A 72,089-nucleotide genomic window follows, 5' to 3' on the forward strand; every position below is an offset into this window, starting at 1 on the left:
AAAACCCCTGAAACCCGTAGTGGCCTTCTTTCACTCGAAGAGCACTCGGATCGTAATCTACATCCTTCTGCTCCATCCTTACGACATCCTTCTGCTCCACCAAGATCCTCAGGAACTCCTTTTGATCACAGAGGAGTTGAGGTCAGCTCTCACATCACTCGGCTTCCAGGTCAATGCCGCAAAATCCCACACTCTTCCATGTCAGTGCCCTCCGTTTCCTCGGTTTCTCGCTCAATACCCAAACCATGCGAGTCAGTCTTCCACCTGAAGAGATGGACTCCCTTTCCAACCTTCTGAGAAGTACGTTATCCAAACAGGTTTCCTCTGCGAGAGACCTCTCTCACTTGATTGGCAAAGTGAATGCAACCGCACTAGCTATTTTTCCTGTCCCCTTACATTACAGGGCCCTCCAACACCTCTACAACACAGCACTGTCTCGAGGCGCTTGGGATGCTCCAATTCCCTTATCAGCAGAGGCTTCAGGTGGTGGGTGGCAAACATTCAGCACTGCCAGGGTCGGCCATTGCTGGAGGATCGTGTAGTGAGGGTAATCCAAACTGACAGTTCTTTGACTCGATGGGGCGCAGTTTGTGGAGACGAATCCATTGGCAACCTCTGGGGTCCATTGGAGAGGTTAATGCACATCAACGAACTCGACCTTACAGCAGTCTTTGTGGGACTGCAGGCGTTTGGGAAGGATCTTCACGAGGGCTGCATTCTAGTTCAGATGGACAACATGGCAGCCGTAGCAGCAATCAACAAGCTCGGTTGCGCTCGATCCATAACACTTTCAACTATAGCCCGCTATCTCTGGTCGTGGTTCTTCCAACAAGAGATATCTGTGAAAGCAGAGCATGTTCCAGGCAGGTTGAACACCCGGGCAGATTGGGCATCTCGTCATGCCCTCGACAGCAGCAGTTGGCAGCTGCTTCTTTAGGTCTTTGCACAAATCCAGCACCTGTGGGGCCCCTTCTCGGTCGACCTGTTTGCAGATTGCACAAATCACCATCTTCCCACATTCTACATTTGGAAGCCAGATCCTCCGTCAAATGGAACAGATGCCTTCACGAAAGATTGGAGCGGAGCACCCAAGTATGCCTTCCCGCACTTTGCGCTAACAGGGAGGTGCCTCCAGAAACTTCAGACCTCGAACCTTCTGCTATGCATAGTTGTCCCAATCTGGCCCACGCAACCTTGGTATACCCATCCCTCATTCACCTAGCAGTAGACCTCCCACGTTTTCTACCACACGCAGAATCTGTTAACGAACAGAACGGGTCTTGGTCACCCCTTAATTTCGAAAGCTGGGCTACAACTCTCAGCATGGAAGGTGTCCAGCAAGGCTTCACTACAAGCGAACTTTCGCAATCAGCTTCCGGACTGCAGGCTGCCGCCTGGAGACCAAGCACTAGGACAGCCTATTCTTCATGTTGGAAGAGATGGAATAGCTGGTGTGGTGGGCAACAAGTTAATCCACTTTCTCCCACTGTAGCCAAACTACCTGATTTCCTTGCCGCCCTCCATGATCAAGGTCTATCCTGTAGGGCTATCAACGTATACAGGGGTCGGATTCACAAATGCGATCGTAAGTTACGCTAAGATGCGCTAAGACGTCGTAGCCTGCGACGCGCGTACGACGGCGTCGTAAGCGCGATTCACAAAGCTATCGTAGGGTGCGTTTTCTTATTGAACTCTGGTAACTCCGAGTTACTTTGAGCCGGCGAAAGATAGCCAGAGTAGCGGAAATGACGTCTAACTCTGCGGCGAAAACTAGCCAGAGTAGCCAGGAGCCCGATCTTGAACTTGTCGTTAGCGCCATAACGTGCGTTAAATGCATCACTTTGGGTGCGTTTTCTTATTCAACCCGAGTAGCCTGGAGTTGGGTAACGACGTCAGAGCCTTTATCATCACGTGACTCCAGAGTAGCCATCTTTGACCGTAATTTTCGAACGGCTAGAGTTACTCTGCACTCAAAATGGCGGACTGGCCTAACGGGCGAGACGATGTGGAAGTGCTGGCAGACACTCTGGGTGCGTTTTCTTATTCAACCCGAGTAGCCAGGAGTTGGGTAACGACGTCAGAGCCTTTATCATCACGTGACTCCACAGTAGCCACCTTTGATAACTGATCTCTATGTATAAAGGCTGGATCGCGCATGGAAGAGGGGCTCGTGGGGGAGAGGCGTGCATTCGGGCCGCCATGTTGGGAGGCCCTAAAACGCAGTGTGCGCCCATAGAAAACAATGGGAGGCAACGGAGATTGTGAATATTTATTGCGCTGCAGGCGTTGATCGTTGTTTGTCATCACACAATTTTGTAAGGTGCCAGTATACTGATGTATCCTAACAGTGTTTCACAGGTGTCCTGTCGTTCGATTCTTAATTACGTTATGTTTTGCATTCCGAAACTAGGCCGTCACGGCAGTGCAGCGCTGGGGATTGTACTACAGTACGTTTCCCAGCCAATGTTTCAATAAGAAACGATGTGAGGTTAACAACAACCATGTATGTAATATCCCGTGCTGCGTTCTGGACAAAAATTGTTCCATAAAGAACGGTCCGGGATGATATATACTCGCATGGCAGAAAGAGATCGTACTGTAGAATCACAGCCGTTGTCTTAGTCGTGTATGGGTTTAGTATGATTTATATCAAGCATCGCCGCAGAAACAGTCTTTTAGTAAACGACAGCGGTGCTTTGCCTCGCAAATATGGACACACCGAAGCAGCCCTAAATACTTCACGCAATTAGATCACGCTCGTTAGGACAGTTAATCAGGTAGTGATGTAAGCTTAATCAATTAAGTTACTTAGAAAGTGGTAACACCTCCTTGAGACACAGGACTTATCTCTTTTTGAAGTACAGCCCTTCTATGTTTGATTGCTTCTTCCTTTATTTGTTCTGATTATTTGCAGGCGCGGTTGTGCCAAACTGAATGTCCTTCTCCAGCACTCACATGCTTTTGTTGAATACAACTGCAGCGTGAGAAAAGCTGCTTGGGGACGGGGTCCTGGTATCCAGTGCCGATTTTGTCATGCTTGTTATGTGGAGCATGTTCCAAACAATGCAGCTCCACGTATGGTCTTCAAATTGCAACAGGACTATTTGGAGGTTGAAACAGTTGTGATTTTGTCATTTTAGCCCTCGTGTACCCAGTCTGTGAAACGCAAACAAAAAAGTCTAACACGATATGCTTTTGTAATGAAGATCACTGATGATGAGTAAAGAGAATATACGAGTTCAAGTTTATTCAATATTTTATATCATTCATTATATTATTCAACATTTTATGTCAAGTTTATACAACATCAAGTTTATTCAAGTTCAAGATTTATTTCTTGCACTTATGCGTTTCAGGATACAATGAACGTGCAGGGAGGTCGCAAAAGGCTACATTTATTGTTTTGTGACCTTGCTACAATGGCAATATATATTTTAGGAATGACAATGGTCAGGTACGCTCTCTAAATTTGGAGCACTCAATTTTAGGTTGGAATGAGCAATGAATAGCAACTTCCCCACTGATATTTTCTCATATATGCTAAATTTTAAATTTAAAGTGATCGAATATGTGATAATATAATAATAATATATAAGAATATAATATGTGATAAATGAATGTGATCAACAGTAGATGTAAACAACATGAGTAGCCCGAGAAGTACATTTTCAATAAATAATTGTCTTCTTATAGCGTATATGTGCATGCCTATTAACTGAAACAATTATCACAGTTCCCTGACAAGTTTTAATTTCTGAGAGTGTACTCTAGAAGCTGCTTAGATCTACAACAGTTCATACAAGGTATTATATACTGTGAATGCCTTTAAAAATCCCATGTGACACATATCCCTTTACTTTCTGGAGATGCTGTGGTAGTCAAAGTTTGCGGGCATTACGCAGGTTCTGCACCCATTTCTTGAGTATGTCGAGGCAGCTGTGAAGTAACCTGCATTGATGATGATTATTCCAACTTTTATGGTGCATCGACAACAAAGGAAATAAGACATCAGAACATTGGTTTGGGTGCAACCAGTTAAAAATTAATATGTTGTTTAATAAATGCATTGGACAAATGTTAAAACATCAGTTTAAAACATGGTTTACAATCCCTGTATCTTCTAATAATTAAAAAGATTACAAAACTATTCTAAAAAGAATATGGGGAACTCTTCTAAAAAGAATTATAATCTCTAATTATTATATTGCTGGGTGAACGAGCCTAAAGTTTAAGGTGTGTTTCTGATGTGAACATGTAAGAAAATATGCAAAACTGAAAGAGGCTAACCACAGTGCGTGCACTGAGGTTGTTCCTTCCTGTAAAGTAGAAATCCAGTGGATGAGGAACGTGATACTTACCTGTACACCCAGCCGTATCACACTGCACAGATTACTCACTGGGTAGCCCTCATGACGAAACCTGTATTGAGAGACCACTTTTGTCTTAAAACTGCTACAAATAGCACGACACGCTACAAATTATTACTATCGTAACAAGCTGACGATACAGCTCAGACACAAAGGCGTTATTCAAGTCGCGCCACACCACCGTTACGTAGGATTCTTTGTCACAAATCAAACCAAGGCACAAAACAATACCAATACATGAAAAAATGTGACAATCGTGGTCTTATTATGACGTAATACCGAACTTGTGCGCGAAGGTAATTCAAAGAAATAAATGTGGCACTTGCTTCCGCAGAGAACACCGTGTACCATGCTAGCAATGCATGCAAAAAAGCGCTCGAGTGTTCGCACATATATTGATGACAACACTACCTGTGTAGTGTAACATGTTCTTTCAAGCATATTATGCACCCAAACTGTATTTGCCGCCGGGTAAAATGCAAGTGTGCTCGATTGAACGTCGGAAGAGCGATCAAGCAACCTGCATCCAGTGCTCGTTTTGGGCAAAAAAACACTTCATAATGGTCAAATAAATGTACAGAATGGACGCCTATTTATTCCTTGATGAAGAGTGACTCACCTGTATAAGTTTAGGCCCTGTAACCTTGCCAGTACGGTTGGTACGACCGTAATTGCAAGAAGTTGCCATGATCGCTGCGGCGGCTGTTGTGGGCACCGTAAGATGGCGGCCGGTTTCTTCACGCTCGCGCTCCCTATCCGCGATCCAGCCTTTTACAATCGAGATCAGTGCCTTTGACCGTAATTTTCGAACGGCTAGAGCACTGATCTCTATAGTAATAGGCTGGATAGCGGATTGAGGGTGCAACCGTACGGTCACCGGCCGCCATCTTGGGAAGCTCAAAACATTGCTGTCCGCCACTCAGCTGTATTATGTGCATGCGCCTTTGCGTAGCATTTTTGTGGTGTCATGCCCGCCTGCTGTGGTTATGGGTGTGCTGACCGTACTGACAAGGCACCGGGGACGACATCTCACAAGTAAGTGACTTGGTTTTACAAATAAATGTGATTTATTAGTCCACGAGCGGGGTGACAAAACGTTGCTGCATGTGCGCGGCACTTTGTGAATCGTATCTCAAGATCTCAACGTTGAACTTTAAGCCGTACGTTATCTGGATAGAGTCATTGTGATAGTCTAGCCTTCCTGCAGTTCACGGGTATGGTCTCGGCACGCAGCAGGCGTTGAAGCGCGCTTGTCAGCTGTGATATCTACGGCTCAGTTTGTTGGTCACGGTATCGACGATTGCTTGCTTGGATTAGCCTTGTCATCCCTTCCGTAATTGATGGCATAAATTGTTCTTTGCAGGTTCCTTCACGGCCGCCCAGATCATTTAAACAAAGTGTGCGGTAAAGGCGAAAGGACTGGACGCCGTCGACGATATCACTGGTCTGCAGCAAACATTTTAAAAACAAATGCTTCGACAGAACGGGCCAAACCGTTCGACTGAGGCCTGACGCTGTGCCCAACAAGTTCGACTTCCCAGAACACCTCCAGAAAGTAATAATGCATGCGTCATATGTAGAGGCCGGATTTATATGCACTAAAAGCTGGTTGAACACACATGCATGAAAAATTCATTTATCTTGCTCAAAATATGCACCTCTAGGAATTCACTTGCATGCATTTAAAATACGCAACAAATTCACTGGGGCAAAAGTATCTTACTTTATGTAGTGCACAAAAAGCATGCAGAGTTGAAAGCATAGATCGAGAAGTTGCCCGTCAAAAGGAACTCGTTACAAAGTTACAGTGTGAAAAATACAACTAAGTTATCCAGCCCGAAACGTAGCTTGAAACGTTACAGAGTTACTTAAAAAAAGGAGTTACTCCCAAGTCACTTCGGACACAAAATAACACTACACAGGTGCAGCTGAGTTCGACCCTGAGTTGCTTGGGTTGAGTTTTCGTTTATGTCCAACAATTCTAACGTGTTACATCTTATTCCCTGTCGGCACACGATGGTTCAGCTTCATTTCAATAGCAGCAGTTCTTACTTCCTGAACAGAATACTGTCATAGACTGGACATCATGTTTTATGACATAAAATGCTGTCGAAGAACCGTAAAGAAAGCAAGGAAATAAGTGGACGTGAGTGAAAAGCGAGTTAGTAACTTGGAATGTAGCTTAAGTTACTTTGGCAAAGTTACCTGAAAAAGGAGTTCATCTGAAAGTTACCACGGCGCAAAAGTAGCGAGTTAAGTTATATAGTTACCAAGAAAAGGAACTTAGTTACAGTAACGAGTTACCTCGAACTCTGGTTGAAAGTGTGTATTTGCATGAAAATCTAGCCTCTAGGATCATGTTCCCTAGTTAAGAGTTTCAAGCGATGGTTAATGATTGGAATCAGTACTGCATGAAGGGCACCTTAAAGCTGCAGCTAGTCCAATATATGAAAACACTCCTGAATTATGCATTCATATGCAGTAAAAGCCACTCCATATTGGATAGGACAATACGAAGATGGGCAAAAGCATATAAAGAAAAAGTATTGCATGAAAATGTTGTCTAACGTACAAACTCGTATTAGTGGGACATACAAACACACCAGCCACATGTCTCTTTGGTGCGTTCCAGCATGTTTACTTTACTTAGAGACAATAAATAATTTTTCAACCTCGAATGTCTACTCTTTATTCTCGCTGCTTAAGTTTGCAACAACATATGTTTGAATGCAGCCCAAACGAAAACAATATGATCCGTCTGATCAAAGAAGTTGCCCAGTGCTACAGCAGTATCGGACTGTACCACCTTGCCAAGGAATATACAGAGAAGGTGACAGCCAGGCCTCAGCTGCGAAAGAAATTGTCAAGGTTGATCATATTCAACAACCAGTAATGCACTCTGCCCACTTACCTGCTTGACTGCTTCAAACTTGCTGTTGCAACTGGACTTGTGATACTTTGATGTTAGAGCTTTCACCACAAGACCTTGCTACTTAGCCTTTTTATGACTTATCCACTCTACCTCTAGTCATTTTGAACTGTCTTTAGCGCCATTTATTTCCCCAGTGCACATATTTCTAGTCGATATGTTTTTACCGTCATATAGCCTTTATATCACATATCATTCTAGTCCTTTGGAAGTGCTTTAGTGCCGTTCGGCATTTCGTGTCATAACTAGTCATATCTAAACTTCCTGTGCAAAGACTACCAAACATTCCCTGGCATTCCACACCGCCGAGCAGAAAGGAAATGTGAGAAACACGGGAAGCAACACGCTGCACACACTGACAGACGACAAAGGAAACCTAACACGACAAATACAACACCACACAAAACCAGCAAATCACATAATCGAAGTTCGAAGTGCAAAATTGGAACGACACGACCTCACACGAGTACAAAATAGACAGGAAATAACATGTATGTGACGGGATTTCACACAAAAAACGTAAGGAACCCAATCACAAGGGAATTCTACAGCGATCCGTGGCAAAATTTTAGCGAAGCAGCAAGGGAAGCGCTCACAAACAGCAAAACTTGTCACAGCTTACATGCATTCCTATGGGCTGTAATCGCTCTTTTGAGCACCGCAATATGGCGGCCGGTTGTCGTACCCTTTCCCGCGATACCCTCACCCATCCGCTATCCAGCCTTTATACATAGAGATCAGTGGGCTAGAGTTACTCTGCGCTCAAAATGGCGGACTGGCCTGACGGGCGAGACGATGTGTGTGGAACAACTTAACGCAGATGCGTGCACTCCAGCAGATTTTGAAAATGCTCGACAGTTTTTAACCAGTCCTACATTTCGAAAATGAACACCACCCATATTGTCTGTCAACAGGACGGTTGGTAGCAGACGACGCATCGTCGTCTCCTAGCTTGTGTGTGGCGTCAGAACGACGGCTACCCTTCTTCAGAGTAGAGTAGAGTAGAGTTGTCACTCCCTTGCTACTCTGGCTAATTTTCCCCGCAGAGTTATGACGTCATTTCCGCTAATCTGGCTATTTTTCGCAGGCTGAGAGTAACTCGGAGTTGCCAGAGTTGAATAAGAAAACGTTGTGGAGAGGGTACCCCCTTTGACGAGGAAGAGGAAGTTGCTCACTTCCTGTCACGTGCAATTGTCAATTTGGAATCGCACCAGAGTCGTCCCGTTAGAAGAAGACGAAGTTGTTCGTCCCCAAATGTTTTGTTACTGCACGTGCTCTCGGTCTTTCGGTAGCCATAATATTGTGTCCACGACCTACTCTATACGGCGGATTACTGGCCACTTGTCGGTGTGTAGCGCAGCGTCGTCTCCATAGTAACGCGTGCTGCACGTGACCCGCTTCGTCGTGAGAAGGAAGAAGTGACCTTACTCGCAGCCTGCCACCATCGCCGGGTGTGTGGCGTTCGTAGCCATTGGGCGAGGAGGTCAGCCGACGCAAAACGCTGCGACGTTCGTCGTTGAAAATGGCGCTTGTGTATGCGTTTCTAGAGGACCAAGGAGCCACTTCAGTGCAGTCAACGAGGACATTTCGTGCTCACAAGGATGTCTTCACGTCGTTGTCGGAAGAGCAGTTTGTTTCCTTCTTCCGACTGTCCAAAGCCTCGTGTATACACATACAGGATGTATATGGAAACATTGACATACACATCGAGTGTTTCCCATATAGGGAATGTTATGCACCCGCATTAGCTGAGTTAGTGTGTATGTAACCCACCATTGTGAAATTAACTCCGTCTTGCACAAGCATGACATTTCTTTATTTATGAAATATTTGGACACTGCAATAAAAAAAAAAAACTAGCAATACTTGCGCTATTCATTTGTATGCCTTTTCTGCAGACGATTGTGCGCAAAGTATTGTGATATTGCAGCCAGTGCCTGCGGGAACGAGCCAGCACATATTTTATTTATTTATTTATTTATTTGAGTACCCTCAGGGCTTTACAGCTTAAAGAGGGGAGCAGGATTATACAAAGCTGGTAAACACTAGTGGAACAGAAACAAGTTCAATAAAAGGAAAAAAAAGGAGAAAAAAAAGAATTAACAATAATACTGAATGAACAAATATCACCACTACTCTACTGGAAACCCGGTATGCAGGTTATGTTACATTTAAGTGATCAAATAACGATTTTCTAAACTGTGCGCTATCAGTGATGGAGGTGATATGACTAGGAAGATGGTTCCATTGTTGTGATGTCTTTGGTACAAATGAGTCAAAATAGGTTTTCTTAGCGCAAAAGGGGACGCCGACCTTTTGTCGATGATCCACTCTCGATGATGTGTACGATGGACTTGTAAGTAATAAACGTTTTAAAGCTTGATTGTGGTAATATATTTTGTGGAACAAGCACAGACGAGCTGTTTGACGGCGATGTGATAAGGGGGATATATTAAGAGTTGACTTCATCAGGGTCACACTGGCTGTGCGAGTATAGTTACCGAGAATAAAACGAGCAGCACGGCTTTGCAGTCTTTCCAGTTGATCAATGAGCGATGATTGTCCAGGGTCCCACACAGAGGCGGCATATTCCAGTTTCGGAAGTACTAATGTTCGATAAAGTGCGAGTTTAATATTAATTGGTGCGAGGCTGAAATTACGTCTAATGTAGCCCAAAGTGCGTGTGGCGTTATTAGTAATGTATTCGATGTGGTGGCCCCATGACAGATTAGTTGTTACATACACGCCTAAGTATTTGTAAGAGGAAACCCTTTCTACTTCGATGTTATCGATTGTGTACGACGGACAAGTGTTGTTACTACGAGCCACCCTGAGGTGCTTACATTTTTCTAAATTTATTTCCATGTGCCAAGTAGAACACCAACTTGATAATTTATGAAGATCGGATTGCAGGCAGAGAGAGTCAGAGGCGCTAGTTATTTCCTGGTATATTACACAGTCATCGGCGTAGAGGCGAACGGAGCAGGAAAACGATTTAGGAAGGTCGTTAATGTAGATAAGAAAGAGCAAAGGACCAAGTACAGACCCTTGTGGTACACCAGATAAAACAGGAACGTGGTTAGATGTGGCATTGTTAGCGATAACGTACTGGTGGCATTTTATTGTCCGTATTGTTAGTAACTCTTTCATTGGGCATACTTGGCATAGGCGATCAATGCTTCCTGCGGTCCGCCGTTGTTGTTCCACGATTCTCCTTCGTTCTTCAAGGAGATGGTGGACATTGATGGTGGCACCTGTCTCCTCCTCCGTCGACATCTGCCTCCGCTGCGCACATTTTGAGCTTGGCTGCTTGTTGTAGCCGGCAACTCTCTGGAAGCCTCAGCAGGCTGTGTAGTCCTGAGCTGTTACCCGAATCACTGCTTAGTTTAGTTGTAGAACTAAAAAGGAGGAGGAGATCACTCGACAAGCTCAGCAAGCACACCGTAAGTCCACCAAATAACTTTATCCTCATCAGTATAGCAATCTTCCACGCGGCGTATAGTGCACAGATCACCGTCCTCGTCTTCTACGAATGTAATGCTAAGATAAAATACGCAATTAATCCTCAACACATGTGTCGCGTGAAAAGAAAAAGAGACAGCTCCGAGCACCGAAGGCTTCCCTTCGAGCCGGCGACGGCAGCAGACGACACTGCACTGCATTCGCATTGGCTGATTCGTGTCTTACGTGCTCATCTAGCGAAGTATGTGCAAGAAGGTTTCTTTCCACGCGGTAACAAAATTTATATTTCTTAGAGGTAAATATAAAGTAAGTTAATGTCGTCAAATTCAGGCTTTTTGCTTGACAGACTTGCGTCTGCCACCGAGAGTGGCGTCATTGCTCCTCGCGCCGACGAGGCTCGCCTATCCAGCGGACGACGGTGGCCTTACTGACCACTTCAGATCGTGCGTCGGCAGCGCGCGCTTGCCCGACGGTGGGCGTCGCCACGTTAGGCCGACGCACCGATGCAATGGCCAGTAATCCGCCCCTGGACAGCTGGCGATTCCCTATGGGAGAGACGGGTCACGGGTTAGTTACGTTAGTGACCGCTGCAAGCGCCACATAGCATTATTGGGGAGAGGGAACCACCCTTGCCACCGCCTTTAGTCTGCTACGCAGGAATACACAGGCTGTTGCTAAGCACGCGCTATTATCCCTCTTATACTTCTTCGTCGTTGTCAACACAGCCTACCATACATCGCCGCGGTTTCGACAAGTCACGTGGTAACGAATAGTGCGAGGTAGCGCCAAATCCCATAGCCAAGCGGCGATTGCCAGAACTACTACCCCGGTGCTGGGAGCATTGCGGATGTCCAGGTCTCTAGTATAGTAGTAGGTCATGATTGTGTCATGCAATCACAGGCGAAACGCGTTCGATGACACAGCAAATATATTCCCAGTATGTTCGTCTCGGGGAGGGGGTGGGTGAGGGTGTTTTGTAAGCGGTGTGTGACTGCAAAACCACCCAGTTTTGCAGCTTGGCTGCTTCTGCCTTTCTTGCAGACAATTTGGAGGGGTGTTGGGGGTGTCTTAGCGGGTTGTAGGGGATGCTTGAAAAATCCCTGCGACCCGATTTTACGGAGCACAAAGTTGAAGCATTTGTTGAAGGTTACCAAGCAAAAAAGTGCCTCAATGTCACTTCGGGAATGGTCTCGAAGGTTTTGTGGCAAAATGCAATGCGTTGGCGCGTATTACGGAGTCTTTGTTTGCAGTCTCCAAATCCACCGCTGCCAAATAACGCCGCCATCTTTCTTCGTAAGACTGCTCGGGAGCTCTCGCAGGATTCCGCCGTATGCTGCGAAGATTTTGCGACGCGCGCCCTTCGTGAATCTACACTTCGTCGTAACTTTCCCGTACGACGGAGATACGACAGATTCCGTCGCACGAGCTCTTTGTGAATCCGACCCCAGATCGGCAATTTCTCAACCTGTACCAGGGATCCAAGGCATCGACTTGGGTAGACGTCCCCTAGTCTCTAAGCTACTGAATGGTATTTTCAACACATCCCCTCCCCAACCTAGATACACAGAGCTGTGGCCAGTTTCAAGCGTTACATCCTACTTACGCTCGTTACGTGGCAACACTGATCTCCCTTTAGTAAAGTTGTCCTACAAATTGGCCATGCTCCTAGCTCTGTCGACAGCTGGTAGGGCCGCTGATCTCTCCTTACTCTCCACTCAAATGGTCAGTAAATCACCAGATGGTTGGACTCTTGCCTTGACAGGTGTAAGGAAAACATCCCGGCCTGGCCACCACATCAGTACACTATTCATCCCTGCCCTTTTATCTGACAACCCTCTTTGTCCTGTATACTGTTTAAGTACCTATATAGCTAGAACAGAACCACTCCGGGAAGCAACAATCCAACCTCTACTTTCTACCCGCAAACCCCATGGTGCTGCCTCTAGGGTAGGGACACGATTGTTCAATGGCTGAAACGGGTATTGCAGGCTGCAGGTATAGACACTAAGTGCTTCTCAGCACACTCCACCCGAGCAGCCTCCACCTCTTCGGCCTCCGCAAAGGGAGTTTCGATCACCGAAATTTTGGAGGCGGCTGATTGGTCGTCTGAGTCTACCTTTCACCGCTTCTACCACAGACCTGATAGCAGGGCTCGCTTTGGCAGTCAAGTATTGGGTTGAGCGTCGAACATGCTATGTAATACTACATGCTATGATAGTAAGTGCTGGAGTAGACATATATAATTATCAGTTTTACCGAATGGTACTTACCTGAAGTTGAAACTGGAATTACCGTATTTTCACGCGTATATGCCGCACCGCAGATAAGCCGCAGGACGCGCTTTTAGGAACGTTTTGAAAATTTTTCGGCAGATAAGCCGCACTCGCAGATAAGCCGCGGGCAATACGAGACGACTCCTATGTGCAACAAAGGAGACCATAGAGTAATGCCATAAACCCTGTGGTCCATACTCCGGGATCGGCATAGTGTACAACAAAGGAGGTCAGTTCTAGAGTTCTACCAAGATCGGATTGTGCCCTTGTCGGGCGCTTTTCATGTATTGATGGGTCAGTGGTGTTCCAGAAGGCACGAATCACTGTTACCGCTTTCGTTAAAGCTGCATGGGGGCAATCTACTCGAATGTGGACCCATCCCTGTTAGGCACTGTTCGTGCATCAGCAGGGCAGTGCTATTCCAGATAAGCCGCACAGCGCCCATGAGAAAAAAAAAAAATCGCGCATAAGCCGCGACTAATACACGTGAAATTACGGTATATGAAGTATGCGTAAGCACTTTCATGGGAACAGTCCCACCCTTTGTCCCCTCCCTTACGGTGGATCTTATTCTGTGTTTCCTTTTCACTTCCAGCATCCACCTAAAGTTTCCGAGGGCATGAAAGACCTGCCTCATGAACCTATGGCTTAACACCCTCGAAAAAGGAACAAATAAATATGTTTCAGCCTTTTTCACATCGTGCTCGTATTATATTTGCCTGGAATACAGAACTCTCCGCCGATAGTCAGATGGCGAAAGAGGGAAATTGGGTGACTGGGGAGAAGGGAAGCGCACAGGGTTATCTCTCTTAATCTTGGAAGGCGGCTATTTCTAGCGGAATCTGAAGGGAAATGCTATGTAATACATGATAGTAAGTGCCCTTACGTATACTTCATATAATTCCAGTTTCAACTTCAGCTAAGTACCATTCGTTAAAACTGATAATTTGTAGCGTTTGTAGCCACTGTGGAGTCTTCACATTGCATCAGCCTCTACAATTACCTTTTCTTCGTTTTTCCGTTTTCTTCTAGTTATTTAGCCTAGTTTTTGTCGTTGCTGCGATGTATTTTTTTTACATTTCTCTTGTACTTAATATCTTGTGATGATATTCACCTTCAGATGAGAATATGTGCACGAATTGAAGCTAGAGGGATACAGCATATATTTGATCGCTGACGCGCGCACGTGGATAAAAAGGAATAAAAAGAGATCACGCATGTGCTAAAATAGATCAGAGTAATAGATCAAACAAAACCAGAAGGATCTATAGCAAGTGTGGACTAGATGAAATCTCAAAGGGGGAAGCTGCCAAACTTGGAATCTCAAGTGACCATTCTGGGAACAAAATGGTACCTGTGAGGCTCCAGCTGGAACTTCTGGAAGCATCTGAGACCAGAGTGGTACCACTGATGTCACCAGAGTGGAACCAGCCACCCCGCTTGGGAATCCAGCTGGGACCACCCACATTCAACTGGAACCATTCCCGGACCAGTCCAGATTTTCGCCTGGGCCAGCAGATGCGCTTTCAAGATAACCACTTGCGCAGCAAGGCAGTGACGATTTTGAGTAAGAAGTTGCAGCATTTGTGCGAGTAATTGTTGCAGGACTACCAACGTTAGAAGGGCGATTAGCAAAAATCAAAGAAGAGCAACAAAATGACACTACTTGTCAGTTACTCATGACCAGATATTGTGAGCAAGGATGGCCAACAATCAACGAAAAGTATCATTGGGCACCTGAAGGCAATCTTTGCCCGACATGGTACACCAGAAATTGTGTTTAGTGACAATGGTATGCAAATGAATGGTTTCCCAAAGTTACCCCAGAGTAACGGCTTAGTCGAGTCAGGACTGCGCATCATAAAGAGCAGTCTGAAAAAGTCTGAAGACGTCTGCCATGCTCTTCTGAGCTACCGCACGACGCCACTCAGCAATGGATATAGCCCAGCTGAACTTTTAATGGGAAGGAGGATTAGGTCATCTGTGCCAGTGGTAGACCATCTACTAGAACCAAAAACTCCGGACCGCAAGGAACCCCTCGACCAGGAACAAAACAGGCGCAACCTGCAAAAGCAAAATTATGACAGATGACACAGAGCACGAGCTCTGACAGAACTCAATGTAGGAACAAAGCTATGGCTCACAGACCAAAGCATAAGTGGAGTTGTAAAGGTGAATGATAGCAGTTCACGTTCATACTGGGTGGAAACCAACAAAGGCGTTGTGAGGCGCAATCGGTACCATCTTATACCGATGAAGAAAGCTATCACTACAGCTGCTCAGGCTGTTGAGTCTACGGACTTCCCTGACATTCTGCTGGCCGACGTGCCAGGAACAACGGGCGACACAACCACCTAAGGAGGAGATTTGGAGTAGGACCACGACAAACATCCAAGTAACCAACTGACTCCTCAAGTGGAACACACAAAGACAGGGCGTGGAAGAGTTGTGAAACCAGTACATCGTCTGGACCTTTGATGCAACACTAATGTCAAGTATTAAGAGATGTGTCAAAAAAAAAAAAAAAAAAAAGAGAGAGAAGGGGGAGATGTGTTGTAACCACTCTATGAGATGGCGCTGCATGTATCTTATGTATCTGATTACATAAGAGTGTAAACGAATAAAGCACTTCTAGAGCGGAACTACACGGGGGCGCACGCGTCTTCACTGCCGCAATCCGAAACTATAGGCGAGCCCGCCACAACACATGAGGTATTCCGTAATAACCTGCTAGGTTGTGCAAAAACCAGTGAGCTAGATGACATGAGACACGCAATGAACTTAGTCATCCGATTAAACACATATTTGGAAGTGCTTCATCTCGATCGTCATCCCAGTGGCAGTGAAAAAATTGAGCTGTCCCAAGCACAAATGTGCAAAGAGTCGCTTCATCACCCATTGTCGCTTTCATGTCAGTTGCAAACTGCAGGAACAATTCCAAACAAGACGAGACCTTTCCTTGTAGTCCTTTATTTTAACTTTTTAATATATGTTCTTGGCAGTGATTAGAAACAGTACAAAAAAAAAGTAACTTGAAGGCACTTGCTTCTGGGTATGTACAATGCCAAATTTGACAGCAGTTTTGACTAACTTAATAATGGCTCTCAAGTTGAGCAGTTGTAGTAAAGTAAGCTGCGACGCTCGCGCATTTCCTGTTTGGACCAGGCTACAGAGTTACATTTATGCACTCTGAGCGTGAATTACTGGTCAAGTAACATGTGGAACACAAACAAAATATGTGCAATACAATAGTTAACACAAGGAAGTGGTGATCAGATAACCAGCATGAGACAAGGCATGAACTGGGTAACAGAGGTAACATGGCATAAAACAATATGTAACAAAATGCCAAGTCGAGCCTATGTCCCAAGTGACAACAATAAGTCTCGCAACCTGTGCAACAAAAGTTAATAATGGCTGACAAATGTAAGGCATCACAACTTGGAAGTAGTGACTAGAAATTCCATTGAGTCATCAAGTGTGACAGTAAACACAAACACACGTGATATACACAGCTCACTATACTGCACTTCGTATGAGGAACAAGGCCTGTTGTTTCAGATCACACTTCCTCTGTGGCACAAAATGTAGATGCAAAACAATCCAACAAGATCACAACTGTGTGTGGCCATCTAAGGGCAATGCTGAGTGGGCTTATCTTCAGGAGAATAAGGAGGAGGCTCATCAGAGGACATCAACCTATCCCCCATCTGAAACTGGTTGTAGCATTCAGCTTTCTCCAGGGCCTTGTAGTAAGAAAGAATCACGAAGAAGTAATACAGCTGCAAAGAAAATGTTCAGAATGAGGCAAATGAATACTCCACATGTGCGAGGTGTCCAGTACTTTCTCAACTTCATGCAATCCCTATGCACCCTTGCATGGTGCAGAGTAAAATTTGGCAAAGAGGATGCATTTTCTGCTTTAATTTCAGTGACTAAATTTTGGTGTAGCTTAATAGCGGGTAATATTTTATTGTCAATACTCAGGGGATCAGTATTGAAACAGGTTTCCTTAAGCCGAGAGCCCTGTGCCAAACAACAATCTTATGTTGATGGTGATGATGATTCGGGTGTTCCATCACTACACACAATAGTCTACATTAGCTCACAGTATCTGGGTAAAATATGACGACGAGTCTCACAGTGCATTAAATGTTCACTGCTATACAAGATTTATGTTATTACTGTATAGATTTTTTGTTTCTTAGTTTATACTAAAAAAAAAAAAAAGAGCAACACAGATGCCATTTTTGTAGTTGAGTTATATGGCTAGGCAGACATCCTCTTGGAGTGTATATAACTACTAGATGATTAATTATCCAAATTCATTAGCAAACTCTTCAATTAGGGACCTTAAGGGAAATGAGAAAATCCTTGTTGAGAGTCATTCTACCTTTATAAAATGCTGAAATAAGCATGTGCATTGAAATACCCACTGCCAAATTTCACTGTGCAAGTGAGCAGAATCTGACACATGGGCACTCTAAAGGCCTGTCCAGAGAAGGACAACTACCAGAACAGCGTTTGTGCATGCTGACACACAAGAATGAAGATTCTCCCCTTAAGATATATGGTATTTAAAGGAGATCAACTAACTCCTGTCAGATCGTAAGGCATAGTCAAAGCGCAGCATCGGCCAATGACTGGCAGACCCCGATGTTGTGTATTGGTCTGGGTTGCCAGCCCAAGCAAGGCAATATGAGACGGAAAAAACGTGAGGATCGCTGTTTCCTGTCTTTGAAATCTGACTGGACTTTGCGCCGGCACTTACCGGCGACTTGAGAGAGTCGGTTCGAGCGTCTCGAACGGAGACGTTCTTTGTCATAGCATGAGTGTTGTAACGAACCCAACTGGACATTAAAAGTGGCGACGAGGTGTTTTCTTACTTCGATTCCTTCACGAGCACATCAATGGCAACGCTCCTTGGACAGATTGAGCCATTCGACATCAGCAACCAAGACTCGTGGCCATGCTACGTCGAACGTTTCGAGCAATTTCTGGAAGACAACGGCATCACCGAAGCAGCAAAACAGAGGTCAGTGTTTCTCAGCGTGTGCGGCACATCGACTTACTCGCTAGTACGTTCACTGACGCTCCCGAAAAAGCCTTCGGAATGTACCTACAGCGACATTGCACAGCGCTTGACAGACCACTTTGCCCCCAAACCATCGGAGATCCTTCGCAGGTACCATTTTCATAAACGGGATCAAAAAGCTGGAGAGAATATCATGGACTACATCACTGAAATACAGCGTCTCAGCGAGTTTTGCAACTTCCAGGATCTGGATAACGTGCTCAGAGACCGAATGTTTTGTGGAATCCAGGATCAAACGGTACAGAAACGACTATTTGCCGAGCCTCAACTGACGCTCAAGACAGCGATGGACCTTGCATTGGCAGCAGAAGCAGCATCACGTAACGTTTCAGAGCTACGGGCATCTGACGAAAACGTTCTTTATGCGGGCGGCAAGAACACCCGCCAAGAAGCCACATTCAAGTCCAGGCAAAGTGGAATGACTCAAAGAAAGTGCATCAGCTGCGGGGAGAACCATGACAGGGAGACTTGCAGGTTCCGCAATGTCACATGCAACTTCTGCCAGAAAAAAGGTCATATCGAGAGAGCATGTTTCAAGAAGCAACATTCACTCAGGAAGGACGACCAGCAGTCCACTTCTGAGCTACACAACGTCTTAGACAGCGCATCCAAAACCGAAGAGGTTTACGATATGTTTCATTTGGAAGCGCCAGTCCACTTCTCACGGACTGAACCTTTTCGAGTCGAGGTCAAACTCGACGGCAACCCTGTAACAATGGAAGTCGACTCAGGTTCCAACCCATCAATCATAAACGAAACTGTGTACAAGCAACTGTAGCCATACAGCCCGTCCCTCACGCCAGAGGATGTTGTCCTTCGTACGTGGTCTCATGACCAGCTCCCAGTGCTTGGTTCCCGAGGTGTGCAAGTCCAATACCGCGACAAAACGGCCAAAAAGCCTCTGCTCGTCGTACAAGGTTCAGGACCTTGTCTCCTTGGCAGATCTTGGTTTGACGACTTGGGAATCTGAATGCAAGGCATTCGCTCGCTTCCGGACTCTGCGACAAAGTGGCTAAGAGAGAAACTGATGTTCTGAGGCTGGAACAACATAGAAGGGACAGATACAAACAAAGCCTCAAACTGCCTAAGAAATCAACGATGAAAGATGAAAGTCACTGAAAAGGTTAGCCAGCTGTAGGGATCGAACCCACATCTTCTTGATTACCGGTCCAGGGTTCTACCTGTATCTGTCCCTTCTATGTTGTTCCAGCCTCAGAACATCAGTTTCTCTCTTGTTCAACAGGTGCCGCTTGCGTCGATTTCCGTCGTATGAATGTGTGTATGAGTGAGCAAAAAATGTAAGAGTGAAAGGAGGGTGAGTGAGAGTGAGTAGCTGGTTTCTCGTCCCTTCAGATGACGCACCCCGAAAGTCGCTGGAGAGGCGTGTTAGCTTAGCTCAATTGGTAGAGCCCTGGACCGGTAATCCAGAAGATGTGGGTTCGATCCCTACAGCTGGCTAACCTTCTGAGTGACTTTCATCCTTCAAAGTGGCTAAACCACAAGGTTTTCCAAGAAGGACTAGGGCAGTTCACAGGACCTCCGGTGTCGGTTGACATCACTCCAGATGCCATTCCCATTTTCAAGAAGTGCCGGCCTGTACCGTTCGCACTTAAAGAAAAAGTGGATGCAGCGACTGACAAAATGGTACAGGACGGAGTTTTGGAGCCGGTTGCATACTCAAAATGGGTAACACCGATTGTGCCTGTATGCAAACGGGATGGAACTATTCGGATCTGCGGTGATTACAAATGCACAGTGAACACTGAGTTCACCGGATACCTACCCGTTACCTACAGCCACAGAAATATTCGCCATATTATCAAACGTCAAGCTGTTCACGAAGCTGGACCTTAACCAGGCTTACCTGCAACTGCCCCTAGACGAGAACTCATCAAATATCCTGACACTCAATACGCCTCGAGGTTTGTTCAGAGTAAAGCGTCTGCCTTTCGGCGTTTCGGCAGCACCCGGAATTTTTCAACGCTTGATGGACACAATGTTGAACGGGATTCCCGGCGTAGCAGCATTTTTGGACGACGTCGTAATCTCCGGTTCGACACCCCACGAACATGACCAACGTGTTCAAGCAGTGCTCGACAAGCTGGGTCAAGCAGGCTTGCGAGTAAACCACCGCAAGACGCTGTTTGCTAAAAATGAGCTAGAGTTCCTCGGTTTCCACATCAATGCTAAAGGGATCCAGCCTTCGGAAAGCAAAGTTGCGGCGATTCACAATGCTCCAGAGCCTACAAACAAAACAGAACTGCAGGCTTTCTTGGGGCTGGTGAATTTTTATGAACGGTTCCTACAGAACAAGGCCACGCTACTCGAACCACTGCACCGACTTCTCGACAAGAATGCGAAGCGGGAGTGGACCAGCCAGCATGCAGTGACATTCAATAAGATCAAGAGTGCTCTGTCCGAAAATCTAATTCTGACGCACTACGATCCAACTAAGTCGATTAGTCTTGTTCGTGATGCTTCTCCTTATGGCGTGGGTGCTGTGATTTCCCACGTTCAGCCAGACGGACAAGAAGTACCCATTTCTTTCAGTTCAAGGACGCTCCACACCAGCGAAAGGAACTATGCACAACTGGACAGAGAAGCTCTAGCTATCATTTTTGGCATTACCAAGTTCCGGCAATACCTTATGGGAAGGAGGTTCGCAATATACACGGATCACAAGCCGCTGCTGGGCATACTGGGACAAGGTCGACAAACGCCTGCAGTCCTCTCACCAAGAATGCTACGCTGGACTCTGATGTTAGGATCCTATGACTATATGTTGCAATACCGAAGGGGAGCACAAACGGGGAACGCTGATGCCATAAGCAGACTACCCCTCGAGGCAGGTTCGGATGACAATCCTGACCCGAATCCGCCTGAAGTCCTGCTGCTAGACGCGGTACAGGAACAGATTGCAATAGAAACAGAAAAGGACGCCATTCTTGGCAAGGTACTCAACTGGACAGAGACAGGATGGCCTGAGTCAGCAATAAAGGACCAATCATTTCAACCGTTTCAAGTTCGGAGGAACGAGCTGTCACTCCTGAAAGGTTGCATCCTCTGGGGGAACAGAGTAGTCATACCACCGGCACTGCAGGCAAGCGTTATGAGTACGCTTCACGCAGGGCATGCCGGAATAATGAGAACGAAGGCTTTAGCAAGGAGTTACGTGTGGTGGCCAGGTATTGACAGTGATATTGAAAACACGGTCAGCAGCTGCCGGTCCTGCCAGATGACGCGCAACATGCCGCCACGAGAAGCTCCGCACCCATGGATTCCGCCGTCCAGACCTTGGTCACGGGTTTATCTCGACTACGCAGGACCTTTCTATGGACAAAACTTCCTGGTGGGAGTGGACACTTACTCACGTTGGCCGGAGGTCACACAGGTGTCATCGCTCTCCGCAACAGAGCTCATCAAACATTTGCGACGGATGTTCGCTACTCACGGACTTCCGGAAGTGATTGTCATAGACAATGGCACAAGCTTCGCGTCAGCCGAGATGCGAGAATTTACGAAACTAAATGGGATTCAACACGTCTTCACGCCAGTCTACCATACAGCTTCTAACGGCTCCGCAGAACGCATGGTACAGACCGTCAAGTCTGGTCTTTCAAGACTGCAAGGGAGCGACTGGGAATGTAGACTGTCAAGGCTGCTATTTTCCTTGCGGTCCACCCCGACTTGACTTGTTCGACTTGACCTGCTGCGACCTGCTAACGACAGACAACCGGACCTAAAGTTGCCTATGGCGGCGCGAAGGTTTAGCAGAGGTGACGCGGTGTTCGTACGAAGTTACAGAGGGGCAGACAAATGGTGTTCCGCGACGATTACGGCAACAGAAGGCAGCTGTATCTACAGAGTGCGACGCAGCGATGGATTAGAACACCGCGTACACGTGAATCAGATACGCCGCCGTCAAAAGAGCGGAGTTGGACCTCATCAAACAGATTCTGCAGACGACTTCCTACCGCTGCCTTCTTCACATGCGGGTTCTATGGGATAACCACACTGGGACAACTACAATTGAAGACGCACCGACACCGCTACGCCGATCAAGCAGAGAGCGGCATCCAACATTCTTTTACGGATGCCCGATTCCTCACTAAGGTGGGAAGGGATTGTTGTGTATTGGTCTGGGTTGCCAGCCTAAGCAAGGCAATATGGGACGGAAGAAACGTGAGGATCGCCGTCTCATGTCTTTGAACTCTGACTGGACTTTGCGCCGGCACTTACCGGCGACTTGAGAGAGTCGGTTCGAGCGTCTCGAACGTCGGAGACGTTCTTTGTCATAGCATGAGTGTTGTAACGAACCCAACTGGACACTAAACCCGACTATTTAACACAAAAAATACTACCTAACATTTCTTAGCAGCCGTTACACCAGTTTTCTGTACTTACGGGAGCCTTACCATACCTATGATTAGGGCCAGAAGTTTTCGGGTTTAACCCTATTTCTCCCCGCTTGTACCCCCTGAATGCAATTATCAGACTTCAGGTTAAACCCGATATTTGCGCCCCGACTGTGTCAGTAAAACCCGAGAAACCGGCCAAACGTAGAACATAGAGGAGGGCGCAAGCTAACTGGCCAGTCTCAATCCGTGTCGAGCCGAGCGACGAGTCAATCCAATCCAACATCTGCATGCGCACCAAGCGGCGGGCTTTCTGCGTTCTCCCCGGTTGTGGAAAGCGTCCGTGTCGGACGCTTTCAGTCACACTTATCACACGAACTTCGTTCAGTTTCACAACGTGCACCTTTGTGTGACGCCTATTCTTGGGATCAAGGCCTGCTGTCCTGATGGGCAGACCAAAGAAGACAGCCCACGGCTGGGCGAGGGACTACTCAGATCTTGAGGTTAAGAAGAAGACGCGCCTGGACGCTTTTCAGGACACCGGTGAAACACCTGCGGAATTCACGTTGGTCTGCAAGTACTGCTGCCTGGAGATTTCGCCAGATCCAGCAAAACAGCCTTATGATCGCATCAGAGAGCACGTGGCGTCGGCACGGCATGGTAAATTGAAAGCGGACTTCGAGAAGGCCGAGCAGGCGAAAACGAAACAACAAACCATCTTCGACATTACCGTAAGACAGTGGAGCAAGGAAAAAGAAGACTGGGCCTGGGTACTTTCTCAAGCGTGCAGGCCGGGCCAGAAAATGGCGGCCTGTGTCAATCTCTAGATCACGTCATAGACAAATTTGTGGCTGTCAAAGCAAGGAAGATTATGTTAAATATTAAGTTCTTATAATCCCATTTAGTTTATGCTATAGGTTTAGGTCATCAAAATTGTTGATTACAACATTGACTCCTACTTTAGATTTCATGTTAAGGTTATCTAACAGCTAGGTGTCAGACAGGGGTGCAATTTCACTGCTTGCCATGGATTCCCTAGAAACTTTACAGTTTCGTCAACTTTCACCATAGAAAGGAGGGTAACAACTGCAGGAGGCAAGGGAGCAACTGTTTATTGTTAGAAGAAACAGCAGTTAGTCCGTAGACACCCCATACACTGCTGTTCATAGCTGTGACAGCATAGTGCGTAAAAGTGGCAGGAATCTGAACTCTCACCTCTCTGGTTGCTGGTCAGGTGTCCTACCATTGCACTATGCTGACATTCAACTTGGTCAACATACCAAGGCATCAGTCATGATTAAGACCCCCGGTTTTCCGCGAATCCGGGATTCATCACGGAACCCTTCGTTAGGCAAGTAATTTCGTGGATTCCCCTATTTGGCTCGGAATTTCGCTGAAGTCTTGGTAGGGTGCGATTGGCGTGATGTGGACAGTTACTACGATATGCAGCTTCCCAGGAAAAGTATTTGAGTGCTCACGCAAAAGACAGTCAGATAAACATGCGCACCAAAGTACAGGAGACCCCTGAGAACTGACAGGACTTCTGTTGACAACAGTGCTGCGCCCATGACCCTATCTAAGTACTTACGTTTCGCACGGACAGCCCATGCATCTTGTGCCGCATGTTCCCAATACATGTTGCCACGCTTCTTGTTTGACGACAATGGTAACGCGCGGCAGACATCAAGGTCAAGGACAAGCAGCACTTCGTCAGCAATCTGTTTATGCCGCGAGCCTTCAACGTTGCGCATTCCATGACTGACGCCCGAACCTTGACGATGCGCATTGTCCCATCTCGATTATTCCCTGCCGCACAGGGGTGGATCCAGACCCTCGGTTTGTCTGGTACAGTAGACTCTCGTTAATTCGAACTCGAGGGGGCTGGGGTATTTGATCGAATAAACCGGAGTTCGAACTAACGGGAGACGCTCTCCTGGAAGGGGGCTTGGGCACAGGGAGCGCATGCAGATGTGTCGCGATGCACTTAAGAGTCGTGTATTACGTTCGTGGTACCGGTGTCACTTCAAGATGCATTTATATTGGCCTAATTCAAATTGTTACTGCTGCCGAACTCCGCCGCTACCGTTGTTACGTTCCCGATGCCGAACCGATGTTACGGCGGAAAAAACTCCCAGAGCGTCGCAGCAGTTAAGACTTTGAAAGAAATACAGGATTTATATCGAAAGGAAAGTTAGGTAGCAAGCGAGCTGGTGGTGACGATCCATGACTTGAAAACCCGAGATGAGGTAGGGACAAAAACAGACAAACACAATGAGACCGTGTTTGTGAGAACGGGTTGTAGTAATGTCGAGACCGTGTTTGTGTTTGTCTGTTTTTGTCCCTACCTCGTCTCGGGTTTTCAAGGATTTATATGTTCACAAGAAGTCACTTACAGAAATTATGAAGCAACTTAGGGTTGAAAGCAGTCAGTATTTCGCGCTTGCAACGGTTTCCTTTAGCGGGACTATTAGCATCGCTTTTGATTCGGACACAAGTTCAAGCGTGGCATCCGCATTTTTCTCGGAAGAAAAATGGCGCACTGTCATATCCAGCACCGATGCTACATCAGATGCACTTTGCGAGACAGGTTCGCGGCTTGGGTAGTCTGAATCTTCGTCGCTACATTCCCCACGGTCCTCTGGTCTAGTTTGGCTGGCGCACGAGGCGGCGACGATGTCCGCGTCAGTTAAGAGCCCAGTCTCCACGCCATCGTCTCTGCTGACACGGTGCAAGTTAGGGAAATAAACGATGACAGTGAACAGGTTGTAGAACGATAGACAGTCGCAAAGTCATAAAAACGACTGACGGCACGCGATCACACCTCCTCCACCCTTGATGGCCTCAAGAGGAAGAGAGAGATAGATGAGAGGGACAAAGGGAGAATGCAAGCGTTCGCGAAACTCCTTGCTGTCGTCAAGAGGAGAGAGCGTTCTTGAACAGCGCAAAATGCTGAAAGAGCATGGGAAGCGTATGGAAGGTCAATAACCAGGGAGATATTTGGTGCTGTGACCCGTTCCTGTCTGACGCACGAGCGCTGTTGGTTCGGATTATGCGGTGTATACGCTCGTCTGTTTGAATTACCGGGAGTGTCTCCCCATTGAAATACATGTGGTTTGGACGGGACTCAGACGAGAGTTCGAATCATCCGGAGGTTCGAATTAAGCGATTTCGAATTAACGAGATTTTACTGTATAAAATGATCGCAAGCCCCAAGCCGGAGGCATTCAAAAAGTCAAGTGTGCTCTTGTGCGCATCTCAGCAAGAGCTCAAGTATTCTATCTGTTGCATACCGGTATTCGGTAAAAAGGTTGTAAGTGCTACTGAGGGCAGCTGAGGGTCACCAAGTTGCTTCTAACAAGGTGGCCAATGCAATGTTTGCATCGTGGGGCTATCTGAAAGCTGCATCACTGGAGAATTATGTTGCCCTAATGATGCAGGAAGGAGTAGAAGAGGAAAATCTACGTGGGAGAAAATCTAAAAAGCAGCAGGCAGCTCAGGAAGCACAAGAGATCCTTCAAAAACAGTGAGAGCTGGCAGTACTTCAAAAAAATGAGTGCCTTGGACCCACTACAGGTCAAGTCTCTGGCACATGAGCTCACCAAATTCAAGAACATTCCAGCCATAGAAACAGAAGGTTCAAACCTCCTGGCAGAATCGCTACTTTAACTGAGGACAGCCAAGAACCTGAAGTCTGCAGACCATGACTTGGCTCCATCAGTGTCTAAGCAGTTCAACCCACCTCCTCAAGCCTTCGACATAATTGGGTTTTAAAATGGAATGAGGGTGCTTGCTCCGAATTTAGCATCTACCGCAATCAAGTATTTCTCAAGACTTATACTCCGCAGACGCTGAAAGATCTTTCAGCAGGTATAAAATCATTGTAGACTACAGACTGTATTCTCAATTAGAGGAGAACACAAAATATTGATACGGGCAGCACAGCGTGGCGATGGCAATGATTTAATGCATGAGAATGGTTGCGCGTGACATGCGCCCGCCGCTGCTAACACCACCGTCGTCGTCGTAACATTGCCCCCCTCCACGAGGCGTGACCTCCGGGGCACGACAGATGGAGAGTGCAATGCTATGGGGGGGGGGGGGGGCACAACAGGTGTCGACGATGATGAGCAAAGCAACGGTGGGGCGAATGATGGAGATGTGTCCCGATGCGGTGACGTACAAATGGTGGACAGGTGGGCGATGATGGGGCGCTGGTGAATTGACGCTGTGCTGCCTCCACGGGGTCAATGATTTAATGCATGAGAATGGTTGCGCGTGACATGCGCCCGCCGCTGCTAACACCATCGTCGTCGTCGTCGTAACAATATCAAGTAATGCTGAGACATAACAGGGCTTTGAATCTAATCTGATAAATATTTTTCGTTCCCACATTACCCAAGAACTTGAAGTGTTTCCCGTTTCAAGCAGCCGTTGACTCCTTGCTGCGGAAAATCGCGGAATTTACTAGTCAGTGCCGCAGAATTTTGAATTGGCTGCAGCAGAAAACCGGGTGCCTTAGTCATGATGACATGAACAGACACACTCTAGCTAATTCTATCATTTTTTTTTCTGATGTGCACGCACAAAGACAGAGTCTGAGGCAGGTGGCATTTTTGCATGCAAAGATATGTGTACAAAGTAGAGCACTGCACGGGCCACCCACGCCCGCACCCGACGTCTTCTATAGATTTCCAGCCCGTACCCGACTGTTTCCATGCTCAGGGCCGGTCCCATCCCGCCTCTGCTGTATGTGTTCTCGAAGCTCAGAGGCGTATTTAGATTTACTAAGGAGCACAAATGGTACAGTGATACTGTGATGTTACACGTATGGTGCGTGTGGTCTGTTCTGTAAGTCTGCGCAGTGTGGTGACATGTTGCGCATGCCGCAGGGTAGGAATGCGGATAATTTGGACCACCTGGGGTTCTTTTGACATGCGCTATGCTCTGGTCTCCCTTCAAATCCACGTATTGAAAGAGCACAGCGCAATGAGGAAAAGGACGCAGCTAATTGGTGGAGGGTGAGGAGGTATGCTCTGTGTTTTACAAGCTGCGTTTCTCTACCGGCAAGTCGCTGTGTGCTTGGTGCTTGCTTGCTGGCTTGGGAAGACAGCACACAGTGGCGCGTGGGCGATATGTATATACTAGGGCTGTGCGACTCGGATTTTCGAATACGAATCGAATAGCTCGCGCTATTCGGTTGCTATTCGCATCCGAAATTTACTACTCGAAACTTTCGAATAATTTGCTGATAGTTTTCGAATAATTTTCGAATAATTATCGAGTATTTCATGGCGTGGAGTACACAGTGAACGCAGTGAAGGCTTACTTTTAGGGACTCTAATACCCTTCACTATCGGGGCGGGCACTACACGCGTGCCATAGCCACAAACAAAACACGACAGAGCACAGCACACGCGCAACGCAGACGCATAAACACGCTGACCGCTGACAAACGCACGACTATTTGAAAGACAGTCCACTTCGTGCGCGGCGCCCTTCCGTTTGGCCTGGCTTTGCTTGTTTCGGGAGACAAGCAAGGAACGCAACCCGCAACCACGTGCTCTACGTGCGCGCGCCCCTTTCCCTGCAACTTTCCTTCTCTCCAAGAGAAGTTGAAAGCACGTGACGCATGTGATGCGATGCGGTGACAAGATCGAAAGTGGGCTTGGCGATTCGATCGTAGCAAGACAATGGACGGAAGCATGCAGAACACAAGTGAGGACGCAGATGGAGACGAAGGAGCTCGCAAGAGAGCAAACCGAAGCGCTGTGTGGGAATACTTTCAACGAAGTTCGGCCATTTCCGCTACATGTAAAAAATGTTCTGCACCCATCCAAACACCCACGGGGACTACGAGCAGTCTTGTTAACCATCTCAAGCGGCACGTGTTGCTATACAAAGAGTTCCAGAAGCGGACTGAAGCCAAGAAAACTGAACAGCGAAGAGTTGACTCTTTTCTGAGAAAGGGACAGGTACCACGGTGGTAGGAAAGACGCACTGGACGTGAAAATCGCACGCATGATCGCCTTGGACTTCCAGCCATACAGCAACGTCCAAGATCGCGGGTTCCAAGAGTTGTTAGCTGAGGCAGTGCCTCATTATGAGCCTCCTTCGCGAACAACGCTTTCGCGGACACTGATTACAAGGCTGTACCATGAGACAAGGAGTAAGGTTCAAGCAGAACTGGATGCTGCTCTTGGAGATGGAGTTGAGTCGATGTCGTTTACGTCCGACATGTGGACGTCGCTGGCCAACGATAGTTATATAAGCCTCACATGTCATTTCACCGACGCGAACTTCACTGTCAAGAGGTACAGCCTTGACACATCGCTGTTCTCGGGACGCCATACCGCCGCGCAAATAGCGGAAGTCCTCGACAACTTGGTGCAGAGCTGGAATATACCAGTCGATGAATTCCCCGTGTACATCGTGACAGATAACGCTCGAAACTTCAGGGCAGCCGCACGGGAGCTACCGTGGATCGAGAGACCATGCTTCGCTCACTCGCTTCAACTGGCTATTCAGACAGCGAAAGAGCAAACTCCGGTGCTTGGAACCCTCCTCCGCAAAGCGCGAGCCATCGTGGGCCATTATAAACATAGCCCGCAGGCTCAAGAGCGCCTGGATAACTACCAGAAGAAAACTGGGAATACGCCACTGCATCTAATCCAAGACGTTGAAACCAGATGGAACAGCGAATACAACATGCTGAATAGACTTTTGGAACTCAGGGAGCCTGTGACAGTGGATATGGCTAACAGTGAGTGCATAGTGGACTGCTTTACTGGAGCTGAGTGGCGACTAGCTGCGGACTACATCCAGGTTCTAAAACCTTTTGCTCAGGCCACAACTGAGGCAGAAGGTGAGAAGTACCCAACACTGTCTTGTCAGGTCCCTACCCTATACTGCATCATACAATCTCTGAGAATAACCGGCAGAACTAAAATGACTGCCAACGGCTGCGCTTTTGCTGCCAATGTTAAGAAGAGCCTAAGAACTCGCTTTCCAGACTACGACATGGACAAGGATGCGTGTGTGGCCATGTTTTGCGACCCAAGATATAAATTGGTGGTGTTCCATGAGGACTCTGCTCGAGAGGAGTGGCTCAAGTCAGTTGTCTTGGAGGAAATGGGCCAACATGTTGCCACAAATATGGAACTTGAGGTCGAGCGCACGGAAACTGCAGCAGCATGCTCTTTGTGGTCAGCCTTCGACAGGGTGGTTGAAACACGGCACAACAAGTTTGATCCATCCAGCGAATTTCATTTATACAGTGCTGAAGGTGCGGTAACTAGAGGCAGCGACCCGTGCAAGTGGTGGAATGAGGTAGGCCAACACAAATTTCCCATTCTAGGGAAACTAGCACGCAAGTATCTTGGTATACCTGCCACCTCGGCCTCAAGTGAGAGAGCATTCTCTGTGGCAGGAAATGTTGCAACGCCACGAAGAGCATCTTTGCTCCCTAGTCACGTTCAACAGCTCACATTCCTTCATGATAACTTGTGATTGTGAACAGTCTCTATTGCAGCCTGCTGCGGGCTGGGCAGAATTCCAGCCTGTTTTGTGAACTATGTGCTGATATTTGCTAATTATGAACATTAAATATTAAATAAACAATAGGTGCATGTAAATCACTTCTGTACATTCCTATTCGAAAGTATTCGGAATTTATTCGAAAATATTCGAATTCCTAATCTCACAACTCGTATTCGATTCGCACTAGATTTCAACTATTCGGAAGCTATTCGCAATCCAAATTTTGATCGCACAGCCCTAGTATGTACCTTTGCGGATCAAGAGAGACTCATTTCCGCTCTATTGTGCATGCACCGGTGTTATTCCTCCTTCTCGAACTCTCACGCGAACTAACTATGTCAGAACACCTAACCTAGCTGACCCTCGTGCCGGACTTGCTCAGCGCACCCGCCACACCAAACGTCCCCAAATGTTGTGAGCGCACGTGTTACATCCAGACCCATTACAAGAAATAAGCATGATCACATATAATAAAGTGAGAGTTCTCAGATGAGAATACTATGATACACCAAACCCAATGAAAACAAAAAAAGTGACATTAAAATTCGGCTGTGCAGTCTCGCCAAATATGTTCGTGTACATGCCCCACCATGGTCGGCGTTGTCAAGCCCTTACCTGGCCCGGGCCCGGTGTCTGAAACTCGAACCCGGCCCAGGCCTGCACAAAAAACGCAAAGCCCGGGCCCGTGCAGTGCTCTAGTACAAAGTCTATGCCGTAGTACGTGAACACTGTGTATGCTGAAGTACACGTGCAAAATGTTCAAGACTGTGAGAAGGAGGTCGCTCACATGCTGGATTTTGTGCAAGTGTAATGTTTTGATAGCAGGAAAACAAGGCACTCACATTCAAGATAAAGTACACAACCACAGAGACTGTAACAGATATCGCCATATATGCGTACATCGCCTGCAAACAACGGAAAGGAATTAGGAGAGTCGAATAATGAGAGTCCATGCTCTCATCAACCTGTCATGTCTATTACTTTTGTGGGAAACTATAATCACTAACAAATGCAAGATGACGTGTTATACTGAAAAATGGAGGAGCATCCAAGCTGTTGCAGAAACAAAATGTTTCATGAGTCCAAAAAAATGCTGTTGATTTCCATCGAAGTACGAACGGTCACAGTTTAACAGCCATGAAGTCTCCCTCTAGCTGCAACAGCTGGTAACATAATTCAATGAGCTAGATAATTAATTAGGTATGTCAACTAGAGCAAAAACTCATGATTTGAACCTGACTCTACCAGGTGTACGTGGGACGGATTATGGGCGTGGCGAGGGGGGGTGTTTCTTGTCTGAGCACATAGGGGGGAGAGGAGAGAGAAAAATCCAATGTATAAGCTGACATTTTTTGTGTTTTTTTTTGGGGGGGTGGGGGTGGGGGAGGGGGGGCAACATACTCTCTCTGTGTGAGTAGAGCACTTGGTGGAGGGCCACGGACTACTTAAAACAGTTTCATAATATAAAAACATTTTCAATGGCCTGTACCCATAAAATCTGCGACCTCTGCCGAGTGCTCCAATGCGTTCTTGTGTGATAGCAATTCTTGATAGATCGCATACGATCTGTTGCACTGCTGTGATAGGTGAATGCACTGAAAAACGGCCTGTCTAGAATGCAAAAAAACGGGCAAACTTTATGACAACCTACATTACAGGGAACAGGAGCCCAGAGAGAATTTGGAGACTTACAACTATCCAATGCAAAGATACCAAACTATGTAACAGTTACAGTATAACTGCCTTACACGAGAGGAGTCTGTCTGGCTGTCCATTGTCTTGGGGTCATTTCCCACCGCGTCGTGCTAAAAAAGAAAAAGAAACATGTTATATAACAAGACACTTAAAATACTTAAGTTTCCTAGTTTTCAGGTTAAACTTGATTTTTCACAATACTCGCAGCACGAACCAACTTTCTAAAATCCAGGCGTAACCAATTTCTCCCCGCGCTCCACGAGGTCTTAAGTTCAGATACCGCCATAGCAAGGAATGAAAGGGATCAATCAAGTCATCAACCTCAATCATTTAACCACCCAAAGAAAAAAGACACCTGTGCATTTTGCAATGATGCTGCGGGTTGCTTTCCAGCTTTAGCCCATGATGCGCAAATTTGTTGTGCCTGCTTTGAAGCAGCTGTGACGCTGAAAGAACGTTCTCTAGGCTGCACTACGTTCACAGACCAGAGCGGTCGCGAATGACTGCGCATGCAACAGATTATGTATGTAAACAAGTCAGGATGTAACACTCAAATGTGTAACGTATTATCTTTGTGCTCTGTGAAGGCAAGTGAATTGTAATCGAGATACAAACAAAAGTGTTTCATGTGTGCGAAGCGCATTCATATTGGCAGCTTGATTAACACGATTTTAGTAGAAACACCCAGAAACTCCCAATAACAAAGCACGACAGAAAATGCCCTCAATTTCAAAAATTGAAATTGCGACAGTGTGGAACTACCTGAACGATTTATGACCTGTTTTGACTATTTCCTCGTTTGCAGTTATAAACTGAATTTTTATGACTGACTGCTCTATGCACTACTATGGTATAGTACAGGACTCCCTGCTTTATTTTTGACCTGTTGTGACTATTTCCTTGTTTAGAACTGTAAATTGACTTTTTATGACGAGTACTATTTTAACTACCATGGGATAATTTGAGATACATGGATGGTTTATGACCTGTTATAACTATTTCCTGGTTTGTAGCCACAAATTGATTTTTATGAATGACTATTCTTTGCACAACAAAGGGATATTATAAGACTACCTACATAATCTATGACCTGTTGTAACAATACCCTGGTTTACAGCTTCAAATTGTCTTTTTATGACTACGACTACTCTGTACTATAATGGGATACAAAAACAACTTTATTTTAAGATGATGAATGGTGAGTTCCATCGCCAGAGGCGATACTCTACTGCAATGCTGGTGGTGACATGGGGAATTAAATAATGAGCCCTTTTACAATAAGGATCGAAGTCTGATTGTGTCCAGAAAGGTCAAAAGAGCTTTGAGAGCAGAGCATTGGTGGGCTGCGTTCAGCCAGGGATAGTATGAGACTACCTGCACAATTTATGACATGTTATGACTGTTTCATGGTTTGAGCTCCAAATTAACTTTATAAATACAACTAGTACTTCTTGCATTCCAATGGGATAATATATGACTGCACGATTTATGACTTGCTATGACAATTTCCTGGTTTACACCTACAAATGGACTTCTTATAATTACGACTACTCCTTACACCATGACGGGATAGTATCAGGCTACCTCCACAATAACGCTTGCTATGTTAGGATTCAAGATCGGGACCCACATCATTTTAACATAGAAGGCCTGTGACGCACGAGATAAATGAAGCGATAAATTGTAGGGGAACATGAAGAGCATTATAAAGAACTGATGACCAGGATGTGATACTGTGATGTGCCTGTCATTGCTGACCAACTTTCATTTCCCAGGCAGTTTCCCAGTTTTCCCAGTTACATTACTTACATTTCCCAGTTCCCAGGCAACTTGACGGTTTTGTTGTGATTGTATATATGTCTCAGCTTCAGAGCAATTACTTCCGAGGTAGTTCGCGGTAGTTCCAGGTGACCCCATATACTGTCCCACAGTAGTGCACGTAGTAATCATTGTCATAAAAAGTTCATTTATAGGCGTAAGAAAGAAAATACTCATGACATGTCCTATATGATGCAGGTAGTCCCATACTACACTACTGTAGTGCACAGAGCAGTCCTAGTCATCAAAAGTCAAATTACAGCCGTAAATAATCAAATAGTAAAAATAGGCCATAAATCATGCAGGTTGTCCCATACCATCCTGTTGTAGTGCATAGAGATCTAATAGTTGTAAAAAGTCAATTTATAGCCATAAACAAGGAAATAGTCTGAACAGACTGTTATAAATCATACAGGTAGTCCCATACTATCACATAGTAATTTATTGAGCAGCAAAAATCACAAAAAGTGAATATATAGTTATCAACAAGGAAATTGTCAAAACAGGCCATAAATTATCTAAAAGCGATAAAACCCCGGTGCAGGTTTTACCCGGGGTTTTATCGCTTTTAGATGTACCACCAAACAGCCCGGTTTTTATCGCTTTTTAACATAAATTATGCAGGTACCATACCATCCCATAGTAGTGCATAGCGGAGGCATACTCATAAAAAGTAAATTTACAGTTGTAAACGAGGAAGTAGCCAAAACAGGTCATAAATCATGTAGGTAGGAATAGGCATAGTCATAGAAAGTAAATTTATAGCCGCAAACAAAGAAATCGTCATATCAGGTCATAAATTATGCAGGTAGTCCCATACTATCAGAGTAGTGCACTGAGCAGTGATAGTCACAAAAAAGTCAGTGTATAACTGTAAATGAGGAAATAGTCAAAACAGGTAATAAATCATACGGGTAGTCCCACACTGTCGCATTGTAGTGAAAAGAGTAATGAAAAGATAACCAGAGAATTTCGGATTAAATCCCACGGTATAAGGATTAAAAGTGGCGGCATAAGGATTAAATTCCGCGGTATAAGATTTAAATACGACGGGGAAACCTGTACTTCACATATTGGAACACACATTACATCACTGAGATGTGCACCCTCTCATTTGTTTGTATTGCGGCCTTCTGTAGTTTACAAACTGCAAATATTCTCCTCTGTTACTGTATGCATCCGTAAAAGTTGTGTTCACATTGATTGGCACTTCGGATGCACGTTGTAAAGTGGAACCTATGCCTCTCCAACTACCTATACAGGCGCTCATGTTGTCCTCAAGATGGTGGAGAAAAGAATGATTGCCGATGAATAAATCACCCTGCTTCATGCCTTATTCCACGAGACACACTTTAAGAATTGTACAAATAACATAACTCGCATGTGGTTTCCTGCAGTCTGCGTTGTTTTCATTCATGCCGCTCCTGTGATAGTATCTTTCTCCTCTTCCCCTTCTCGACATTGAATATCCATATCCTGTTCCAATGACATTTTTAAGTCTGTTCTAACCAACACTTCTTCTCTGCTCACAGTAGAAATGGAAAAATGTCTTGAAAGAGAGGTCACGAAAATAATGTGTTTTTTTTCGTCTTTACGACACCATCATAAAAATAAAATAAAGCAAACTTCGGAGTTCTGGACTTCAGAAACGACCCATCTCAGCTTCCTCTTTCCAATGCGACCACCAGTGTTAATATCTGTCTATTAGTGTGAGAAAAATCATAAATCATGCCCCATAGAAAATACATGGGGACGGAGAGCTGGTATGCCCTCTTAACATTACAATTTGTCTTCTGCTGTAGTGCTCAACTCTCAGACATGTGGCACTACTTCACATGACAGCCTGACTCTCAAACTGTCAGCAGTAGTTCAAGTGCTTCGGCACAGATGACGCCCTGGTGTAGCACTACAGCCTAGCTCAGCTGTATGAGTACACAAAATAGATAAAATCAATTCGTTCTGAACTTACATGGCTAACTCCTAGAGCACCCATTGCAAGAATAAGAAACGTAGAAAAGACCACCATGTAGGCCATATAGATCCCTTGAAACACGAGATATGGGAAGATCAAGTGACGTTGCTTCTGCATGAAACTGTAAATCAAAAATTAATGAAGAGCAGTTCCATTTAATGCTGCACTGACAAACAAGAACCTTTCCCAGTAGGCATATGCCAGAAGTAAATTTTAAAAGCAAAGAGAAGAGTTTCTATCCGAAGAAAATGTGCAGTGAACCATAACAGAACAGCTGCATAACAAAGAGTAATAATTTGGGGCTTTATGTCGAGACAACCAAATCTCTTCTGTGTGATTGCAAAGCATGGCACTTTCGTGCCAATACCTGTTGAAGGTTGATGCTCTTTTTAATGAGGGTTTATGCCCCCAAAAAAACGAAAATGTGAGCACTTAGAAATTTTTTACAGACTCTGCATTTCTGTCACAGCCATTTTAACCGTTTAGCACTCTTAGCTAGGAGGCGTAGAACGTGTTAAAAGGTTTTAGGCGCACAGAATTGGAAGCGTATGTGGAAAATAATGCAACAGCGTGTCGTCTGTGCCAAAGAGTTTTTGGAGCTCTGTCAAGAGAACGAAGAAGAAATATTGAAGTCAATTGTCACAGGGTATGAGACTATGGTGCTCTACTATGATCCTCTTTCGAAAAAGGAGTCGATGGAATGGCGCAAACCAGGAGAAGCACCCCCAAGAAAAGCCAAGGTCACACAATCCACAAAGAAGATCATGGCAACAATATTTTGGGATTGTCACGGGATCCTCCTCATCGACTTCAAAGAGAGGAACACCACAGTGAATGCGACTTATTATGCTTCACTCCTGCACCGGCTGCGAGACGCCATCAAGGAAAAGAGGCGCGGCAGGTTGAGTCGAGGTGTCCGGTTGCTCCAGGACAATGCCCCTGTCCACACGGCTTCTGTTGCCAAGGCTGCACTGAAGGAGTGCGGCTTCGAAGAAATCCACTACCCACCCTACAGTCCAGAGTTGGCACCGAGTGACTACTTCCTGTTCTCAAACTTGAAGAGGGATCTCAGAGGACGGAGATTTCAAAACGATAGTGAGGTGCAAGAGGCAGTTTTCCAGCATTTTGCGGACAAAACTTCGGACTATTTTTTCAAGGGTATAAGAATGCAGGTTGAAAGATGTCAAAAGTGCATCGAAGTTAAGGGTGACTATGTCGAAAAGTGATACACTTGTTTCGTCTCTATTAAAAGTTGGTCGGGCCGGAAATTTATGGAACCACCCTCGTAGAACAGGTGTTCATCCTCCTGGCATCTGTCCAACCGGATGACTTGATCACGTGGGTGGGACTCAGTCGGGATTCGTGGACCTCGACTGTGCGACCTGCTTCTTGGCGCGAAACAACAGTAACGCTGCGCCATCTCTTAGGCGAGAGCAGAGGCTTGGGAAGTGTCTGCCCTCAGCGTCCTCCTTTTGGCCAGCCTCCCTCGCTCTTGGTCAGCAAACGCAAGGATAGTCGCAGAAAAAAATTCGCATCATCCGAAATTCGTATCAAAAGAATTAAAGCAAAATAAAAATTGAGGCAGGAAAATAGACAGTGACTGTTCATTTTCTATTACTGTCAGTGAATGGCCCGTCATTACGCTTTTGTGTCTTCGTTTTTGGCCTATGCTGCCGAAATTCGCTAGATGATTCAAAAGGCCCAGCACGTGCTTTCCATCCGCGAGTCGCGCGCTCGTAAAGCAGGCTTCTCCTAAAGCACACATGCATTAGGTGAAGCCGACTTGCAGAATGGTGACGTGCAACATTGCCAGAAGCTGTCCCCTCCACGTTTTCTGGTTGCTGTTTTCGTCACACAATTTCGCGGTTTATTATTGCGAGGGATGTAAAAAGGTCAAAACACAGATAAGGTTCCATGTCTATTGTAGGTTGAATGTCTGAGGTGTGTTGATCAGACCAACGAAATTCTACCAACAAACAAGATTGTTAGTACTTTAAGGCATTTTTCCTTTGAAACATCCCTTTTAACGAAGTTACCTTTACAACGAAGATTTTCCGCGGTCTCCTGAAGTTCGTTATAAAAGAGTGACTGTATAAGCGTGACCACTTTCCAGAAAAATTTGCTTAGTCTTTCTTGTGTAATAATCCAAAATCCTTTTGGAATACAGCAGATAGCGCCAAGAAAAGACGACCACTGAGAAGATGTAGACTGGACGAGCGTCTACATCTTCTCAGCGGTCGTCTGTTCTTAGCGCTATCTTCTGTACTGCAATGCACCAACTAGCCCAACAACGTACACTGCTCAGATCCTTTTGGAAGTTTGTCAGAGACCAGACTTCACCTGATACGAACTGCATTACTTTAATGCAAGTTGGGTGTCTCATCACTGCACCCTCTGCTATTCCTCAAAAGTTTTTTCTTCTTGGTTTTTACTCCGACCATGTCTACAATTAATTGTTATGTGCCACCCCCTCTAGTTTTCAAGCAACAACTTCATGATGACTGGGGACTCTAGTGTTCAGACTGTCGTGTCAGTGAAGTTTGTCGTGCCATTATGAACCTGAAATCTAGCACTTCAGCTGGCAGTGATTGTGTCCTTAATTTTATTATCACAGCTTGTGAATCACAGTTAATTCAAATACTTATGGCACCCATTAATATGTCATTACAAAGCTCGGTCTTTCACTCATTGTGGAAAAGGGCCACTGTTATACCTGTATACAAAGGTGGTGCCTATGGGATGAAGTAGGTAACTATAGGTCTATTTCTGTATTGTTTGGGTTTGCCAGGATCGGATAAAGTTGTGTTGAATTAGGTCTCTTTCTATTGCCAAAACTCGTCTCCTACACAGCATGGTTTTACATCCAGTAGGTCCATCGAAACAAATCCTGCCACGTGGTAATTATCTCAGTGTGTATATTCAAAACTACAGGCAAGTTGACTCTGTATCTCGACCTATCCGAGGCCTTTGACTCAATAAATCACGCTTTATTGTTCACCAAGTTTTCACACTATGGTTTCCCCCCTACTGGTTCGCTTCATATATGAGTGATTGTTCTAATACTGTTTTGGTGCTTTATGCACAAGTGTTCTAATACTGTTAGATAAAAAAAAAAGACAAATTTTCGTATGTGTGCATTATGACCTCTGGTGTGCCCCTGGCATAGGTCGGCATTTTGCTAAGAATTCATTCAACATCACATCATGGTCAGTTTTCCGCAAAACCCATCACATCACATCACATCACGAGCCCGTAACTAAACTTCAACCTCAGAATTCATCACTTCATAACCCATCATTCAACTTCAACTTCAGAATTCATCACATCATAACCCATCATTCAACTTCAACTTCAGAACACATCACATCACATCACATCATTCAACTTCAACTTCAGAATCCATCACATCATAACCCATCATTCAACTTCAGAACCCATCATCAGAATTCAACTTCAGATCCCATCGCGGTTTTGAAGTTGAATTCCTATGATGGGTTCTGAAGTCAGTGATGGATTTTGAAGTTGAAGTTTGTGATGGGGCTTTGAAGTTGAATTCATATGATGGGTTCTGAAGTCGGTGATGAATTTTGAAGCTGAAGTTTGTGATGGGGTTTTGAAGTTGAATTCCTATGATGGGTTCTGAAGTCGGTATGGGGTTTTTGAAGTTGAACTCCAAGAAAGGCCTACGTGGGGTGTGCCCGGCTGCAGGATTACGACGCTAGCGTCCTGCTCGCCTGTGTTTGCGTGGGTTTCCTGGTAGTGGCAGCAAAAGCGTAAGCGAAGGAGGGGTATACTGCTTGGAGGGTGCGGTCAGCCTGCACTCGGTTGGACTTGGAAGCAGGGTTTACCAATGAAGGAAGAAAGGGAGGGATGCCACGTTTGACCTCCGCTGTCGCATGTGAACTGCGGAAGGTGTATTGCTTGCGCGGTAGGGTTGTTGCACAATATTGCGCCCGTTGTTGACAGATAAGTGAGCGCATAGCACATTGCGCGTTTATGTGGCTTCGGGTGACCGCTGATGGGGTTTTGAAGTTGAATACCAACGAAGGCCTACGTTGGTGTGCCCGGCTGCTCGCTGCTGGAGGATTACGACGTTGGCGTCTTCCTCGCCCCTGTTAGCGTGGATTTCCTGGTAGTGGCGGCGAAAGCGTAAGCGGAGGAGGGGTATGCTCTTTATAGGGTGCGGTCGCCTTGCTCTGGGTTGGGCTTGGAAGCAGGGTGCACCAAGAAAGGAGGAAAGGGAGGGATGCAACGTTTGACCTCCGCTGTCGCATGTGAACGGCGGCGGGAGGTATGTTGCTTACGCGGTAGGGTTGTTGCACAATATTGCGCCCGTTGTTGACAGCTAAGTGAGCGCATAGCACATTGCAGGTTCATGTGGCTTCGTACGATACCCTTGCCTGCCGGCACATTGAACGTTCATATGACTTCGTACGATCGCCGTGTCTGCCGGTCATTGCACGATCATGTGGCTTCGTACGTCTGGCTTTTCCGCCGTGCCATTTTTCACTCGTGACGCGGGGGTATTAGCTTCGGCATCGGAATACATCGTGGCCAGCCACTCAGTATTACATGAGTTCTTGTGACATGATGCTTAGTGACACTGGAAATAGCCGTCATGAACGAATTCAGCGACCTGCAATCACCTTCACTGGACATATGTTTTTACTCTAATTCTTTCATGCAATACACCACTGCAGTGGTTCATCCGGAATCCCAAGCAGGGGGCGTGGTCATTATTACCGCTACTTGATAACAGCTTTACACGTATAATTACCGACATGTCATTACAGGTGAAACGGCAAGCCCCCTTTTTTGCAGGGGGTGTCGCCAAACTTGTTTGTTTGGGGTGTGGGGTGTCACAGGGATGTATCATGGTCTGGATAAATCACTGACACCAAAAACTGAGAATCTGTCCTCGGAAAAGTGTAACCCATTGTATTATTTTCCTCCGAGGAGGGTATATACAGACGAACACTAAGAGAATTCTTAACGACCTTGGCGTTTGGACACATGTAATACATACAGAATGTGAGGCGCAAATTGAAGTGAAGACTGCAAGGAGCCCGGAAGACCACCAATTTACAGTCTGTGAAACTGTTTCTTTTCCTCTCTCACAATCTGTGAATAAATATGTGTCGACACAGTTTACAACAATTTTCACTCTTGCCTATTTTTATTTGATGTTTGAAACAACCTCTCATCATAATCACGTGACTGTAGTGTTAGTCACTTCTTGAGGCAACTTCGCCAAAGTATCATGAGCAAAGTTAGAAATTTCTATTTCGCTTCAGGTCCAAGCAGGCAGAACGCACAACGCGGGCTCCTTTCTTTTTATTTTACTGCTGAAAAATCCGACGACAGTGACCCCACCCCTTGCACGCGCGCGGCGCCAGCAGCCTGTCTGCTCCGCCTTGTTGCAGCGCGATGTACTGGATGTACACAAACGCAATTCTGACGTGCTTCTGAGTTAGGTCGCAGCAGAGCGTTCGTTTGGAGTGCGTGGAGTGCATTTTTTTACGGGAAAGGTGATAAGGCCACTGGCAAGGTTCTATGAAATGTGCGCGGAAAATGGGAACTCGCAGAACTTCGAATTCCAATTCTCACTTTGTGCCCAATTGACAAGGTATATTCGGAACTCCGCTCCAAACTTAATTTCGGCATGGTAGCAAGAACTTTCATTTCTCACTTAATTTCATTTTGATAACTTGAAGGTTGTAACTTCATGAAACATTTAGCTTAATGACGTAACTCGTAACTAGCAACTTTTGAGTGGTAATTAACTTTCCCGCCTCTGCTGAAATGTACTTTATTGGCGATGAATTAAGAAATAGCAGCTGCGTGCTCTGATGGAACACTTGTGTCCGATGGATGCTACATGCATGCCGAACACATAATCCCCCAAAACATGACCTATGCACCTCAGATAAATGTACTCAGATAAATGTAAATGTACTCAGATAAATGAGACCTATAGTGACCTCTGTGTATTACATTTAAAATAAAAGACGTCCACAAAAACAATGCCAGCCCGATCTTGTCCTATTTGGATCCCAATCACACAAAGGAAAAATAAGCAATCTAAGAAGACACTTCGTCAGCACGGCGGCAATCTACTGTCGTCTAGTAAAACGCGCGTACGCGACCGAAGGCGGAGGCTCAAATCCAAACCCATCCAATATACATATATACGCACATTATAGCTGTAGGCGAGCAAATGAGTCAAACTGAACAACCGCAACGAGGACAGCGCGACCGCAGAACGCCAAATCGCATCTCGATCTAATCTACCGGTCACATTCGCAACATACAGTTGCCTCCGGCTACATGACATTGCCCTCCGCGCCCCACAACGCCAGAGAGTAACGCGTTCCAAACACTTTCCCTCCCTGCGACCGCCGATACACAACAAGTGGAGGGGGGGAGGAAGTCCGCCACGCATCTGCAGTGTCAGGCCCATACGTCCACACCAGACACGAAACGCGAAGCGTTTATGTTCGCTCGGTGCACTCCAATACACATTTGCCATTCACCCCGCACGCGTTCGCACAAGTAACAGTCACGACACGTGAACGTCACACATCGACTAAACATTGTCGGCTTCCAAACCTATTATGAGGACTTCGAAACCTATCCGTCATCTTCAAAATCCATCGCGCAGACTTCAGCTTCAAAACCCATCCCGCTGACTTCCCCTTAAAAAGCATCGCGCTGACTTCCCCTTAAAAAGCATCGCGCTGACTTCAAAACCCAACACACGGACTTCGACTTCCAAACCCACACACGCCGACTTCAACTTCAAATCCCATCACGCGGACTTCAACTTCAAATCCCATCACACAGACTTCAACTTCAAATCCCATCACACAGACTTCAACTTCAAATCCCATCACACAGACTTCAACTTCAAATCCCATCACACAGACTTCAACTTCAAATCCCATCACACAGACTTCAACTTCAAATCCCATCACACAGACTTCAACTTCAAAACCCATCACGCGGACTTCAACTTCAAAACCCATCACGCGGACTTCAACTTCAAAACCCATCACGCGGACTTCAACTTCAAAACCCATCACGCGGACTTCAACTTCAAAACCCATCACGCGGACTTCAACTTCAAAACCCATCACGCGGACTCCAACTTCAAAACCCATCACGCGGACTCCAACTTCAAAACCCATCACGCGGACTTCAACTTCAAAACCCATCACGCGGACTTCAACTTCAAAACCCATCACGCGGACTTCAACTTCAAAACCCATCACGCGGACTTCAACTTCAAAACCCATCACGCGGACTTCAACTTCAAAACCCATCACGCGGACTTCAACTTCAAAACCCATCACGCGGACTTCAACTTCAAAACCCATCACGCGGACTTCAACTTCAAAACCCATCACGCGGACTTCAACTTCAAAACCCATCACGCGGACTTCAACTTCAAAACCCATCACGCGGACTTCAACTTCAAAACCCATCACGCGGACTTCAACTTCAAAACCCATCACGCGGACTTCAACTTCAAAACCCATCACGCGGACTTCAACTTCAAAACCCATCACGCGGACTTCAACTTCAAAACCCATCACGCGGACTTCAACTTCAAAACCCATCACGCGGACTTCAACTTCAAAACCCATCACGCGGACTTCAACTTCAAAACCCATCACGCGGACTTCAACTTCAAAACCCATCACGCGGACTTCAACTTCAAAACCCATCACGCGGACTTCAACTTCAAAACCCATCACGCGGACTTCAACTTCAAAACCCATCACGCGGACTTCAACTTCAAAACCCATCACGCGGACTTCAACTTCAAAACCCATCACGCGGACTTCAACTTCAAAACCCATCACGCGGACTTCAACTTCAAAACCCATCACGCGGACTTCAACTTCAAAACCCATCACGCGGACTTCAACTTCAAAACCCATCACGCGGACTTCAACTTCAAAACCCATCACGCGGACTTCAACTTCAAAACCCATCACGCGGACTTCAACTTCAAAACCCATCACGCGGACTTCAACTTCAAAACCCATCACGCGGACTTCAACTTCAAAACCCATCACGCGGACTTCAACTTCAAAACCCATCACGCGGACTTCAACTTCAAATCCCCATCATAGCCCTTCATTCAACTTCAACATCAACTTCACATCACATCATAGCCCTTCATTCAACCTCAACTTCAACTTCACATCACATCATGCCCTTCATTCAACATCACATCATTCTCTATGAGGTGATGGTGAATGAAGTCGGTGAAGGCCATCATGAATGAATTCGCCGACCTATGGCCCCTGGGGCTCCACCTCGGGGCCAATACTTTTTTTAAACATATATTTGTTAATAATCTAACTGTGTGCAGAACTACCAAGTGGCACAATATGCTGATGATATGTTACTTTGATTCATTGACAAAATCGATAATTTCATTACAAGACTATCACTCGCATTCATGGCTGGTGTGCGAACAAAATGCTGAATGTATTAATCCTTCAAAAACTGTTCTCTGTTACCCGAAAAATCAATGTCATCCACGTCACAGATTTCCTTGCTTCCATTAATATAACACAAGATCCTTCTGTTAAGGGCCTAGGTATTCTCCTTGACACATGACGCTTACAGACCTTCAGACATCAGTGACTGGCTTAGGCGCATAATGAAATGTCATAATTACCAAAGGGAATCCTAAAACATCGCATGGCACCTTTTTTCAGCATGGGTGGTTGGAGGGAGACAAAGTGATGCCATGTGGGTCAAAAATAGTCACGTAATGTCATAATAACCAAAAGCAGTCATGAAACATTGCATGACACAGAAAAACCAGGGGTTGTTGGATCAGTGGTCATAAACTCATGAAACATGGGCATAATCATAAAAGTCTCAGTCGTGACAATTTCCACGACGGGTATATACATTTGCAAATCGGATGGATTAAATTGAGCGACCACTGAATTAAACTGATTGACCAGCAGATTAAGTTGGTTAACCGGTGGACTAAAATAAGTGATCATTTGATTAAAATGAGTGAAAAGAATCTGTAGTTGTGTACCCTATGTTTTTTACTAGCTCTTGTACTCACTTACTGGTGCACCGTTCAGTAGACCACACTTGGTTGTTTATGGGCATCATTGCAAAAGTAAACAAAATTCAGAGACGATAGGAAAAGCAAGGCATACATGTTTTCCCTGACAACTTCCAACCTGCACTGCGACTGCCACAGTGGCGCTGAGTATTCTTCAAAAAACCTAACTGGCCACTTTATGGCTGCACGGCAACCTCCTGGAGTATTGCCAGATTAGTTTTAACTAATGACCTCTTCAAACGCCCCAGACATATGGGAGATTTTGAGGCCATTATTGTCACCGCCCTGGAAATGCACTATTCCCTGGTCCGTAAATGCAAACAAGTCAGTAACTCTTGTTCTTCCCCACTTTATGGGCAAGGGAAAAGCACCTTTCCTGTGGGGAAGGACAAAAACTACCTCATAATCTGCCATTTTTCTGGGGCAACTTCCTTGTGTTATATAAATTATATATATTATTCAACCAATGCAAGTTTGTTGAGCAACCATGCATTTGTGACACTGCTTGGTGAAAGCCTTAGACTTATTTGTGTACAACTTACCTTAACTGCTCCCATCATGCAAAGGACAGCCAGCAGAGCCCCGATGGCACAGAACACAGCTTGAGACACTGCTATCTCACGGAGATCTGAAAGAAAAAGATGCACGAAGCACTAGAGAGAAAGTAAAACCTTTACACTTTCCATAATCTTTTCTACATAACAGCGTGTATCTCTTAATGAATGCTTATCTAACATGCTCTACTGTACAGACACAAAGGTTGGGGAGGAGGATTATGTCAAAAATGTAATAGCCACCTGCTTTCTTTTTCAACACCATTTCAGTGGTACCTTTCGCAAGGGAAGAGAAGGACAGAAGCCAAGCCCCACCTTGTCCTTAGCTACCACGTGTTTTGTCCCTGTCGAATAATTTTGTGAGGCCACCTTTCGTAGCGAAAAATACAGACTGAGGGAGAGGAGGTGGAATAGAGGAAAAGGAGGAAAGGCTTGCGGGAAAAGGAAAATGGGTGAGGGGTGGACGAGCACGCTCGCTCAAGATAATACAGGGAAACATATGTTCAATGTTCCCGTGTGTGGCTGGATTATTGACGTTAGAAATTGCTCAGCCATTTACTTTAAAAAACGCATTGACGCAGACAATCCCTTCTTTGCAGGCAAAGATCTCATGATGGTTGCATACCACCTAAGTTCTAGCTGGCTCAACACAACCACCAACAGCTTTGTACGACCACTGATCTTGTCCCATCCGAACACAAGACTTAATAACAATGCGTTCTTTCACAAAGCGTAGCCCGGCAATCACGGACACACAAGTTGTAGAGTCATTAAGCTTTACTCACGAGACGCTCAACGTACAACTTACTTCCACTCCTCTCCTGTCAACCCCTCCCATCGTTCCAGACGAGCCAACCGCCCTTTCAACGCAGTTTCCGGAGTTCTTCTACTCACCATACCCCACAATGATAATAATGAATAACTAAGAAAACGACTGATGACTGCGGAATTGGGTCTGTGCTCCAGATTTTTTCAAGCTGTAGTGGAATGTTGAAGGGAAAACCCCTGCAAAAGCCCCTATGAAAGGTCTCGAGCCATAAATACCGGCAAAAGGCTGTCGGTATCCCCTTCCTACCAGAAGAGTGAGCAAATAACCGGTCATGCCAGTATAATACCGGCCTGGTGGCAACCCTAGTCATGTAGTACATTCATATAAAGGATGTATAGCGCAAGAACAACATTCTTATAGTACTCTTGGTGACATCGCAACGTGCTACAGCATCACTAAATATCACAAAAGCAAAGAAAAACAAGTGGCAGCAATGTCACATCATCCTAGTGCTTCTAGTAGAATTCAAGAAAGGCAGCTCAGCACCACCTGACTAATTGTTCTGACATTTCTAATGAACCAATCTAGTTTTGCTATGGAATGGACCGAAAGATCAGTTTCCAATTATAACAGGCCTCCACGTCCAGCCTTACTGACAGTGGAACAGTGTCAAGAGACTTTTTTTTTAAAGCTAGCACTTACCGAAAGGATTGTTTTCGTTGTTGAATACAGTTTGTGTGATGGAACTGCAGAACCCAATGATGAATGAGATCTGAAAATAAAAATATTATTGCAAAGCAATAAGTAGAATTACAGTTTATTACAATGGCTGTGCCACCTGTGGTAAGTGTCATGTTGCACTGTTCATCTGCCTGCTGGATACAGATTTCAATGAGCAGCAGTAATGGGGCAAACTAAAATCCCAGGTACTCTAGTGCTGTAAATGGATTTTGAAGTACATACTACATACTTTCACTTTACTGTAGGTGAATTTCAAAATGTTGTACCTTGTACTGCATTTGTCTGGTAGTTTTCCATCAAGTACTCAAATACCCAGCTGGTAATGCTAATGCAAGCAAAAAAAAAAGGGGGGAGTGAATGACTTTTGCATCTGTTGGGACCCTTTCAGAGCAAAAAAATTGTTAACTTATCACAAAAGGAACACCAAAATCAAAATGCTGGTTAAAAATCTTCACATGCTATGGACTGCAACAGACATCACAATAATTTATTTCAATCTGTTCCATGTTCACAAGACCAGATTTTATTGCTGTTACATTGTTCTTTTCAGCTTTTGAGTGAAATGGTGTGCAGGTTCATGAGCCGGCGCAAATACTGTTTCATGGGCTCTTCACTCTTCATCTTGACATTGACAAAATCACGATGCAACTGCAAAATATGCAACAGTCCATACTTCGTGTGCATTTCGCGCAGGATTTCGCATGCTTCGTGCGCAAGGACACAGACTCCAATGTCATCTAGGTAGCTGTCCTCTACCACCAAAAGTAGGAAAGTGAGTGCCTTATTGTTGACTCTCCTCTCGTCGTCCATCATCTCAGCTCCTGGATATCCCAGGTCGACGGCTTCCCAGCAACCCTTTTGCACAAGTGCAACTTTGGCTCTGATGGACCAGGCACGATAATTTTCCCAACGTCAGCTTCGCAATCTTGCTCGTCTCGTAGCGCCATTCCTTCTTTCCGTATTGGTTATCTTCTTATCCAGCAAGTGTCCCAGTGCTAGTCGTCAAGGCGTCCTTGGCCCATAACCTGTTAAGCAGTAGTTGCAGGCGCGGCACTACGAGAGACAAGCAGTCGAGACGTGCATCAACGTTGCCACAGAGGCCTTTAAGGTGATCATGCCATTTCACAATGTGTGATTGGCTTTGAAATATTCAGTAACGAACGTAAAATGGTCAAACTAGAACATGACCATGACTTGTTTCAGATCTTTATGTTCCACATTTTTCATTACCAAAGTAGGCAATTTGGTTGCAAACAACAAAGACAGATAAGATAGGAAGTTTTGTATCGCGCTTCTCGTTCTTGTATGCCTTCTTTCATTTTTTTTAGAAAGCCTGTGATATGTCACAAAGTAGTGTGAACTACAGGAAAATGTACAATCTTGTTTTTTTGTCCTTTTTCTTTTGCATAAAGAGTGGCTTCCTGGTTCATATTATATGAAGGGACTGGAGTAATAAGTAATTGATAAGTAATAAGCAGACTGCTTGTGAGCACTGAAATGCAAATTATCCCATCTGTTTCATTATATATTCAAGACGAAGCAATGAAGTGGCCATGCCTTGTCAGCATCCTCTGAGTGCAAATGATTTGAAAGACACACCCGACCGTCTTCTCAGTGGTCCTGCACCAGTGGGACGATCTTCAAAGGATCAGTGTTGGAATGGGAGTACCACAAAAATTTATTTTATCGACTTAGGCTGGACGTGTCTGACTGTAGCCCGTTATGCACTTCCAGAAGCAATGCATGCGTGGGCTATCTAGACAACTATAGGCAAGCGTACCGCCACATTAAGTGAAGTTGTCTGAGGCAGTACGAAGTATTTTAAAACCTCTTGGCATCTGCACAACTTTCAAACCTTTTCAAACTCTGTATAATATGCTATGCCAGCCCAAGGGCTCTGTGCCCCACATGAACCAATGCAGTGTTCTATACAGGTTACAATGCAAACAATGTGACACGTGCTTCAGTGGCAAAACGGGAAGAAAGAAGGCCACTAGGCTAAAAGAACAACAACAGATAAGGATGCCACCAGTGGAGAATCGCTGCACTGAGCTTGTTGAACACATACTCAAAACCGGTCACTCTTCTAACTTCAAAGATGCAGAAACTTTAGCATGTGAATATAGGTGTGGGGCTACAGAAATTTCTCTTTCAAGCATCCTGGTACATTCATGCTGGTAACAATGCTTGCAACAATCACATGGGGCCTCTTACTGGAATGCTGTTCTTGTTTTCAGGTCTGACGAGGAAGCATGCAAAGGCGTCGAAACATTTCAAGTAAATTTTTGTTGCCTGCTGTGTCTGCTTTTTAATGAAAACAGCACATTCGTTTCTTATTTACTTGGAATTAACCCAGTACACGAATGTTATCCGCCGTGCTGTAAATAATCAGGCCTGTGTGTGTACGAAGAGTATATTGTCGAACTGGGGGAACAGAGCTAGGCAGATACAAAATTTGGGAGGCTTTTTTGAAACATTCCAGTTCTTGCCCTAGCTGATCCACGTGGACTTGCTCATTCCTTTTATGTATGTGTTGCCCCCATGCTCCCCCCGGGAACATGCTGTGTACAGGTCCCGACAAAAGTTTACGGAACACGCGAGCGGTGTATTTTCTCCTCGGTACAACACCCTAGCGGCAAGCGGAAGCTGGCGAAATCAGGCCAGTTCACTGCCTCAGAGGGGTGGACGACTGCGCTCTTAGCGACACACAGCGGGAGTTTCGGTATGATTACTGTTGTATATGCCCGCGAAGTGAGTTTTAACTGTTGTGCTCGTCAACAACTCGTGACTCACTTCAGTTGTTTATCAATCAATCAATTATCAATGTCAGCGCCAATTGTTTATGAGCACGTCACGCGTCGTCCATAATAAAGCAACTGTTTACCAGATACATTTCTTTCTCTTGTCTACACTGTAAAGTGTTGCCACTATGATTCATCCTTGTTATCACGATGATAGCGGCGAGCTCCCTGTCTCAACAATCGTTGAATCACGTGTTGTTGGCGAGCACAACAGTAAAATCCAACTCACTTTGCGGGCACATACAACAGTAATCATACCGAAACTACCGCTGTGTGTCGCTAAGAGCGTAGTCGCGTCCACCCGTCCACCCCTCTGAGGCAGTGAACTGGCCTGATTTCGCCAGCTTCCGCTTGCCGCTAGGGTGTCGTACCAAGGGAATGAAACTCGCGAGTTCACTTGCGGACTAAAGTGAGGCGCTGCGAGCTTTTCACGTCATCAAACGTCATGAAACGTCAGAATTTTCACGTCGAAGCGCGAGTTCTCAACCGTCACGAGCCCATTGGCTCCTGAGTCCGCTGCCCCGGTATGCAAGCGCTCATTGGTTGGCTTCAAATTATGAACTTTCCTTGGCGCGCTCAAGCCGGCGACACCGTGTCGGCGGTGCCGGTGCAATTCGCAGCAAAGTTTCGAAATGTGTTGGGTGCAGCAGGCACGCAATCAAAGCATCTATGCCGGTACCGCTTTGGATGGTTTTTAGTGTCCTAACATGTTGTCGATACCGACTCTGGAAAGCTGTGCCTCATGGATACTTCTGCAAGTCAATTCCGTGATAGATCAGTGGAAGGCAGGTCTGCTTCGCATTGCTTGGTGCGACAACGATTAAGGACGAATACTGTGTTTTTCCGCTACCGATGACAGGTAAGTCAGTTCCTATTCAACTCTGCCGGTTAGCATAGCATAGCGCCACACCTGTGGCATATACGCAGCAGTTTGACAGGCAGAATTTTTGGTTTTCGCGTTTCTGATCTCTATCTTTCTTGTTCAGGTATAAGCACTCAACCCATATCAGCTTCAGATAGCATCTGCATGGATACAGTAGAACGGATAAGCCACTCAAAGTGGTTGGAGGATCATCTTTTGGCATAGCAGCTGCACAAGTTCCTTTGTGGCGGGTCAACCAGGCGCCTACACAATCAGCAAAGGGATACGGACATGTTCTCTGTCATGCCGGATCTGTGTGCCTGTGCGGCCAATATACTGTTGTTCTACTGTGAAATCTTCCAAGTGAGACATCAGCTATCAGTGAATGCAAAGTTGCTTCAGCGTATCATTCGAACTTCAGAAACAATGTTCATATATCATGTTCCTGTTTTGCAAAGCTGCAGCAGATTGCAGTTTGTGATTTGGAAATATCTATCTCGAAAAATAAAGCAGTTTGTGTAACAAACAGCCAACGCCTCCCGCATTTTGTTATTTATTTCACTCGACGCGGACGAAAATCCACAACCACCCAGAACCGCCAAAGCGGGGGCGAGGGTAGGGAACAGATGAGAGTGGGAAAAAGGAAAGCATCCCCAGCGTCACAGGTCACCCAGGGAGACAGAAAAAAGCAAAGCAAAAAAGCTACTCAACCGTCGTTCAACGATTGGCCCAACGCTAGAGGTCACGTGAGTTTTTCCCGACAATAGAAATATACTACACGTTCATCCCCCTGGTCGTACCGAGGAGAAAATACACCGCTCGCGTGTTCCGTAAACTTTTGTCGGGACCTCTACGTCGGATCCAGTGAGACACGGTAAGCATGTGAACATCCGACGACGTACACATGCGTATACAAGCGGCGGCAGATTTCTTTTGTCACCATTTCTTTCCTCGTATCCTTTACTGTAAAGGAAGTACTACAAAGAAACAAGGTACTGTCAGGGACACTTCTAACTTTCTACTCGTTTCCGTGGCCTCGCTCCGATAAGCGTCACGCTAGCGGCCAAGCTCGCAAACAAAAAAGTGGACTCGTCAGGGGGTGGCCGGGTGCCGACAAGCTATCGCATTGCCGCACGGAGGCGTTGGAAGGACCGATTAAAAAACAATAAAGAAAAAGTAACAAGAGAAAGCAGACGCGGTAACAAACCGCGATCTTCTTGCTCCTTGCAAAACAGGGCACGGCACGTGACAACAGATTAAGATAGTGATATAATTCCCTCTCACAACGTCTGCTTCCCTTTTGTTACGTTTTTTTTACACGTTTTTTCTAAGGCCTTCGTGCGGCAATGCGATACCTTGTCGGCACCCGGCCCCCTCCGGAGGAGTCCACTTATTGTTTGCGGCCTTGCCCGCTAGCGTGGCGCTTATCGGAGCGAGACCACGGAAACGAGTAGAAAGTTAGAAGTGTCCCTGACAGTACGTGTCGTTCAAGTGTCCCGTAAACGCATTTCCGAACTTTCTAAGTACAGCTTACAAATAGAAACGCCACTCACTGCTCCCAAAATGCTCAGTATTTTGGTTCCTGTCTCTACTGTGCAGCAACTGCAACAGCATGTAGTCATGTACTTCATCTCTTCTGTGGCCGTTCCTTCGGGACTTGAGACAGTGCAGAAGCAAGACGCAACAGCCCACAGCAGCAACAAAGAGGGCGGAAGCCCTGACACACCTCCCGAAACTGTTGCAACAACAGCAGAAACGTCGGAAACGCCGCCTCCTCCTTTTCAACGAGCGACTATGACGTGACTTGACTTGATTGACCACTTGGCTCAACGTGACGCCGGTGGCGACATCCCAGGGGAACAGACTTCGCGTTGTGTCTGTCCCTTCGTGTTCCCTAGTCTCGGGTTTTTTACATTATGCATCATCTTCACCAGCTCGCTTGCTTCCTAGCCGTTTTTTCATACTCAATGGTGTTTGTGAGCCTATCCGGAAGCCGAGCGCCAGAGCCGCTGAGCGCGCGCCGCCTATCGAGCTTTCTTTTGTCGTCTGCTTTTAAAGGGACGGTTTCGTACAGATCGAGCGATTCCGAAACTTAGCTGAAATTATATTCAAGAGTGCTACAGAAACACAGTCGCGAAGTTTCAACCAGAACAACGAAGTGGGTTTCGAGAAATTTGAAGGAATATGCCGTGACAGCAGACGACGGAAGTTGCAGCTGGATTCAACTCCCTCTCATCCAACGTCACCTATGGCGTGTTATGGTATTTATGGTGGCAGGTCGCCCATTGGGCGACCGAAGCGCAATGCACAATACAGTCAGAGGCGTATGCGCTTTGCGCTTGGAAGTTGTCACGCGCGACGTCGTAATGTCTGATAGCAAATTTAGCGATAGTGACGGGTCCCTGTCACTAAGCGGTGAAGATGAGCTCATCGGCGCCGATCGATTGAAGAACGGGGACGTCGATGAACCTATACCTACTGACCCTTTGCCACAACAACGTGGTTAGCCAGTGAAAGTAGTGGATGATCCGGAATCGATTGACGGGTAAGATTCATCCATAAAAGCGCACTTTGTTGCGTATATATGTTCCGCCTGATCGTGACACCATTCTAAATTGTACGAACATTGCAGGTGTGTGTGTAGCCACTGCTCGCCAATACCAGGATGTGTTGTGCGCACAACCCGGAACCTGTTTCGATCCGTCACGTACACAAGGTGTTGTATTCTCCAGAAAGATGTTGTAAGGTTTGTTTTTGTTGCGCAGCTTTTTATTTGCATATAAAAATGTGTGTTTCATGGTACGTTATGCAAAATTTCAGACTTGGGCATTTCGTCATATGTATCACAACTTGGATAGTCTGCTGAAGGAAGCTGCTGTCTCTATCCACTCCCGCAAACGGCAGGAGGTTGTCAACGTGGTAAGTGAAGGCTTTCCATTCATGTCATTACACCTGGAGCAAATGACAAAATCAAGGATAAGCTGATCTACGTCAACGTCTTCAATTACCCCTGGCCTATCTGCACATCCCACATATCTGCATCAAAGACCATCCCAAGCAGCACAATGTACTGAAAGTCGAGTGCAATAGGGGTGGACGGGTAGGTGAAAGGCCTCGAACACACTCGTGAAACTAAAGAAGATCGATAAGACACATACCGTCCACCCCTATTGCACTCGACTTCCAGTACATTGTGCTGCTTGGGATGCCTCTGCATCAAATAAGCCCTTATCATCATTGATGATTATAATATTTCATATATCTAGACGTGCATTACGAATGTGCAAGATGGAACAGCCTTATTTTTGCTAATGTTATGGCAGTGTGTTCATGACTGTTCAACTGTTTAAATATCAAAATTACCTAGACGTCCATGACAAATTTGTAAGACGGAACAGCGGTTTGCAACTTCATGTTGTCTGCCTTATTGTTGCTCATGTTACACTAGTGTGTTCATGAGCCCATAGTGGCTCAGATTTTGATTCGATATCAGGGGTTGCACACTAACATGTCCAGCACGTTGAATATGAAAGATGTGGAAATGTTTAAAAAATATGAAAAACACCTAGACGTGCACGACAAATTTGTAAGATGGAACAACGGTTTGCAACTGTTCGACATGTCGTCAGTCTTATTTTTGCTCATATTACACCGGTGTGTTCATGAGCCCATAGTGGCTCAGATTTTGATTCGATATCAGGGGTTGCACACTAACATGTCCAGCACGTTGAATACGAAAGATGTGGAAATGTTTAAAAATGAAAAAAAAAAAAAATGGAAAAAATATGAAGAACACCTACGCGTCTTTCGTTTGACCAGACCAAATGCAGCAAATTTATTGCCGTCGCCGTGATCCTCGAGCACCGTTTGGAAGTCGTCTGCTCTCACCGCTGCAAAAAGGCGCGAGAGCAGACGATTTATTCATCCAATAAGCGGTCTGCCATCGTAGCGGATATCGCTGTTGCCAACAGAAATCGCGATGTGCTGGCGCTGTTCTTATCAACTTAATTCGTTTATTTAATAACCGTGACGATTCTGGACGAGCGAATTCACAGTATTACGTTTTCAGCAATGAGGAATCGAATGGTACGCTTTGTGGATGGGCCAGGGTGTACGAGACCGTCCCTTTAAGTAAACATAGCAGTAGACCATAGCAGTCCTCTATAATCGTATAACTATTTACCGCCGACATCCGATGATTCAGGAAACACAAAGAGCATGGACGGTTGCCACGTGTTCCAACGGTTGCGCCATTTCGAAAGGCAGTACACCGGAACATGCGTCACGCTCCGGAACTGGCCTCGCTCTTCCCCAGCGTTCTCCGGCTCCCCGGCTCCGAAGAAGGGGTGCGCAGGGTGCACCCGGGAACGTGCACCGGAAGTCACTTTGGAGTTGTTAAGTGATCCCCCGAAAGAGGGAATGTTCTCGGAGCACGAACCTAACGCGCCCACTGCCACCACCGAGCGGGGGACCGGGAAACCGGGATTTCTTGCCTCGCGTGAGCGGACGGAACAGTGGAAAGGCAACAAATTCGTACACCATCAAATTGCCGTGCGATTTTCGATATTCGGGCATATTACTTCTGTAGAACATTTTAATGACGTTTAAATGATTAACATGCTTGTACTCCTATCTGTGCGGGTGTGTGTGGAACATGGGTATATTTGATTTTGTGCCACTCCCTTCTGTATAACCTTGAGGGTAATTGTCACGATGTGCTATGTGCTTGTTTGGTCTTTCTGAACAGTTTCGAAGCTTAAGTCTAACGTATCTTCCACTAATTTAGCATGATTGGATACACCGTGTATTATCTTGCTGACGCTCATGTTCTACTTATTTCACATTTCTCTCTTTCTCCCAACTTTCATTGCACCCGGTTTCAGTAAAGACTCTTTCGGGTAATATCTTCGCTACTGCTGTTTTGCATGTGTGGTAGTCAAATAGAGTACGTACACGGTAGAGGAGTCCCTGGGACTAAGGCAGTGGCCTAGCCATGTCAGGAGACGGGTGTAATAACTTGAGGCCGTGGTCTTAACCATCTATTCCAATTCACAGGAACACAGATACAGTCATCCAAACATTCCAAAAGCCCAACAGAAGCTCACGCGCCAGATCACATCGTCGTTGTCTTTCTCGTAACTTCTATAGCATAGACTATCACATCTCACCCCTTATTAGAAAACACACACTCGCACGTCATGCCACCGGTTAACACGATGTCCAGCAGTCCACACACAACTATTCCACCAATCAGTCTTTAAACATATTGTAGTCTCTCAGGTTGCTTCCTCATTCGGCTTGAGCGACGTAATGGTAACGCCGGACCAACAATGGTCTCAGGAACGACGGGATGACGCCGAAATAAATCATGTAAAAATAAAACGTTCAAAAATAAATCTCTTAAATATCAAATTTGCAAAATAAACTCTTCAATATAAATCATGAGAAAATCCACGCTGCCGAAATAAACTCCGAAAAATAAACTTTGAAGAATAAACGCTTCGAAATAAATCTTTTAACATCCATCGTCCCTGATTGGTGGACAGCCGACGCCTCTACGTCCGCCGCGGAAAATAGCACCCTCCTCGCGCTTGGGGCTAGCCAGGGCTATAACTGTGAACGAGGATTTCGGTACACCGGAAGTAGGCTGTCTGTCTGTATGTGATCCGTGACCAGTTTTGCCAACTTAGTAGGGGGAGGGGGGCTGATATCATTCAGAATGACGGATATGCCCGGGAGCGTATTATTCGGTGAAGTTCTGTTTTAGCAGTGCAAGTAACGCGCGACATCGGTGTAATATAGTCTAATATAGAGCCGACTCTCAGGAGAGTTTGGCCATTCTTTGGTATGTTTTCTGATTTTGCGTTTCTCTTTTTCGTGTGCGTGCGCGCTTTCTTGGCCTTTCTTTTACCAGTGCGAATGACCGTCGCCGCGCAATCCGTCCACAGCGCTCAGCTGGCTCAAGGATCATGAGCATACCTGGGTAAATAACTTCTAAAATGTAATTAAATTACATTACTCATTACTGTAATTGAAACATAATAAAATTACATTACAATTACTACGAAGAAGTAATGACGTTACAATGCCATTACTTTACCATTATTGCCATACATGTTCTCGAGTTTGTGGAAGGCACAAGGGACACACAAGTTGACGAAACTTGCCTTCCCCGAAACTCGAGGAAAAAAATGTATGCTTACAATGTATCAGCAGTTAGCTTGTACTCTTCAATTTGTCTCTTCTACATGTCATGCTGGTGTGCTCACGTATGACGTGTCGTTCCACAATGTAGAGACCAAGGAAACACAATGACACAATGTACCACCACAACAGGAAGATTGTCAGGAGGATGGGGCCCGCAAACAATGGTTCTCCAGGGCTACAAACCGTTGACCTAACAACGTTTGTTTGTGGGTGCCCTGCCTAAGGCAACTGGCCCGTCGAAGGGAATTGACGTTCCACGTGCCGATTGAGTGCGTCACCGTTCATAGTGCCGTTGGAATTCTTTTCACTCGCCAGTCCCCCAACTCTCTTTCTGGCAAGTGCCAACACAGAACACACACTCGATTCTTTTGTAAAAAGTAATGAGTAATGTCATTAAAATTACAGCCCAAATGCAATTAAGTTACATTACAAATTACCTAATATCAAATGTAATGCATTACATTACAAATTACCAGAAAAAGTAATTCATTTCTGTAATTTTATTACAGTAATGGTATTACTACCCAGGTATGATCAAGTGTGCGTGTCCTGTATTCATACGCGCATCGTCGTCATCACTTTTAAGCTGGATATTTCGAAATCCTAAGTTGTTATGTAATTGATAACAATACAAACATGAGTAAGAAACATCATAATAGCATGTTTCGCCGAAAAGAACATCGTGTCGGCCATACTGCAATCACTACTATGATACGGAGCGTTACCTTCCTAAGCCTAACCATGACTGCGTTTATTTTGAGGACGTGTATTTTTAAACGGTTTATTTCAGAAAATGGATTTCGAAGGGTGGAATTTTAAGCGTGGATTTTTTAATGTTTTATTTTAAAAGATTTATTTCGGCGTACAGCCGGAACGACAGGTGTATTCACAGGTGTTCCTTGTTCTGGTTCCGGCTCACGAAATTCGGGCCAAAAACACTGCTCATCACCACGCAACCTCAGATGATCCGCATGACAAAATCGAACATTCTCCCCTACTTTCACCAGATATGTCACGTCGGATATCACCCTGATCACTTTTCCTGGCCACCAATTTATCTTTTCATTTCTTACGCTTTTCACATAGACGTCTTGACCACAGACGAACACCCGAGACTTCCCCCTTCTCTGATCAGCCTTCACTTTGTTGTGTGTTGTCCTTTGTGCAAATTTTGTCAACGAGTTCGGTTTTTAGCATCGATAATCGTGTGCGTACGTGACGCCTCAGAAATATCTCACTCGGTGACTTTTCCGTAAATGTGTGAGGTGTCGCTCTATACGCAAACAGGAAATTATCAATCTTGTGTTGCAAGGTGCGGTTTTTTCCCTTAGCATTATCTTCACAACGTGCCTTTAACAACCCTTTTTTACCGACTGCACTACTCTCTCAACAGCTCCATTGGACTGCGGATGATAAGGAGGGGTACAAACGTGCTTTACTCCATTCTGATGCAAGAAGGGTTTGAACTCATTTGACCGAAATTGCGGTCCATTATCTGTTACTGCCTCAACAGGAAGCCCATACGCGGCGAAACATGTCCTGACAGCCTCAACGGTTTGCTCTGCTGTCGTTGATGTCATTATCTTGACCTCGACCCACTTTGAGTAAGTATCCACGATTATCAAGAAGGATTTCCCTATTACGTCCGCAAAATCAATATGTATCCGCTCCCAAACGTTGCTTGCAAGTGGCCAAGGCTGTAAGGGCACGCACTGAATGGATATTTGTACGCCTTGGCAAATGTTGCACTCCTTGACTAGTTTTTCCAAGTCTCCATCCATATTAGGCCACCATACCCAGCTTCGTGCTAACATTTTTGCTCTACTTATGCCAGGATGCTCCTCGTGCAACAAGCTTAACACTGCATGTCAAAGCGAATGTGGAATAATCACTCGATTGTTCCACAAAATACATCCCTGGTCAGTAGACAATTCATAACGACGTACAAAATATGGCCTGTACTCTTCGTTTACTCTCTGTGGCCATCCACACATTACCAGGTTATACACTTTGCTCAATACCACATCATTTCTAGTTTCTAGTTCCACCTCGTGAGCTGTGAAGGGTATTTCAGTAAATGGAGAAAAGTAATCCACGAATTCTTCCATTGTTTCGTTTTCCGGCAAGGGTAACCGCGACAAACAGTCTGCATGGCTTATTTCACGACCCTTCTTGTATTCGATCTCATAGTCGTAGCCCATGAGCAGATTTATCCACCTTTGAATTCTGGCGGCTGCCACTTTGTTAGAGTGCCTCTTCGGATTAAAGATCTGCATGAGCGGTTGATGATCCGTCACTATTTCAAAATGACGACCATAAAGATACTTGTGGTATTTCTTTACGCCAAATATTATGGCCCTCTCTTTCAATGTGGGCGTAGTTACGCTCAGCACCGGACAAAGTCCGTGAGGCAAACCCAATTGGCCGTCATAGTGTGTTTCGCTGTGTTTTACTGTGTTTCGCCGTCATACTGTGATAATACGACCCCAAGGCCGTAGGATGACGCGTCACAGGTCACCTTCAGTGGCTTTTCACTGTCGTATAATGCAAGAACTTGACTATTCTGCAACAACTCTTTTGCCCTTTTGAAACTGTTTTCACAGTCTGCTGACCATTGCCATTGTGCATTCTTTTTCAGGAGCTTGTACAGCGGTTCAAGCACAGTCGCAGTGTTTGGCAGAAACCTTGAATAAAAATTCAAGAGCCCTAAGAAAGCCTTCAACTCTGTCACATTACTTGGTGTGGGAGCTTCCCGGATGGCTTTCAGCTTATCTGAAGTGGGACGAAGGTCATCCTTATCTATTTCATGACCCAAGTATGTGACTTTGGACCGAAAAAACTGACACTTGTCACTGTTAACCTTGATTCCGTGATTTCTGAGCCTTTCCAAGACTTTTTCTGTCCGTTCTACGCACTCATGACAGTCTCGACCTGCAATCAAAACGTCGTCCAAGTAGCAGGCGACACCCTGTAAGCCTGTTGTGATTTGGTCCATTACAGACTGGAAAATGGACGGCGCGCTTGCAATACCGAATGGTAGTCGGTTCATGCGAAAAAGTCCCAGACTAGTGTTTACCGTTAACAGCTCACGACTGGATTCATCATCTTCCAACTGTAAGTACGCCTTAGACAAATCGAGAACAGTAAAATGTGTTCCACCACTCAACGATGCAAAAACATCCTCAGGTAACGGTAATGGGTAATGTGCAACAGTGATAGCTGGATTAACAGTCACACGATAATCCCCGCATAATCTCACACCATTGCCTCCGTTCTTTGGCACTACATCCAACGGTGTAGCCCACTGACTTTGCTGCACAGGACTTATGACACCCTGTTTTTCAAGTTCGCGCAGCTCTTTTTCGACTTTATCACGCAGAGCATACGGCACAGGACGCGCTTTACAGAATACTGGGCGTGCTCCTTCCTTCAATACAATAGATGCGCTGAAATTCTTTATCACACCCATGTTTTTAGTGAACACATCCCTGTAGGATTCAACCATCACCTTTTCATTGACGGTGTTAACATTCGCTATCTGGGGCCAGTTTAACCTTAGATGCCTCAACCAATCACGTCCAAGAAGCGTTGGCATGCGACTGTTGCCCCTATTCTTAGCAATCAGCAATGGCAATTCATAGCCATTTCCATTGTGCATGACTTTTACATCCACACAGCCTTTAACAGGTACGGTACTACCATTGTAGGTTCGCAACGTTGTTTGCACTTGCCTGTATTGCACGTAACCAAAACGCCTCTTCGCTTCTTTTTCAGACATCAAAGACACGGCTGACCCAGTGTCTACTTGCATTGGAATATTGTTTCCGTTTATCTCTAACTCGACCATAAATGGCTCATTTCGTTGGCCAGTTACATTGTGCAATTCGAGCTCGTGCAAACTGGTCGATTCGACATACTTCATGTCACACTTAGGAAGGGAGTTGCCTCAGGACAGAAGCCGCCGATATTTCGAACAGAGACTGTTCTTCTTCTGGGCAACAGTCTCTGTTCGAAATATCGGCGGCTTCTGTCCTGAGGCAACTCCCTTCCTACATCTCTACCGGTTCGCTGGATTTCTACCCATCTACGTTCATGTCACACTTAGTTCTACACATTGACGCCAAATGTCCTATCTTAGAACAGGAGAAGCATTTTGCCTTACGATGAGGGCACTTGGCTGCACTGTAAAAAAATACTGTGATTTCTACGGGCGTTTAGTAGTATGTGACGACGGCGTGTTACCGTAATCACAAATACTGCGAAAACTACGTAAAACAGTGGCGCCATCATCATGCGCCGGCCAAAAACTTCAATGCGGAGGCAAGGCCAAGCCAAGTACGGGGCATTGCCGTCATTCGCAAACGCCGGAAGCGGAACATCGTGCGCGGACGATGGTTGACGAAGGACGACGAAGCGGTTGTTGTAAATCTCGCGAATGCGTGTAGTTAGGTAAGCACATTTCTGTTCGCACATCCTGTTCTTTGCGATTTGAGCGTGGTGCACCGTATGCCTGGTTTTGTTCAACTTTACACCAGTAAATCGTGGCTCGCGTTTGTTGTGAAGTGTCTCCCTAGTTCTGTGTGTACGTCCTGGCTCGTAGGGTGATCAAGGCGCTCTTGTTGTAATGTATCGTTGCGAAAGGTGCCCATGTGTTTTTAACACTCTGATGGGCTAGTTGACCACCGTAGAGGTGTACATGAAGCGAGCAGAATACCGTGCTGTCATGCATTATGTGTGTACACGGCGGCGACCTATGCAAAACTCGGATGTCACATTTTGGGACGTTACAAGAACACACCAGGGCGGTCGCCTCGATTTGCTCTCCGAAACCACGAAAGTATGTCACGTCCATTCGTGCTCGCGTCAGTTCACTACGAATATAGAGATAATGTCACATATGAAGCAGCACATACGAAAGGGTCATGATCAGATGTCCTTATAAACGCTGCCAGAAGAAGTTCCGTGCCGTCTCCGCGTTTTGTGTGCACCTTCTTGTTCTTTCTTTGAAAAAATAAAACTGAGTCTAATTTCCTTTCTCTTTGAAGTGTTTTCATGCCAGAACTGACTGATGGGTGCACATGGTTCCTTCGTATGTTCTTCCTTCGAAAAAATAAACCATTAGTATAACTGCACGTCAAATGCCCTGCTCCCTGTAACAGTTTCCTTTCTCTTTGCAGTATTTTGATGCCAGACCTGACTGATGGGTGCACATGGTTCCTTCGTATGTTCTTCTTTTGAACAAAATAAACGGTGAGTATAATTGCATGTCAATTGCCCGGCTCCCTGTAACAGTTCTCTTTCTCTTTGCAGGGTTTTCATGCCAGAGGTGACTGGCGCATTTTCATCACTATGTACATAGAAAATAAATCTCAATGTGACAAACATCACAATGTGTTGCGCATGGTCATTGCTTAAACTGCTCTCATTGCCACGACTATATGTAGAAAAAAAAGAGGGGCTCCAGGGACGAGCACAGCACGATAAGGGTACACGGCATATGTCAGTTAAAATTACTGGCCAATGCAGTTTTTTTAACGACCACAGCACAGTAATGCTACACGGCGTATCCCTGTTAAAATTATTGGCCAATGCAGTATTTTTTCACGGGCACAACTTATACGGGGCCACCGTAAAAATAACGGCCAATGTTTGGCAGCCAACTTTCCTTGCATTTGCCCGTTTTTTTTACGGTGAAATTTTTTACAGTGTGGCGAATGTTGAAATCCACATCTGTAGCACGACGATGGGTCTTTTTTCTGACCAGAGAGTCTATTTCCACCCTTCATTCCTTTCCGTGGACGATTTCCTCCCTTCGTGTTCTCTTGACCTTGCCACATTGTGTCCACTTCCTGCGGCGTCTTGCCGGATGGCCGTAGAATCATCTCTTTCGACTGCCCTTCGGCAGCTTCCATTGCAGACGCCATGGTGCAGGCTTTTTCCCATGTCAATTCCTTGCCGTCCTCAACAGCTAGCAGCCGACGGCGTACGGCCTCTTTCCATATTCCACTAACGAGGTGATCTCGCAAAGCGTCGTTCAGGAATGTTCCGAAGTTGCATGTTAGGGCTAACCTCTTCAATTCGACAATGAGGTCTTCCACCGGCTCTTCACTCTGCTGAACACGCTTATGGAAAGCATATCTCTGCTACCACAGACCGGCGTGGCTTATAGTGTTTGGTCAACACTTCTTTCATTTCATCGTAGCTCTTGGTTTCCGGCGTCGCAGGAAATAGCAAATTCCTTAACGTGACGTACGCGTCATCACCTAAAACCGTTACGAACATGTCCTTCTTTGTGGATGCCGTCAGACCATTAACTCGCGCAAACGCCTCAAAACGCTCGACGTATATTTCAAAATTTCCCGTCTTTGGGCAGAATTCGGACACTCGTCCGATTACTTGGTTGACGTCTTCCATTGCTCTATCCTCGTGACCTTCCATTTCGATACCTCATTCCACGAGCCTCTTCATGTCTGGAAAGCCATCTCTCGGCGCTGTAGATCCCATCTTCCGTCGCCAGTGTAATAACTTGAGGCCGTGGTCTTAACCATCTATTCCAATTCCCAGGAACACAGATACAGTCTTCTTCTTCTTCCACCACTAGGAACAGTGGCCAGATACAGTCATCCAAACATTCTTCTTCTTCTTCTACCAATGAGATAATGGCCGTGAGCCACTAAGGGAGATTGGCCAGGACAAGAGGGGCGTGAGATGTTTGTTTATGTCTGTGCAGTAATGATGGGGACTAAGGCCAAGTCGGATCCAGGTAACTTATAACATATATGACATGTGATGACTAATGCAGGAACTGGATATGCACGTATGTAGGAATATGCGTATGGCGACTATACAGGGCCAAAAGGATAGCTGTATGAATGTGGCTGTGAATGTGTGTGTACGTGAAAGTGTATGAGAGTAGGAAGGAAGTGCCTAGAAGCGGTTGGAGAGCCCGATGTAGGATGCAAGACCCGCTACCACAGCCCTATGACAGAGCGCAGTGTGTGATGCTCCGAGAGACAACACTGACGCCAATGAGAGTGGGGCTCCTAACAAGCGTAAGGGTGTCCAGATATACCTGCGGCGTAATTGGCCGGGCTGAGAGCAGGTTAGCAAGAAGTGTTCAGTTGTTTCATCCTGGCCACAGTGGGAACAAGCAGGGGACAAAGACCGTCCAGCACGGTGGAGGTAAAAATTTAGCGGCAACGCCAGGCATCGAGCTCTCGTCACCAAGACTTCTGTCTGCCTTGAGCTGCAGAGGTTAGGGTTCCACGAAAAGACGAGGTGTTCATATGGCGGGCGTGGGGGGGGGGGGCAGCTCGAGACAGACTTGTGAGCCGTCTGTACCTGTCAACAGAAGTGCGAGCAAGTACTGGGAGGAGAGGAAGAATCTCTCCGGAGAGGGACATTTTAGCGTGGGTGTCAGCGGTTTCGTTAAGGGTGAGTCCGCAGTGGCCAGGAATCCACGTGATTATGACGTTGCGAATATGAGGTGGGGCAAGCCGAGCCAAGATGGATACCAATGACTATGAGGACGCCCGGAAGCCTGAGGGCGACGCCAAGGCTGAAATGACAGATAGGGAGTCCGACAGCAGGATAACTTGTTCGAAGGCGGGAGGAACCCTCCTGAGGGCAAGGGCCATAGCTAAGAACTCGCTGTCAAAGGGTGGGGTAAAGTCAGGGAGGCGAACCGGAAACTGGAAATCAAGTTGTGGGAAGTACAAGCCAACTCCAGCGCGCTCCGCAGAAACCGACGCGTCCGTTGCAACAATCAAGTACTGCGCGTAGCGATTTAGGTGGTCCGTTAATGTCCTCTGTAGAGTGGTCAGTGGAAGCCGCTTGGCATCCGCATGAAATATCTCGGAGACTTGAATGAAGGCGGCATCCCGGTGAGGACCAAGTACACATACATCGGCCAAAGAGATCCTGAGTGGCGCGAGGAGCTGTTCAGCGAAAAGCAGCTGTGGTGTATTCCTACGGTGCCAACGACATGCTAGCCAAAGCCGAGTGTCTCTCATCGAGTGTCTCTCATCTCTCATCGACTCGTTATTCTCCAACGCAATCGGGTGTTGTCTTTGCGAGAGGCAGCAACAGATAGTAAGAGACCGAAAGCGTTCTTTCAGTGAAGGTAGACGGGCTTCAGAGAGGAGTGCGTCGTTTGCCGTATATTTAGGGAGACCTAAACAGAGCCGTAAGGCCAGCCTCTCTAAGATGTATGGTTTACTCAAGCGCCAGTCAGGCAGAGAAGAAAACAGAACACAGCTGAACTCTAATATAGGTCGGATGTACAGTTTATATATATACAGGAGGGCAGCCCTGCGCATACCAATGCGAGGGCTGCAGCAACGATGAAGTATGCAGAGAGCTTTCGACGCCTTAGCGCTCAGGTAGTCGATGTGTTGGGACCAACACAGAGCCTCATCATACCACACACCCAGGTATTTAAGCTGGCTCACCTGACGGACAGACTGGAGCCCCACCCTTAGATCAATAGAGATGGCCGCATCCAGCGGGAAGACGAGAATAGCAGACTTAGCCACATTGAGCGACAGATGGACAGAGTCTAGCCACGTGGACAAGGTGTTCATATAGGCTTGCAGCTTCGCATACAGCTCTGGCAAAGATGGTGCCGAAGCGAAGAACGCGATGTCGTCGGCATACGTTACGGTGAGGACTTCTGGGTCACACGGGAGAGAGATCATGAGAATGTTAAACAGTATGGGGGACAGGACCGAGCCCTGGGGGACACCTTTACTCTGGGGGTACGCTGAGGAGACAAATCGGCCGTCTGAACAGAAAAAGGTGCGACCCGAGAGAAAGTTCGCAATCCAAGTGAGCAGATACGGGGGGGGGGGGGTGGCGGTGTCTAGCAGCCTCTGGAGGAGCACAGCATGTATGACACTGTCATATGCTTTGGCGATGTCCAGGGCAACAAGTGCTGAAAGGTGTCTCATCTCCTTTGCAAGGCGAATCTGGCTCTCAATGTTCGTATGGGCGAGCCATATCGAGCAATGAGGGCGAAAGCCTATCTGGTGGGCATCGAGAATGCCACGGGATACCACATGGGAGAGAAGTCGCCGATTGATGATACGTTCAACGGTCTTACAGCGCACAGATGTTAAGGCGATAGGCCTAATATTGTCTAGCGTAAGGCCATTGGAGGGGCTTTCTTAACGATGACAATGCGCGCCACCTTCCAGGTAGCGGGAATCCATGCATATTGAAGAGATGTATTCACAAGATTCAGTAAAGCCGGCCGGTGGTTGGCCCACAGAGATTTCACCGTGGCAGCAGAAATTCCATCAGGTCCAGGGGCTGTTCCGGGCAAAGACTGCACCACAAATTTCAATTCATCGGCAGACACATCGTGATAGCCCACACAAGAAGAGGGAAGGGCTGATCCGAGGGGCATCGCGTCGAAAAAACGCAATGAGAGACCCTTGGCAATTTCTTCAAGGCGCGCCTTAAAATCCGTGTCCGAGAGGACAGTGAGATCTGTGGAGACGGCAGACGAAGAGGAGCGAAGCAAGGCAATATGCCTATGAAGCGCTTTCCTACGGTTCGGTGCAGAAAGGAAGGTGTTGCGTCCAGAGTAAAACTCACGCTTTGCTGTAGCAACAGACCGCTTGAAGAGAGCTTTACAAAACTGGTAGTTCTTCGAGTTCACATAGCAGGTGTTGGCAAGCACTTGCTTCCATGCCGCCTTGCGGCGCCTATACGCTCTTGCACAGTCGTCGTTCCACCAAGGCGCACAAGGGGATGTAGTCCGCTTCGTAGCGCAGAAGGAGGACTGCTGCAGGGACTGGGCGACGGAGGACAGTGTGTGAGATGCCCAGTCTACCGAAGAAAGGCTATCACATTGGACCAAAAGAGCATCCAGCTTCTGACTTTGCAGTCGGCGGTTATTGAGGATCCGAGAGGAGGAGTTACGCGCGGCAGAGCAGGGGACCACAAATAGTATGGGGAGGTGGTCGCTGTTGGTAGATGAATCAATGGTCTTCCACGACGACATCTTGGATTGAGAGGAACACAAAGAAAGATCAATAGCAGATCGCGCCAGCCCACGGAGGAAGTTAGAAGAGCCACCATTAGCCACGCACAAATTCCGCTTACAAACCCAATTCCACAAGTCACGGCCACGCGAATCTGTCTTAGATCCCCACATAACATGGTGAGAGTTGAAGTCACCACCTACAATAACCCTCCCAGATGCCTGAGTGACGGCAGAGTCAATAGAGCAGTCTGATAAGAACCCCCGAGGGTAATAAGCGTTAATGACAGACAGGGCGTCATTCGGCAAGGACAAGTGGACCCCGAGAACTTCGCAGTCCGGCGACGTATGTGTGAAAAAAACAGAAGACGAATGAACCAAAGCAGTAGAAACAAGAGTCAACAGGCCACCACCCTTACCCGCTGGCCTGTCTAAGGGGTAAGAATGAAAGCCACAAAGAGAGAAAGCACGGTCAGGGGTTAGCCACGTTTCCTGGAGAAGAATCACGTCGGGAAAATAGGAAGAGACTAAGGCGGTAAGATCAGGAAGGGAAGCAAAAAACGGAGTAGCAATTCCACTGAAGCACTTTAACACTATCCATCACAGAGTATGGAGCTTGCTACAACATCTGCAAGGACATCATTGTTCACATTCGGACGGCCACCCTTTCTGTTCCGCTTTCCTAGAGGGCTTTCAGACCCAGACCCAGTCTTAGAGGGAGAGGCACCGCGTTTAGAGAGAGCGGAAGTTGGAGTCATTTCAGTGTCTGTGTCAGGGGAAGGACAAACAGAGATAGGCGTACAGGCTACCGGGGAGGGGCGATGTGGAGGAGATGGGCGCACTGTTGAAGGCGTTTGAATCTGCTCGCCCTCAGTGGCCGACGGCGTAACAATGGGAGCAGCACGCGTCACGGACGAGACTACAGTTGAGACTACATCCTGCAAAGCAGCAGACAAGGAGGCCAGGAGAGTGTTGATCGAGGAAATTTCATCTCTCAGTTTGGCAACAGCATTATCAACGGCAGAGTTAATCATTTTTCCCAGTCTGTCGGAAGCAGGACCTGTAGTCCAAAGCCCAACAGACGCTCACGCGCCAGATCACATCGTCGTTGTCTTTCTCGTAACTTCTATAGCATAGACTATCACAATGGGGTTCAAATCCCTCGAGATTGTACCCTTTGTAGTGAATTTGAGAGAGGGAAACGAGGGTGAAATTCATCCCCCATCAAAAATCCCAATAGAATAGCACTGGAAACATTTGGAAATATTTTTGTGGCTACGCCACCCCAGTAATCCATTAATATCCCCAGGACATCCCTACATGGTCGCTAACGTCCTGAATATCCGGATATCCATGCGATACTCATGGGACGTCCCAGAACGGCATTCGCGTTTCGGTTTTTCACCGTGAATATCTGATGTCGCAGATATGCCTGCAAGATATCGCGCTCGTGTCTTCCCACTTCGCCTATCCCATCCCTTCGGGGGTTCACCAACTTCCAACTCGGGGGGGGGGGGGGGGTCCCATTTGTCCTAATGTATGCTGCAGACAGTCCCACTTCGCCAACTGATCCGTGTCACATGATGAAAGAAGGCTGTCCACTAGCGTGCTGCCAAAAGTCACTTTCGCATCTTCACATAACTTTACAATCTCGTTGGTTTTGCATAATGTAAACACCCCGAGACTAGGGAACACGAAGGGACAGACACAAACACGAAGTCTCAAACAGCTGAAAATTTTTCTTCATATACAAGAAATATATACAGACAGAGGGAAGAGAAACAAACCAGTTGAGGAACTCAATAGTGGACACAAGCTCCGGGGCCGCGGACACTACATTTTTACATCGATCAATAACACTCTCTAGACATTGAGACTTCGTGTTTGTCTCTGTCCCTTCGTGTTGCCTAGTTATTATCATATCTTCATTCAGTATCATTATGCATCATCTTCACCAGCTCGCTAGCTTCCTAGCCATTTTTTCATCGTTGGTTTTATTTAAGCATAGCATTGCGTTAAATGAATTTTTTAGTACTTCCTGAAAAGTAAACGCGAGAAATTTGTTATTCTTTGTCGGGAAGTCATAGTTCATTACGCATCTCCACATAACAACTTTATCCCTTTGCTAGTTCTATTCAAGCGTGCTGCCAAAAGTCAGTTTACCTGTTATATTTCGTATCTGTGTGCTAAACCAATGAGGTCTGTCACAGGTCACGTGCAGAGGGACCACGTCACGACCATCTGGTTGGTCACGGCGTACCCTTCGCCATGCCTTCCTGTTCCCTCCGCTCTATTCACGGGTGGAGTTTTCTTTCTTTTCTGTTTTTGAAGTAAGCAAAATCCAAAAATCTGCCTCTTATTTTTTTTTATTCCAAGTCGAATTACCTGAGCCGCACGAAAAGCCTGTGTCCCTGCTAGTGATTTTGCAAAGTGGTACACTCTAAAAACTGAACTTCATCGCATAGCACGTCCTACGCCAACCATTGCCACGAATGATAGGGTTATCGCCTCTGATTCGAGGAGACAGGAAGGCGTACGCCTTTTTGTGTCAAATATCATATATCCAAATTGACACAACAAGGCGTACGCCCCCCTCTGTCTTCGAATCAGGAGCGAAAACCCTGTCATAAGTGGCAATGGCTGGCGCAGAGCGTGCTATGTGGTGAAGTTCTGTTTTAACAGTGTAACGTTGTCGTCGGACGAGCGCATTCATTTCTTGCAGACGTCACTATCGGGGTGGGGCATATAAGTAACGCCCACTTGTCGACAGTCCCAATTCGCATAACGCCAGTCACCCCTCCCGCCTCTTTAATCCGATAATCCGGATTAGGCGAAATGGGAACAGGCGGTCGCGCTCTGGGTGCTTGGAAGGAAGAAGAGATATCCATGGATTGAACGTCACAGGAACGTCGCCAGGACGTCGTTTGGAGATATACGGATAAATTTGTGACGTTTGTGACATCTTGTTCCGACAGCAACTTTTTCCTTGTGCTGAGAGCAAGATAAAACTAGACATGAGGGACTAGTAATATTGTTATGTATTTCTATGGTCGGCGCGCTGCTACCCTTTCAAAACATTTGTCTGTGTGCAACACGCGTCACATAACAGAGGAATTCGATCACTTTTACGGATACACCAAGCAGGTAATCACATTATAGACAATAGCTTGGATTGAAAACAAGAAGGAATTGTTAGAAACGCTATTGGGTGTACCTTGACACTGCAGATAGACAGGTTAGTTGCAAAGTCGCACCCCCTCACCGTTGCAAATGCTTCACGCCCCAATACACTTACCGAACATGCCATTGACATGTTGTATTTATCAGTATATGCTCTATGCATTTGCTCTGGCCTTATTTTAAATTCGCGTAAGCGGTGGAGGAAGGCAAATGGGAGCGCCGGTCCCTCATATACCGGAGAGGGGCCCCTTGATAACGCGGTCCGCCCCTGGGTGGGCCGTGTCTCTGAACATGCGGCCTATAAAACGGATTTTTCTTTAGCCTTCAAATCCGCGTAAGCGGTGGAGGGGGGGGGGGCAAATGGGAGCTGGTCCTTCATATTTGGAGAAGGGCCGGCTTGATAACGCGGTCCGCCCCTGGGTGGGCCGTGCCTCTGAACATACGGCCTATAAAACAGTCGTCGGGGCAGTATCACTTGCGGTACACTCTTAGAAATGAACTTCACCGCATAGCACGCTCCTAGCCAACCATCATCTCGAATGATATAGTTATCTGCCGCGATTTGTTAAAAATGGGAGGCGTACGCCTTTTTTGTGACACTTATGCTGTTCATAATTGTCACAAAAAGGCGTACGCCTCCCGTTTTTAACAAATCGGGGCAGATAACGATATCATTCGAGAATATGGTTGGCTAGGAGCGTGCTATGCGGTGAAGTTCATTTTTAATAGTGTACACTGTTAACACAGAACTTCACCACATAGCACGCTCCTAGCCAACCATCATACCGAATGATATCATTCTGTGGCATGACTTGTTCAAAACAGGGGGGAGGCGCCTATCTGGGACAAGATAATCTGTCCCAGATAGGCGCCTCCTCCCATTTTCAACAAATCAATACACGGAATGATATCATCCCGAATGATGATTGGCTATGATTTTGCTATGCGGTGAAGTTCTGTTTTAACAGTGTACTGTTTCCGGGATATAATTTTTCTTTCGCCGACTTCATCATCATCGACAGACATCATCAGTGCCAAACTGAATGACAGATCACACAACCGGTCCCTATTTAAAGAGATAAGAGTATTGTTCGGGAAGGGGGCCACGGTTTTTGTTACAAACCGAGGGGTCACCACGTATGTGCCAAAACTCTAAAAGCTTTCTGGGTCCCCGTCTTTGTTCTCGAGCCAAGGTCACCGCTTGTCGAAGTCAAAATAATGTCCCGTGTCCCAACAATGTTCTGTAAGCTCCGTCTTAAACCGTGTGGCGTGCGTCGCGCTCTTTATGTCCCGCTTATGTTCTTTGAAACGAGTGTTCCACTTCTGCCTGTCTCGCCAATGTGGCACGTGTCACAGTCTTGGCATTGTACTTTGTAGACTACTCCAGACTGGTCTTCCAGGGGAACGGGGTCTTTCGGTTTCGATATGAGACTTCGAAGTTTAACATGAGGTTTAAACGTAGTCCTGATATCCAACGGAAGCAAAGCCCGGCGGATAGATTCAGAAACGCCTTTGATATAGGGGATGACAATGCGTGTATGGCGGGTGCGGTTCCCGTCACGCGGTCCAGATGCTTGCATGCGTTTGCGAGTGTCCTCAATAAACCTGCGTGGGTAGCCACGTTTGTCCAGATAATCGTCGATTGTCGCGTCCTCAGAAGCCTCGGTGCAAGATGATAACTGTTCACATCAGTAAAATAACGTTCCTACCACATCCGTTTGTGCTCCGTGGTGTGGTGTGAGTCGAAACCAAGGAAACTACCGGTATCACAAGAGTAGTAATTGGGCGGGCCGAGACTACAGGGTGGCGAAACTATGACCTGGACAACTGGGCCCTGCCCTGAGCCCTGCGCGTATTTTTCCCCGCGCGGCGCGGGTGCGGAGGGTTGTCCACGCGCTTATCGGCGGGAGAGGGCTGCGTGCGCGCTTACCCTCTCACATTTTCAGCCTGGGCCGACTTCTTTCGACATTTTTGCGCCTTGGCCGACCTTTTTCGCGTATTTTTTTCCCGCTACCGGCGGGCGGCGCTCGGGTGGAGGCTCTTACCGGCGGGCGGCGCGTGGCCGGAGGGCTGCGTGCGCGTTTACCCTCTCACATTTTTCAACCTGGGCCGACTTCTTTCGTCATTTTTCAGTCTGAGCCGACTTCAATCGCAATTTTTTTTCCAGCTACAACAGGTGTGCAGTAGGCGGTTTACATGCAAAGGATAGCCATACACAAAAGTACAAGTGAAAATATATTTATTAAAGTCATTAGTGTCAGGAATTATGTTATGACTCTGTGTGAAGGAGAAAAACTTAGCCAAAAAAACTCTGATGCAGAAGAAACACAATATACGTAACAATACTTATTACAAACATGATGCAATAGCATTGAAGGGGTATCACAA

The 72,089-nt window shown here is 46.2% G+C and overlaps 2 protein-coding genes across 5 annotated transcripts; both read right to left on the reverse strand.

Annotated features, from left to right (window-relative positions):
- Positions 1–15,984: 15,984 nt before the first annotated feature.
- On the reverse strand, positions 15,985–52,269 carry LOC135396094 (uncharacterized). Of its 4 annotated transcripts, XM_064627134.1 has the most exons (8): positions 51,883–52,269; positions 46,628–46,697; positions 45,145–45,230; positions 35,500–35,613; positions 31,766–31,822; positions 31,507–31,628; positions 30,860–30,922; positions 16,724–16,813 (listed from the first exon to the last, which is right to left on the reverse strand). In XM_064627134.1, exons 1-7 carry the CDS (start codon positions 51,958–51,960, stop codon positions 30,862–30,864), a joined length of 588 nt encoding a protein of 195 aa, XP_064483204.1. In that variant the 5' UTR covers positions 51,961–52,269; the 3' UTR covers positions 16,724–16,813; positions 30,860–30,861. The 4 variants fall into 4 exon arrangements, with proteins under 4 accessions (XP_064483203.1, XP_064483205.1, XP_064483206.1 ...); XM_064627133.1 differs by lacking the exon at positions 31,507–31,628 and having other exon boundaries at positions 15,985–16,813; positions 51,883–52,256; XM_064627135.1 differs by lacking the exons at positions 30,860–30,922; positions 31,507–31,628 and having other exon boundaries at positions 15,985–16,813; positions 51,883–52,263.
- A 6,716-nt stretch (positions 52,270–58,985) lies between these two features.
- LOC135395893 (uncharacterized protein K02A2.6-like) lies at positions 58,986–60,194 on the reverse strand. The gene has a single exon (XM_064626980.1). The coding sequence runs from the start codon at positions 60,192–60,194 to the stop codon at positions 58,986–58,988; it is 1,209 nt and encodes a 402-aa protein (XP_064483050.1).
- Positions 60,195–72,089: the final 11,895 nt, after the last annotated feature.

This window comes from Ornithodoros turicata, chromosome 5 (genome assembly GCF_037126465.1).
Source record: "Ornithodoros turicata isolate Travis chromosome 5, ASM3712646v1, whole genome shotgun sequence".
Lineage (NCBI taxonomy): Eukaryota > Metazoa > Arthropoda > Arachnida > Ixodida > Argasidae > Ornithodoros > Ornithodoros turicata.

Excerpts from the sequence above, each read along its gene's own strand:
- LOC135395893 (XM_064626980.1), bottom strand. The coding sequence starts at position 60,194 with ATGCACAATGGAAATGGCTATGAATTGCCATTGCTGATTGCTAAGAAT.
- LOC135396094 (XM_064627133.1), bottom strand. The coding sequence starts at position 51,960 with ATGAAGTACATGACTACATGCTGTTGCAGTTGCTGCACAGTAGAGACA. Across the intron at positions 46,698-51,882 it reads TACTGAGCATTTTGGGAGCA|ATCTCATTCATCATTGGGTT; the intron begins GTGAGTGGCGTT and ends TTTTATTTTCAG. Across the intron at positions 16,814-30,859 it reads TTGTGTACTTTATCTTGAAT|CTGTATTACTTCTTCGTGAT; the intron begins GTGAGTGCCTTG and ends TTTTCTTTGCAG.